Source organism: Dipteris shenzhenensis, chromosome 4, assembly GCF_047967505.1.
Source record: "Dipteris shenzhenensis isolate YYH24624 ecotype China chromosome 4, Dip_SZ_1.0, whole genome shotgun sequence".
Taxonomy (NCBI): domain Eukaryota; kingdom Viridiplantae; phylum Streptophyta; class Polypodiopsida; order Gleicheniales; family Dipteridaceae; genus Dipteris; species Dipteris shenzhenensis.
In genome coordinates this window covers 52,401,643-52,473,731 of record NC_141599.1, presented here as the reverse complement: position 1 = coordinate 52,473,731, position 72,089 = coordinate 52,401,643, and the positions used below count along the sequence as shown (strand labels likewise).

At 43.3% G+C, this 72,089-nt stretch overlaps 1 protein-coding gene across 1 annotated transcript; it reads left to right on the top strand.

The window, feature by feature from the left end:
- Positions 1-16,964: 16,964 nt before the first annotated feature.
- Positions 16,965-61,696, top strand: LOC147903021 (polyadenylate-binding protein-interacting protein 12-like). The gene is made up of 10 exons (XM_087374116.1): positions 16,965-17,540; positions 17,699-17,806; positions 17,917-17,961; positions 18,041-18,113; positions 18,283-18,395; positions 18,497-18,556; positions 18,640-18,687; positions 18,775-18,843; positions 60,221-60,282; positions 60,989-61,696. The coding sequence occupies exons 1-10, from the start codon at positions 17,049-17,051 to the stop codon at positions 61,044-61,046; spliced, it is 1,128 nt and encodes a 375-aa protein (XP_087230242.1). The 5' UTR covers positions 16,965-17,048; the 3' UTR covers positions 61,047-61,696.
- The last annotated feature ends 10,393 nt before the right edge of the window (positions 61,697-72,089 follow it).

Genomic DNA, 72,089 nt, shown 5'->3' with positions numbered 1-72,089 from the left:
CTCTCTTACCCCTCCATTTTTCTTCTTCTTCTTCTTCTTCTTCTTCTTCTTCTTCTTCTCTCTCTCTCTCTCTCTCTCTCTCTCTCTCTCTCTCTCTCTCTCTCTCTCACACACACACACAGACACACGCACGCACGCATAAAAATGGTAGCACACATTTCTAGGGATTTAATATGGCAAAAGATCTCAATTTTGAGTTGATTTATGATGTTTTTAGTGAATATCAATATTGTTATGATGTTTTTAGTGAACATCAATATTGTTTGATACTTTTCTTCTTCTTCCCTCTTTTGGTTGGATGAGACTCCCTTGTCTTTGTTGCTCTTCCCCCACAATATTTCACCCCTTTTCTTCCTCCTCTTGGCTACCATTTCTTTCCTTCCCAACCAATCACTCTCCCTTCTATGGTTATATCTCTCTCTTCCATTGTGTTATAGTCTCCCTTCCATGGTTGTACAGTCTCTTCCAATCCTATCACCTCCATGGCTGTAAAACCATGAACGTGGCAAAACATTATGGTGATGATTTGAGTTTGTGACTTGCCTAGAGATCTATGGGACTAAAATTTTCAATAATGGTTATGGACATAGAGGTTGTACAACCATGAATGTGGCAAATCATTATGGTGATGCTTTGGAGTTTGTGACTTGCCTAGAGACCTATGATTTAAAGGGACTAAATTTTTCAACAATGATCACGGATATAGAGAATCTATGCTATGCTTTAAACTACCAAAAGGTGAACACCTAGCTATATCTATCTCTCCAATTCTTTGAAACACCATACAATGATCAAGGTGCCCTTCTCTCATGTCAATAAAACTGATAAAGTAGCCAATGCATGTGTTAAAATCATGGACTTTGAGCTCCACATGAGGACTCTCGCACAAAGGAGGCTATGTAATGATTGGACAAGGAAGTTGTGAATTAAAAGCTAAAAATTTTGAGGACGCATAACTTGATCTAGGAAGCTCCATTTGCTAAACTTTCTAAAGCAAAACAAAGAGCAAGACATGTTGTAATGGATGAGATTGTGGGAAGATAAGTAAAAATCACAAAATACCCATATGCAGTTCTTAGGGTGAATGAAAGATATACATGAGCATTTGAGGTTACATCCATTCAATTCCTTTTAGGGATATATGCACACAATATGTGATTTAGATATTTCAAGAGTGCATAGCGTCAAGTCTCATGGTGAAGCTTTCCATGCACTAGCATTAGAAAAAGAAAATTGTATCCCTTTTATCAAAACCTCATGGCTGCACTATAGTTCTACTGAATTTGTATCAGGCATCTTTTTTGTGGTCATGTCAGAGTGATTGGATGCCATCTTAGGTGCTTTTACTTTCCTCTTTTCAATCATTTGAAGTTTACTAAAATCACAATGTTTCTTGTTGTTTCTTCATGCGATGTGGCTTGTCTTAATAGTGAAATTTGAGGAGAGGGATGGAATGGTGAGTAAGGGATGAAACGGTTGGGTGAGAAGTTTGGAGATGCTACTAAAGATTGTATGGGAAGAGTGTGCATAGTGGATGAGTGATGGTGTTGCTATTGCTTCGTCGTGGTGTCAAACAATTATTATATTAATTTACTAAAACTATATATTTTTTTGGTTCATGTGGAATTTATGGTATTCTGAAGATGTAAATGCTTTTGTAATTTGGGTTAGCAAGATACAAGACTCTATGGAAGTTGCCTCACTAAATTTTCAACAAACCTTCAAAAAAAAACTTAGAAACAATGGCTAAGCTAAGACTCATATCTTCTATTGTCTCCACTTTGGCCATGTTAGTCTCCATGGAAGCCAATATATGCAATCATCATGAACTTATTCAATCAGCATTTTCCTTTTGCCCTGTGCTAAATTTAATTTAAACAAAACATGTGGCTATAAGTTAAATACAAATTGCTATTTACAAAATGCAATGTACATCTAATTCTATAATATACTAACACCTTATCTATTTCTAATATTTAAAGTCAAGGATACTTTCTTTTGAATTGAAATCTTTCTAAAATGTATTTAAATTTTTTTGCAGCTCCATTGAATTTGTGACTTATGAGTCATTCATTGGACTTTGATCCATGATTGCATAGATAAAGTAGGTAATTCTACTTTAGCATTTAAAGTGCTTCACAAGAATGAAAATATCAACTACTAAAAAGAGAGAAGTTGCTCCTCATATAAAAGACAATTGCAATCGAGTTTTCCCTCATGGTAATTCATCAATAAATTTCTAAAAGAATGGAACATGATATTCTCTTAATACATCTTGAAAACGCAATATTGTGTGTTTTATGGTAACAAATAATCTAACACTGGTTCTTTCACGAAGTTAAGATCAACAATATCATTACTAGAGTCAAATATCCCACCATGACCTAAATCCAAAGTGCTATGTGCCAATTGCAAAGTGTTATTTGCCAAATTTCAAATTGATATGTGCTATATGCAAATCGCTATATGCTAAATGCAAATTCATATGAACCCAAGCAAGGGCATGTTCCTTGGTCTTATAATTTTTGTAGAGGAAGTGTGCCAACTCTCCCCACACACAAATGTGTGGTTATGTGCTAAATGCAAAGTACTATGTGGCATATGCAAAATACTATGTGCCAAATTCAAATTTCTATGTGCTTAATTCAAATTTCTTTGTATTAAATGCAAATTGAGATGAACCCAAGGAAGGGCACATTCCTTGGTCTTATAACTTTTGGAGAGGAAGCATGCCAACTTCTCCCCCTATACAAATATGTGTTTATATGCTCATTGCCAAGTACTATGTGTGGAATGCAAAGTGCCACATGCCAAATTGCCATGTACTAAATTCAAATTCTTTTGAGATGAATGCAAATAAAAATGTACCCAAGGAAGGGATGTTCCTTGGTCTTATAACCTTTGGAGAGGAAGCTTGCCAAATCTCCCCCTACAAAAATGTGTGATTATGTGCCAAATACAAAGTATACATGTGAAATGCAAAGTGCCGCATGCGGAATGCAAAGTACTATCAACTAAATTAGAATTTTTATGTGCTAAATTCAGTTATCTAAAAACAAAACATGTGGTAGTATGCTAAATGAAAATTGCCATTTACAAAATGCACATTGCCATCTAATCATATAATACAATAATAGCTTATCTCTTACCAATATTTAAATATTACTTTCTTCAAGTTACGCTCTTTGTAAAATGCATGCACTGCTATCGATCGATGAGCAAGCCATCAAAATCATATCAAACTAGATCAATGCATACATTCTCTATATGAATGATTTGGACAGTTGGCAATGCAAAAGAAGCTTCTCTATATGATAAAAAGAAAACAAATCCATACATGTAGACCATCATGCAATCTATTTCACATAAATGCAAAGTGCTATGTGTAGAATGCAAAATGCTTTCTAATTAACCAACACAATATTTTAATATTTTATTTCAAGCTCGATTTATTTCTATTAAAACATAAATAGAACAATTGTATAAATCTTATAATTGAAGAACACAATGCTATCTTCTTTCTCGATACACTTGCCTACTTGAGTCTAGTTTATCATTTAAGAGATGCTAGTAGAAGTCATTTTCTCGTTATCATGGTGGTAGCAAGGCCATTATAGACCAGTCCTCAGGCTTAGCCTTCAGGTTTCTATCGAGAATTAAGGAAAGGTGGTGTGTTTTTGTGGAATGCCAAGAGGGCTACTGTCTATATGACTAGTAGATGTAATGGGTGCATAGGGTTACCATAGAGAAAGAGGGTGTGAGAAGAGTCATGGTGGGGGAGAGCAAGGTACTATGGTCTTGATTACATAGGATAGAAATTAATCCTCCTAGATGACCTTACATTGTATTTATTACATGGGACAAAATACATATGATATATAATCTTTCCTTTCATCCCTCCTCTTCCCCTTTCACATTGCCATGCCATGGCCTCTATATCCTTTTTGTGAATCCAAGAAAATGATATGGAAATTGATCTCCATAGAAAATTTCATGCTTTTTGCTACAACATGTTTATAGGAGGAAACCTATCTACTGCCTCGTGCACCTTGCATTTTATCATCTTTGCACTCATTGTCTCTCCTTCATTCTCTTAAGTTAGGATAATGTACCTAGATCTATTGCTGATTCTACCCATATTATTGTCTTTCAAAGGGACTTATCCATGTTTACATGAACACTAGAGAGGGGATTGTGTAGGTAGCTACAAGTCTCCCATGCTCCCAACTTGCCTTATAGCATGGTGAATGAGATTCTCTATTTTACGTCTTTCTATGGATGGATTTCTTCCAATGTTCTTCCTTTCATGGTGGGAAATTTGATCTCTAGACCATCTCTCTTCCAAACGAAGGCATTCTTGGAGTGACATGAAAGAAAATGATATGTTCAGACAAACTTACACAAAAAGCATGCTTTGTTGTAGCTTGGGTGTCTCCATTAATTATTGCTTAGGTATCATTACATTGATTCTTGTAAAGGTGCATTAATGAATTCTTAGGCATCATTACGTTGACTGTTGTAAAGATGCATTGCATCAATTTCTTGACTATGTTAATTTCATTATCATCTTAATACAATTTAGACTCTCTTGATTAATAAAAAATAGTATCATTTATGGGAGAAATAGTAAGGAGGAAGCCCTTCGTTGTAAGATGTTGTAGCAAACAAGCTTCATATAGCATTCCATGTCCCACGTATAGATTGATATGGTATGAATTATAAAGATGCTTAACTCATTCCTTATTGATTTGTGTTGGCATCTTGAGTTTTAACTTCTTGTATGGTGATGAATTTAGAAAGGGAACTCATAGAAATATGTTGCAAAGCCTCAATTGCATCCTCTTATGCATGATGATGCTAGGAGCCTATGGTGTTAAATATTAAGATAAATAGTTGTGCTATGTTGCCATTGTTGATATTTAGCTTCTGTTGTGGAGACAACTTGAAAAAGTGAATTTGTGAAAATTAAGAAAATGCAACTAGAGTTCCATTGCAAGATTTAGTGCATGATAATACACCTTCATGAGTGTTCTCATTCCTATGGAGACTATGTGTATCACACCTTAATGTATAGCTTAGGCGTAACCAATCGCCCATCAAATAGCTAAAAAACTTTGCAAAGCTGGCATGAACTAAAGAATGATGGTGGTGTTTTTGTAAACATGAACAAAGTTCCAAAAGGCTTCACCCAGCTTTGTTAATATTTGATACACCTCTCTCAATTTTAAAGATGTTGAGCTACCATGAGTCCATATTTCAAGTATAAGTTTTTGCACGAGCTCATGTTTCAAAAATCTCAAGGTTGTAGATCCTTGGGTACAAAGTTGGCTTGTGAAGTTTTTACAGCTTTGCAAATTTTCATCATAAGCTTGGTGCTATAAGACAAATCTTTTACATTAATGATGCCTAATGTATCATCAAGATTCCCACCTGACATGGTTGTATTTGGCAATTTTGTTTTGAATATTGTAAAGAAATAGTTATTTATAGCCTTCAATAGAAGTTTCCTTTTGGGCTTGTCTAATTTGAGAATTTCTTACTCAAAGGTTAAGAAGGTTTTTATGTTGGCATTTATTATAATAGTTAAGATGTACTTACTTCTTTGAATAATGATGCCAATTCATTGAGATGTGATATTGCTACTTATGGTCCAAAATAAACCCCTTTTTAACCTGAAATGCCTTTATTTGGCTATAGCCAAAAATACAAATTTACATGATTTTTAGGAAACATTCCCTTAGATATACACTTGAAAATGATACAAGATTGTGAAAATAAGAATCGAGATTGATGGCTTGGTATTCCTAAGCATTCGTCAACCTCATAAGTGAATGTAGAGGATCATAAAGGGATATCCAAACTATGAGCCTTCAATATGTTCATACATTGGATTCACCAAATGACTAGGTGTTATAAATGGTGGTAGAGTGCATGAAGGGAAAAGCTAGCTATGAACTAATATATAAAAGATGTAGTGTCATGTATTTTCTAGCATAATAACAAAAATCTAAAATAGGTTTTATAGCATAGGATGGAAGCTACATGGAAATTTGACAAATGAGATAATCACTCACTTAAGCATAAGGGTGTCCTAATCAAAGCTTTGACACCACCAAATGGACATTAACTACTTATGACCCATTTAGCCATCAAATTTGAAAGGAACAAAATAGAAGCAGTGATGGCATCTCCGTTGCATTGATCTCATGCCCTATTGCACATTATCTCCATATTGGATGTGTTTATGCATATGTAATGAAATAGCATTCCATAATTGAGTGGACATGTAAATATTGTGAACCCTGCAAAGGCAAGTACACATCATGAAAAGCAGTGAAATAGGGGATGACACCTCTACTATTTCTTGTCTATAAGCATTCCCATAAAGCAAAGCCTTCATGAAAAACTATTATTAAAAATTTTATTTAGTAAGAATTATGAATTCAATGGATTTTGCTAATAAAGTGTCTTCAAGGTCGAAGGGAGAGTTAAATTCTTTAAATGAGATGAACAGAGGATCTGCACAAGGGAAGAGTATTCAAGGTATTTCTTTGGAATGTTAAATTTATGGTGTCCAAATTTGTCATGTTGCATCTTAAAGATTATGTTCACACTTCTTGCATTCTCCAAATGGAAGTGGCTAGATACGGCTTTAAATAAAAAACAAATAGGAAATATTGCATATTTTTGTGTCTTTTTTTATATTTTGCTTGGTTAGGTTGTCAAAAAATATGAAGAGAATTGCAGAGACAATAAAAGGGGGAGTTCTTAGGTCCATCATAGTTGAAGGCCAATAAACCATGTGCTTCCACTAATCATAACCTTACCCTTACCAAAGCAAAAGGAGATCCTAGGTTCAATGTAGCATGAGTAAAACACTTGACTCACTCCTTACTATCTTTCTAAAGTAGGAGGATTTGCTTGATTCATAATGGGAAGTATCAAGTATTGTGCATAAAAGATGCAATATCAAAACATGTCTCTCATAGAAAGTAGCATTTTTAGGACTACGATATCACTTTTGCAACATAGAACATTCCCCTGTATGTAACATTGATAACCATATATCCTCCTCAACTTGCACCTCAAAAGACACCTTGCATGTTATGTAGTACCACATCAGCTAGTTTGGAGTGGTTATTCATGTCTATTATACTTTCAAAAGAATAGGTAATGAAGGTTCTAGTAAACTGGCAATCACACATTAATAAAAAGAGTAGCTAGCACTACTTCTATGACTAATCTAAGTTCTTCGCATCCTCGCTTCCTTCTTCCTCATCTTCTTCCTCCTGATCAGCCCTAGGGCCCTGTAAATGAGGGACAACATGTATCAATGTATGAAAAATCAAATCTTTATTTACAATATTGATATTATTTAATTACTTTTAAATACCTAGGGGGGCGCTCCAGTAGCCCGGATATATTGCTCCTCAGTAATCAACCCGTCATCATAGAAGTACCTCCATGTATCTCCTCTGTGGTGGTGGCAGTGGTAGGCTGTCTCGATAGGAGTAGGGTACCTACCCACGATATCAAGCTGCAAGATGGCACAATTTGCGAAGGGGTTAGTACAAAGAAACAACCTCCTAATAGACCACATAAACACAATATAATTTGAGATCAATACTTACAAATTGGGCCTCCTATGATTTAGCACCCCTTGCTCCAAAATGTACGTTTCCATATTGCTCCATTTGGATCCTTCGTGCCTTCACGTGTTGCAGACTGGGGTCCGCATTCACTGCCTTAGTATGAGACTTGTACCATATGTTAATTTGGATGATTTGGAGTGAGACTCATACTATATGGTGCCACAACTCAATGGTTTGACCATGGAACCTAAATCATGTTCATGGGGTTGTTATGGACAAAATAGATGGATGAGGATACATAAGAATATGCATAAAAATTTCACTTTCATCATGGCTTGGTTGCTTACAAGGTCAATTGAACATTACAACGTCTAACCTTGCAATTATCAAATGAGAAGAGGTTTGTATTGTTTACTAAGTATGATGTCATGGGTGCACCTATTAAGATATGTGACGGACTAAATTCTAAGGGTAGTGCATACATTTTCATTTGAAGGATGCTTAGAGCTTCTCATCATTGTGTAAATGCTAGCAAGGTCATTGTAGTGAAGTCACAAAGATTAGCCTTCAAGTCATTTTTAGGGTGTGAATATATGTGTAATTCTCATGGAGTGCTAGGAGGGTGCCTCTTCGTGACTGTGAAAACATTATAGGTGTGTGAGTGTGAAGTATAGCAAGAAGGAGTGGGAAGAGGCATGGAGTGGAAACGTGCTAATGGAATCAAGGTAAGACGTTTAATTTTCATGAAGTGCCAGAAGGGTGCCTTTTTCGTGATTGTGCAGTATGGGTGTGCCAATGTGAAGTATAGAAAGAAGGAATGGAAAAAAGAATGTAGAGTGTAGTTTTCATGAAGTGCCAAGAGGGTGCCTTTTTAGTGATCGTGCAGTATGGGTGAGGGAATGTGAAGTATAAAATGAAGGAATGGAGAGGAATAATGAGAGGGAAAGCAAGGCATTATGGACTTTGCTAGATATGATAGGATAGCTGGTTTTCCTCATATAACCTTTTCATCATATTATCATGTGAGACCTGTGCAACACACCTCAAATGCTTACCTTGGCTCTATTAGATATCAATGCTCCACTCTCGTGTAACTACGCGGGAACCAGCTAACTCTACTTGTAAGCCCCCCATATGAGGAGAAGGCATTTGAGTAGCTCGGTTATCCGGTAGGTCCTCGTTTGGACACAAATGGGGGTTATGTGTGGCCTAATGGCTGGACATCTTCAAATAGATTTGGCACAATGCCAACTAGGCTACATGCAAGTGCGGGAAGGCATCCCATGACTGACCACACTGAGGGTAGACGGAGCATTTTCTGGGGTAGCCCACTCTCGGGTTGCGGGGCTCGTTTGGAGCCCCAGATGATCCCAGATGGCTTTGGGCCGAACGGAAAGCGTAGGTGAGTTGCTCTATTCTGCGCCACGGTTCTAACATGTGGTCGGTGGCCTATTTCGGGACCGACCTCTAATCGACCGTTTTGGGCCGATTGGGTCGACGGTCTCCCAATTGGGTCTAACCGGCTACGACTGGTGGCTATATAAGAGCAAGCTCGTGAAGCCCATCATCATCACTGGCTACAGCAACCCTGATTCCTTAGCATCCAGCCTCCGTCCTCTACTGTTTCCAGCACCCCATCGAAGCTTCTCACACAGGAGCGCACGGCTGGGAGGCAGCGCCATCTATTGTATCAATTTTACAGTAATCAAATTTTTGATTCTCCATATTATCTGCTTTTCTCTCTTGCATACAAGATCCTGTTATCTGTTGAGCACAGACATTGTATTGTTTTCTTACATGGTATCAGAGCTTGGGCTCTAGCAAGAAGATTTGGTAGTGTGTTTATGTTTGCGAGCAGGTTGTGAGAGATGGCCCAGCCCGCAAGACAGCGAATCCCACCATTCGGTGAAAGCGGAAAGTTGGACGGCACTAACTATCCACTCTGGAAGTTTAAGATGAAGACCATCCTAAGCGCATACGAGCTTTGGGATACTATTATTAGGGTGGACGTGAAGCCGGTTGTGAGACCGGATCCAGCCAATGCAGGACATTAGATAGTACCAACTGCGGATCAGATTCTCATGTGGACAAGAAGAAATGCAGACGCACTATGTTCTATTATCTGTAGTGTAAGTGATTCTGTCATGGAGTTAATTCAACATGTCACCACAACGGAGGAGGCATGGACGGTCTTGAAAAATCAATACGAGACCACGAATCAGACATGGATTCAGAATCTGGAGACTCAACTCGTGAACGAGAAACTATCTGAGTCTGAAACGGAAGAGAAGTTCATCACCAGGGTGAAAAATCTGCGCGATCAGATGACTGCGATTGGCATCACCATCACCAGCGAGAATCTAGCACGAAGGTGCATACGGATTCTCCCACCAAAGTACGACGGTCTTGTTATGGCACTAAATACGCAGAACAGAAATCCACCCCTCAACTTTGAGGATTTCAGTGTGATGCTTTTGGAGGAGGAGATGTGTCAAAAGACGAGGACTGGAGAAGCGGCTTTCTCGACTGGATCAAAGAAAGGTAAGGGTAAGGACTCTGGTAACCCATCTTCTTCTTATGATAAAAAGAGAAAGAAGAAGATCAAGTGCTTCTATTGCAACAAGGCAGGGCACAAGCAGAATGAGTGCCGAAAGAAAATTGCAGATGAGAAGAACGGAGTAAAGAAAGAGTCCAGCAACAGCGCACAGGCAGTACCAATAGAGCTGTTCATAGCAATTGAGGAGATTTGCATGGAGGCAGTTCATGTACCTGCGGATGAACCTTGGATTATTGACAGTGGTGCATCACGCCACATGACCAGTCGGAAGGATTGGTATACCTCTCTACATCCGGTAGGAAATGACATCCTAGTAGCAGTCGGCAATGATGCAAAATGTTCAGCAAAAGGAAAAGGTACAATTGCTCTCAAGTCAGATGGAGTTGTAAAACAGTTGTCTGATGTTCTTTATGTGCCAGATATCAAGAGGAACTTGTTGTTTGTTTCTGCGATCACGGATCGAGACCTCAAAGTTCACTTCGATAAGAATGGTGCACAAATTTTGGATCTTCAAGGGAAGGTCATTGGTAAAGGTACACGGTGCAACAACATCTATGAACTCTCAGCTTTCAGTGCTCAAGCCGATGTGAGCAACACTAAGCTGTGGCATGAGAGGTTTGGTCATCCAAACCTTAGTTCTTTAAAGGAGATGCATAAAAGTGGAATGATTGCAGACCTACCAGAAATTACAGATCTGCTCGATGTACGTGAAGCTTGCATGATGGGCAAGCAGCATTGGCAGCCCTTTTCTAAAGAGGCCAGCAGGGCAAAGGCTCCTTTAGAGCTCGTTCACGCGGACCTCTGCGGAAAGATGGAGACGGAAGCTTTGGGTGGTTCCTACTACTTCATGACACTGATCGACGACTACAGTAGAAGGATATGGATATACTTCCTGAAGACTAAAGATGAGGCTTTTAGTAAGTTCAAAGAATGGCATGTAATGGTCGAGAAAGAAATGGGGAGGAAGGTGAAGAAGTTGAGATTAGATAGAGGTGGTGAGTTCACATCAAGTGAATTCGAAAGTTACTGCAAAAGTCACGGGATCAAGAGGGAGAAACCCCCGCCACATACATCACAGCAAAATGGAGTAGCAGAGCGCACGATGCGCGTCATCTGCGAAATGGGCAGGAGTATGATGAAAGGGAAAGATTTGCCAAAGACTTTCTGGGCTGAAGCATGTAACACGGCAGTTTACATTCTGAATCGTAGCTACACGAAGGCTATGAACAAGATGACTCCACTGCAGGCCTTTTCTGGTAAGAAACCTTCAGCTGCACATTTTAGAGCTGTTCGTAGCAATTGAGGAGATTTGCACGGAGGCAGTTCATGTACCTGTGAATGAACCTTGGATTATTGACAATGGTGCATCACGCCACATGACCAGTCGGAAGGATTGGTATACCTCTCTACATCCGGTAGGGAATGGTGAGTTCACATCAAGTGAATTCGAAAGTTACTGCAAAAGTCCTAGGATCAAGAGGCAGAAACCCCCGCCACATACATCATAGAAAAATGGAGTAGCAGAGCGCAAGATGCGCATCATTTGCGAAATGGGTAGCAGTATGATGAAAGGAAAAGATTTGCCAAAGACTTTCTGGGCTGAAGCATGTAACACGGCAGTTTACATTCTAAATCATAGCTACACGAAGGCTGTGAACAGGATGACTTCACTGTAGGCCTTTTTTGGTAAGAAACCTTCAGCTGCACATTTCAGAGTTTTTGGATGTGACTGTTTTGTGCATGTCCCCGATGCTAATAGGACCAAATGGGAACCGAAGAGCCGGAAGTGTATTTTCTTGGGCTACAATGAAGAGGCGAAGGGTTACCATCTCTATAATCATGTTACCAAGAAGGTAATAGTAAGTCGCGATGTGGTCTTCTCAGAACAGCCGCATCAATTGGAGGAGGATGCTTCCTTCCCAGACAACCAGGACCAAGATATCCATCCAATACAACCACCAACATCAGACCGAACTCCCCCAATGGTGCTTGGGAGGATTCAAGATAAAGAAGAGGAAGAAAAGCCTGCAGAACCACAACGGCAATGGCCATTCCCAAAGTGGGTAAAGCAGCTTTTGGATGGCAGAGAACCTCCAGCCATTGAGGAGGAACCATCCGAACACTGCCGGTCCAAGAGATTAGAGGAGCAAAGAAGGGCGCAGGAACACTTGGTCAACTACGCTTTGATTACAGAGGTGATCCGTGCTGAAGAACCCAAGTGTCTTAAAGAGGCACAGGGTGATGATAGGTGGATGGAGGCTATGCAGTCAGAGTATGGCTCCATAATGAAGAACAACACTTGGGACCTTGTGGATCGACCACCAAAACGCAAGGTAATTGGCACTAAGTGGGTGTACAAGACCAAGTACAAGTCCGACGGCAAGGTGGATAAGTACAAGGCTCGGCTCTTGGCAAAAGGATTCCACAGGTACATGGTTATGATTATCAGGATACTTTTGCTCCCACAGCTCATCAACTAACCACAATTCGTAGTGTTTTGGCTTTAGCAGCACAAGAAAGTTGGCCGGTGTTTCAGATGGATGTAAAATCCGCCTTTCTGAATGGAGATCTCAAGGAGGAGGTATATGTGGAACAACCACCAGGTTTTGTGATCCCCAGTTTAGAAGGTAAAGTATGTAAACTGAAGAAGGCACTTTACGGGCTGAAACAGGCCCCACGAGCGTGGTACCAACGGACTGATGCCTACTTTCTGCAAAACGGGTTCAAGAGGAGCCCATGTGATGCAAATTTGTATATCTACAGAGAAGGAGGCAGGTGTATGATCGTGGTCCTTTATGTGGACAACCTTGTCATAATAGGGAACCATGAAGAAAAGATCTCACAGACAAAGCAGTTGCTAGGAAGAGAGTTTGAAATGATAGACCTCGGACTGATGCATTTCTATTTGGGGATTGAAGTTTGGCAAGAGCCAAAACAGATCTTCATATCACAGCTAAAGTATGCTGGAGAGATACTGAAGGCATTTGGCATGGCTGAGTGCAAGACAGTTGGCACCCCTATGGAGGTTGACATGAAGCTCTCAAATGAGGATTCATCACTACTGGTGGACGAAGCGAAGTACAGAAGGCTTGTGGGCAGTTTGATTTACTTGTGCAACATGCAGCCGGACATCAGCTTTGCGACTAATGTACTAAGCAGATTTTCCAATAAGCCCCGAGAGAACCATTGGAGGGCAGGGACGCGGGTGCTGAAATACATCAAAGGCACACTTGATTATGGCATCACCTATACCAAGGGCAACATCTTGACTGGATTTTGTGACTCGGATTGGGCAGGAGACGTGGACAGCAGGAGATCAGTGACAGGTTACTATTTCTCACTTGGATCTGGAGCTGTGTCATGGATAAGCAAGAAGCAACCTACAGTTGCTCTTTCTTCTACCAAGGCTGAGTACGAATCAGCATGTTTTGCCTCTTGTGAGGCAGTGTGGTTGAGGAGGATTTTAGGGGACATGGGTGCAGTGCAGAACAAGCCTACGCAGTTATCATGTGACAATCAAAGTTGCATGGCAATTGCAAAGAACCATGTGTTCCATGCTCGCACAAAACACATTGAGATTCAATATCACTTTGTACGCGAGCTCATCATGGATGGAGAGGTCAACTTGGTGTACTGTCTAACTACAAAGAATGCTGCGGACATGTTCACGAAGGCTCTTGGAAGAGACTTGCTGGAGAGGCATCTTCATCGACTTGGCATTGGGCCGAAAAAGTAACTTCACTTGCGGGTGGACATTAAGGGGGGTGTTAGATATCAATGCTCCACTCTCATGTAACTACACGGAAACCATCTAACTCTACTTATAAGCCCCCCATATGAGGAGAAGGCATTTGAGTAGCTCGGTTATCCGATAGGTCCTGGTTTGGACACCAGATGGGGGCCATGTGTGGCCTGATGGCTGGATGGCTTCAGATAGAGTTGGCACACTGCCAACTAGGCTACATGCAAGTGCGGGAAGGCATCCCATGACTGATCGCACTGAGCGTAGATGGAGCATTTCCCGGGGCAGCCCACTCTCAGGTTGCGGGGCCCGTTTGGAGCCCCAGATGATCCCGAATGGCTCTGGGCCGAACGAAAACTGTAGGTGAGTTGCTCTATTCTATGCCACGGTTCTAACGTGTGGTTGGTGGCCTATTTCGGGACCAACCTCCAGTCGGCCGTTTTGGGCCGACTGGGTCCGCCGGTCTCCCAATTGGGTCTAACTGACTACGACTGGTGGCTATATAAGAGCAAGCTCGTGAAGCCCATCATCATCATTGGCTACAGCAACCCGGATTCCTTAGCATCCAGCCTCCGTCCTCTACTGTTTCCAGCACGCCATCGAAGCTTCTCACACATGAGTGCATGGTTGGGAGGCAGCGCCATCTATTGTATCAGTTTTACAGTAATCAAATTTTTGATTCTCCATACAATCTGCTTTTCTCTCTTGCATACGAGATCCTGTTATCTGTTGAGCACAGACGTTGTATTATTTTCTTACAGCCTCCAATAGCCCCCTCTTCTTCAATTTGAAACCCTTCTTCTTTGCATCTAGCCCCATCGCAAGGTGTACATGAACATGATGATAACTTGCCATCCTCTTCATTTGTGTGCTTCCTTGAGCAATTTGGCCCTTTAAGTAACTTGCTTCTTTTTTTCTTGAGGAATGTTTTGCCTCTTATTATCATCAAGATGCATGCTATTAAATGCAATTGATGTTGCTAGTAATAATTTTAGAGATATTGCTGCAAAATACCGGCACGATGTATCCAACATAGCCTTCTCATGTGCTAGCATTGAAATTTGTATTATATCCATCCTTCTCAAAACTCTTTATAGAGATTCATCTTTCCCATTTAATTCATCGTTCCATACCTTATATACATTTATTAGTATCCATATCAACATATCATCAACATTAATTATTTAGGTAGGGTAGTAGGATGTATAGAGAGGTTGCAAGTTACTTTGAAGGTAGAAGAGTATGCTTTTATTCATTTGGATGGTGTTTAAGTGATTCTCGTCCTCTTATTTCCAAAGCAATACTTTAAGCTTCTCATGCCATAAACCATGTCAGGAAATATTCTTATATTGTGCTTTAAAAAAATCAAGGCTTGAATGAATCTCTCATATCAACTTCTTATGCTAGTACCAATTTAGAGCAACATCCTTATGTTGTCTTAAGAAACCTCAAGTCTCTCATAGCAAAAAACATTTCTATGAAAACAATATTGCTTTTGCTATAGAAGTAATGCCTTCCCCTTGGTCATCACATTAAACAGATATTGTCCTTAAGTCACCTTGTGTGCTACCTGATTGATCAATGGGTGATAATTTGCTTAGGTGTCAGGCAAAGGCATCCCAACACTAGTGTAGGCTAAATGCCAACTACATGACATAAACACATGTGGCTTCGTGTTTGGAAAATTTGTTCACCATAACAACTATATGATGCCACTACTTAGTTCTTTGATTATGCGATTGGAAGGATCTCCATTCTGCAAAAAGTTTGTGTGAAACCCCATAATCATCCCAGAAGGGTCATCAATGCTCACACAGCCTAGATTTCAAGTTTCCAAACTGACATGTGTCTTTTCACATTCAAGAGACACTAATGGGTGGAAGTTCACTTCTTACAATCATGTGGTTGCTAGCAATATCCAACATCATTGTACCCAAGTCACAAAGGCTAGACTTCAAGTTTAAAACAATGTTATTAAAATCAAGGTGTGCTTGGAAAGGCACCTTTTTTGTGATAGGTAGACATTATGGGGGTGAGAGTTTGAAGTATGGAAACAGTATGTGGCAGAATACACCCTCTTAGCTTGCCTCGAATTCCCTCCTCTTTTCTAGTTGTACTGCTTGTCTCCTATCCCTTATGCCAATCTCAAGGAATGATGTGGACTCTAGAGGGGGTAGTGCACAAGATTGCCTGTTCCTTGCTAGAACACGTTTATTGGTGGATAGAGTGTGTTCCTTACTATAGCATGCTCTATGTTGACTAGCCTCCCTTGAATTCCCTTTCAAAGGGACCCCTACACAAAGTGAGGCGAATGTCTCGTGTCTGTTTGTGGATGACTTCCCTACATTGTATTTTCTGGAGGGTTCTTTGTCATGGGATGACGAGGCCGTTGCTAAAAAGGGGAGGAAACGATATGTCCAAGCAATGGTGGCTTGGGTATTATCAATGAGTATATCTTGACATTAGCAGCTCGAGGACAAATTCTTGGCACTAGCATCTCGAGGTGGCTCTTGGGGATGTGGAACAATAGTACTCAGGGTGAACGGAATGGGCCACCATGGGGAAGGTGGTTTAGGTTTAAGGGTAAAGTGCTAGCAGAACTTGTTTCCACCAAACTTGATAAAGAAAACTTGTCACTTTTATAGTCAAAATATGTAAATTGTTGGTATTGTAGACCAAACTGCCTAATTTTCTGTCCTTAAAATAAAGTCTAGGCAAAATTTGAACGGGAGTTATAGCCAATGTAAAATATAATGGAGCATTTTTTCCCCCCAAGCACACACACACGACTATCTACAAGGGGCACAATCGCTCGTGATGTATGTTGCCAGGGGTGTGAGAGGGAATCGAATGCGAGCAGCCAAGTGAGGTGGGCAACGGGCGCAACCGCGGGAGCTAGAGAATTGTGTGGGGGAAGCAAGCAAGCAAGTTGGGGGGATGGAAGGGAGGGGGGGCACGAACGTGTGGAAGGTAGAAAGGAGCAGCTTTTTGCATTTTCACACGTGTGGGCAGAACGAAAAGGACTCCCTCTTTTGCTCTTCGTCGCCGTCGTCGTCGTCTTCTTCTTCTTCTTCGTTTGAGTCCCCTGTTTCTTCCTGCATTTGTATGCATTTTGGACCTTCCTTACGCCATAGCCAGCCTTCCTTCCTATCCCTCCATGGCCATCCTCGACACCTCTATCTCCCCTGGCTTCAACCGTACCTTCCCTCTCCTCGATCCAGATCCCCAGCTCCCCCTCCATCACGATCACCACCCATTTCAGCAGCCCCAGCATCACCTTCATCACTTCCATCCTCCTCAGCATCGTCAAGAGAAAGAGGATTCCCATGTTCCAGAGCGGGAGCCAGAGCTCGGGCATGAACAGCAGCAGCCGCATCAGGATCAACAGAAACAGCAGCAGCTGCTGCCTCAACAGTTCGCTTCTCCCCCGCCGGCCCTCGATCTCTCCAACGGAATTCCCTCCTCCGAGAACGGGAGCTCCACAACCAACTCCTCTGATGGGCCAGATAGCTTCCACCGGGATACCATGCGCGAATTGGAGGATCTTTTCTCCAAACTCAACCCGCTCGCTAAGGAGTTTGTCCCCCCTTCTCGTACCGATGGTGGGTCCATGCCTGAAACGAATGGTTCCAAAGGAAACAATCGACGGGTAAGCCAGCTTGTTACTGCCGATCGCGCACAATGGTATCGGACATTAGTGGGCGCAATTGCAAGCTTTGCTATTGCTGATGCTGCTTCTTTTGTCAGAGGAAAGGCTATCGTTGTGATTGCCCTTGCTAATATCTTCTTGTTTTTACGATTTATAAGAAAAATGGCAGTAATTCCAACAAGCGGCGCATTAACAGCAGGTTATTGAGAGCACAACGGGATGATAGTATACGTAGAACGGTATACGTCTCTGATATTGATCAACAGGTGAGCAAAGCTTTCTTATCAGTGTTAATAGCCTCAAATGTCAAAGGATCCACATGCATTCCTACCGTTCTTTGTGCTGATGCTTTGTACAATTTGATGCGAATGTGTAGGTCACGGAAGAGCAACTCGCAGCTCTCTTCCTCACCTGTGGGCAGGTATTTTGCTCTGGATTTATCGTGGAATCGTTAGAGGGGCCTTGCGATCAATCAAACTCAAACATTTCTACTGTTGTAGGTTGTAGATTGCCGCGTGTGTGGAGACCCAAATTCGGTTCTTCGGTTTGCATTTGTTGAGTTCACAGACGAAGGTACAATAAAGACCTTAGGGCAGGATGGTAGGAAATCCTCGGTTATTCACTTTAATAACCTTCTCTTTTAAAAGGTTTAAACGTATTTGTCTATAAAACATCTTCTTAAGAAGGTGCAGTCATTTTACAGTGAAGCCTTGCAAGACTAACATAATGATAATATTTTCAGAGGGGGCACGGGCAGCACTGAGCCTTGCGGGGACTATGCTAGGTTACTATCCTGTCAGGGTCTTGCCCTCAAAAACAGCAATTATCCCAGTGAACCCAACGTTTTTACCGCGGGTACACAATTCTAGTTGACAACTGCTCAAGCCTTACGTTTGATCTTCTCCATTGCTTTCTGAGACTGGTCATGAGAACGTTAGCATCTCTTGTATTGGCAGTCTGAAGATGAGCGTGAAATGTGCGCCCGGACAATTTACTGTACAAATATCGACAAGAAGGTGAAGGTGTAGCTTTTCCAGGAATGGAACACATTTTTCTGGCTTAAAAAATGTCTCACTCCAGAGAATACTTATTGCTGCAGGTGTCCCAGGCAGATGTGAAGCTTTTCTTTGAATCCTTATGTGGCGAGGTATGCTTTCTTTTGAAGAATGTTAACGAAGCTTTGGAGGTGGTTTTCAACGCCTGCATTTAGTGATGCATCTAATGTTGAATTTAGGTTGCGCGTTTGAGATTGCTGGGAGACTATCGTCATTCAACACGCATTGCTTTTGTTGAGTTTATCATGGTAAGATTTTTTTGGACATCTCCCTGAATTTCTTTTGACATAAAACTTGAGAACTTTTGTCTACAAGCTTGTAAAAGGTAAAAGTCTGATGATATCGATTTTTTTTTTTGCCTTGCCGTGCTGGTGAAGTTTGTCTTGTTTAATAAAGTGCCTTTTTGATAGGATGTATGGAGATGAGAAAGCGTGTTATGTGGAACATGAGGCTGTGTTTAGTCTGATGATATCGATTTTTTTTTTTGCCTTGCCGTGCTGGTGAAGTTTGTCTTGTGTAATAAAGTGCCTTTTTGATAGGATGTATGGAGATGAGAAAGCGTGTTATGTGGAACATGAGGCTGTGTTTAGTTGAAGTGGATCATTGAGGAAGCTAATTTGCCCATGGTATATGGAGTGTTGGTATAACTTAGTGTACAATTCATTGGGAGGCAGTGTGGGTGACCCACATATCACCATGGTGATAACGACTAGTTGGTTACCCAGGTTACAAAGCAATCCTACTTAAATCGGAAAATTGAAACGAAACATGATCATGCTTGCCCATAATGTTGCAGTAGCGTTCTTTGATAAGCAACTGTATTAGTTCACACTACTCCCCTCTACTTTTGGCAAAGGCCCTTGTCAGTCCACCCATTATTCTGTTGCATTACAGAGAGATTTGCAGTGTAAGATGTCAGTAGTGTTGGGTCGAACACGTTTATCTATATTGTAAGGCTGTCCACCAGGGCTTGTAGTATAGAAGCTTCTGGTCATTCCTACTTGGAAAGCTTATTGTCTTTTGTTTTCCTTTAGGTTTGGCATATGGAACACTTTCCTTTGTCCCTAAAGGCCTTTTCCTGGACCAAAAACATTTAAGCTTTGTGTCAAAATTGTTATTATATTGGCCAATCCCAAAGGGGTTATGTGCACCTGTGTTAATGATGATGATGACTTATGCCATATGGTCTTAAGAGCATGCTGATTCTATGTGAATTAAAACATGTTGCTTTGTGCATCAGAATGTGGATCTATTAAAAGAAGTGGGTAGCTACACTATAGCTAGGGGTAGTAGCCTATGAGCCGGAGGGTTGAGAGGAACCCTATTGAAGAGAAGGCATGCAAATGCTATAAATGGATGAGTTTGGGAATGTTCCTGGATTCATCTAGGTATATGCTTCTGCCGTATTAGCGGACATGCAAATTTCACCTTGTGAAGTTTTCGGCCAAGTTGCGGCCTACTGGTATTGCGATAATTCTTTCTATCTTAAATGGTGCGTTGCCTTATCAGCTAGATTTAGATTTAGATGCTCATTTGAGAGAGACTAAAATGAAATCGTTTAGACTTCACAAGCAGTTGTAGCTTGAATGAAGAGATTTGGACTACTTTTTGATTAGCCTTCTCCTTTAGTGCTAGCCTTCGTCATGGCTGAGTTTGCCCTTCACCTCCGGTGTGCCGACAGAAACTCAGTACGAAGACTTTGTATAAATGGATGCTCAAGTATGTGTGGGTGTGTGGATTTGTATGTGTGAGAGCATACTTTTATACTATAGTCCACACCCACTGTTGGGTGCTAATGACATCAGTGGGAATGTCATAGTAGCTAGTCCCTGCTATGCGTGATGGAGTTTACGGTTTTCAATCTTATGAGTGACTATCGTGGGATTGAAACTGCACTATGTTGTGTTTTTAGAGGATGAGTTTGGGAATGTTAGTGGATTCATCTAGGTATATGCAAATGCTATAAATGGAGCCACTGTGACCAAAGGGATCAAGGTGTGGCTGTCTAAAGAGCTTAAAGGCGACGCTAATGAATGAAAGACATGCCCAAGGATTCAAGGTGATACCTCCAAAGAGCTCATAACAAACCCTAATGAAAAAAGGCATGCAAGTGCGTGAAAAGGGCCTATTGAATCAAATGGAGCTACGAGGAGCCAAGCTAGAAAGGAACTATTCTTACCTTTCCATCACCAAGGATTGTTCAAGTGTAGTTTGAATGGCATATGACTGATGTTTGAAGTGCATAGTTCAAAATTTTTTGCAAGTACAACTAAAAAAAAATTGCCCAAATGGCCAAAGGAATTGAACATGTATACTTTAAATGCTATACAGACATCGAGTTTGAGTTGAGGTTCCATGCGGTCTCTTGCCTTATATATGGGCTGAATGGTACTGGCCTAAAAATTGTATTGAGTACAGCCTCCCTCGTCGTGCATAGTAAATATGAATCTGTCAATCCTACAAGGGGCTTCCGTTTTGGCTATGCTTTTTGCCGAGAGAGGCATGTGGAAGCATTTTATTTTTCCTATCCGGGCATGAGCCTGAGTTCACTAGGATCTAGAGGAGTCTCTGAGTCTCCTTTAGATAGCTTTGCCATGACCGCTCTTGGGAGAGACTGGTCACGAGATGGGCTTTATGTCAGTGATTGGGCTTTGCACAAAGGGGAGTCCATCGGGATCTTGGCAGGCATGAAGACATCCAATCACTCCCCCATTGTCTAACATTTGGAGTTGTGGGCCAAGGGCTTCCTTAGATAGAGGTGAGTGTCTTGGATGCCCTCGAACAAGAGGAGGAGGTACAACACACTAGAGCACAGATTTGGCCAATAGTGAGACTAAGAGGATGCTTGCCTAGAGGATGGTTGGGCCCTTGGGATAACAGAGGCCATTCGAAGTACCGATGAGCCAAACTCATTGCAACTTAGCCAACTTTTGGTTTTAAAACCATCCCTGCCCAAAAAATAAAATTGTCCTCAAAATTGCAAGTTTGCTCGAAATTTTTAAACCTGTCATCGCCCTCGCCCTAATGTAACCTGACATGTCTAGCCTGGATCGAATGGGAAAAATGAATGCTTAGATGTCTTGTCCATAGACAATACTCATTAGACAAGTAGAATAGGAACACATGGTCCAACAACAAGACATTCTCTTTCTGCCATGTGTAGCGAAGAGGGTAATCAGAGTTGTACATCTTCTGATGATCACTAACTTAATGGCATCCAAGGTATATGGGCTCAACCATGGTGTCTGTGTGGGGGTGCTTCTACTTCAAATGCATGCTTCATGGGCTGTTGCGGATTTCAGTCTGGATCAAAAGAATAATTGAGCAACCCAACTAGCCGACAACCAACAGCATATACCAATCACGGTTTGTTTAAACATGCTCCTTCTTGCTCAAGGTAAACTATTATTGAGTAGGCCTTCTTCCCTGAAGGTAATCTAGGAACTTGCAATATGCTGCACCTAGTTTTGTAACACAATTCTACATATCTATGCTTCCTGCACCAAAATACCATGCAAGCACCACACCAGCCACAATTCCCAAGTTGATCGTCATTGTAACATCTTGGAAAGCCCGATAACAACACCATTGGATTCCACTCATCTTGCGGTTGAAAACAAGCCAGGTACCTCTTGGAGGCACCCACAATGTTCATGCGTAAGTCTGTAATGCAACCTTAATTACCCCTATACTTCTCTGACCTTGATCTTGGAAGTCCATCCAGAGACACTTCCTTCACACAAGTGGTGTCAGCCTTCTTCTCAGCACAACGGTCTAAGTAACCAATGCTGTCCCCCACCTTCACAGAGGTTTCCAGTACCTCTGGCTCACCTGATCATCTCTCAATGTGAGACATCAAGACAATTTTAGCCAGATCTGCATACGTGAACTTGTGGCAACACTCGGAGTTGTCACCAAGAGAAGCTCAATGTTCGGGATGGTTGCAGTCGAAGCATTTCTTCTTCTTGCCTCCACCTCTAGAAGAGTCTTTGTCGTCATCAGATTTGTCGTCTTTCTTTTTGTTGGACCTTTGCCAGGCTTGCCTTTTCTCGAGTCCTTACCCTTGCCTTACACATCTTTGCTCGACCCTCCTCTTGTACCAATATAGCCCTCAGCTTTTCAAAAGTGAGCGGCTTTGACATTAACGGAGTTGTAATGCTGATTACGAAGGTTCTGAAGCTCTTCAGCAGCATATGTTGGGCCTTTGCCAGGCTTGCCTTTTCTTGAGTCCTTACCCTTGCCTTACACATCTTTGCTCGACCCTCCTCTTGTACCAATATAGCCCTCAGCTTTTCAAAAGTGAGCGGCTTTGACATTTACGGAGTTGTAATGCTGATTACAAAGGTTCTGAAGCTCTTCAGCAGCATATTTAAAATGATCATAGGCAACTGAACCAGGCTCACCTTATGACCAATTTCCAGCTGTTCCCTCACCACCATTGTCGTCATGCATGGCATCTCCCTCCTCCATCCTCATGGTGAACAATTGATCTAGAGGTTGAGTATCCTCAGAGTATCATTTGAGTCTTACATTTCCTTCAAGAAATCTCATGCTTTCTTTTAAGTGTCTGTCAACTTAGTTTGCGGAACCACTGCGTCTCCTGTCATTTTGATGAATTCATTGACAGTGTCTCTGCATGTTTTCTCTCCAGCTTTCCCACTTCGTGTGGATCTATGTTGTCACGATCTGTGACGTATTCCTTTCTAGACTTATGGATGGTTTGATGAATGGACACTTGTGGAAGGGTATGCCCTTTCGACGGGACACTTGCCCTTTCGACGGGACACTTCCTATAAGGCATAACCCTTCACAAGAGACATTCTAATGAAGAGACATTTCTATTGTAATGTACCCTCTCATCAAGGGTCACACCCTTCACAAGGGGTACACACCTCTTCATGTACATACCCTTTGGAGTACACACCTTTTCATGTGTGACTCTTCACTCTCTATATAAGAGAGGCCCAATTGTATGGATGACACAGTACATCCACCCTACAGACATTCAAGCAATACAATTATTCCTTGTTCTTTGCTATCTCAGTCTCCTTTCTGTCCCTTAGCACATCTCTAAATATAATAAATCTGGGATTTCTTTAAAGATATACTTTAAAGAGTGATGGTTTGTTTTGACCACAGAGTTGGCTCCCATGAGATAATGTTTCCAAGAGCGATAAGCATGTACAACGGCAAGAAACTCCTTATCATAAACCGGATATCGGGTTTGGATATCAGAATGTTTATGGCTGTCAAAAGCAATAACTTTGCCTTCTTGCATCAAGACTGCTCGTGTAGCGATGTCGGAAGCGTCGGTCATGACCTCAAATGGAAGGTTTGGGTCAGAAATAGCCATAATTGGTGTGGTAGTGAGTGCTTGCTTGAGTTGTTAACAACTATACTTTGTTTCGGGAAGCCACTAAAAAACTGCTGTGCTTTTCAATAATTCGGACATAGGAGCTGCGATTTCGGAAAACTGATAGACCTTTGTATGGTAGAAGTTTGCCAATCCGAGAAAAGAGCGGACATCATGAACATTCTTAGGAGCAGGCCAGTTTCGGATTACCTCGACCTTCTTGGGTTCCACAGAGATGCCTTAACATGTCCCAAATATTCAAGTTGGGTCTTGAAGAACTCACTCTTCTCAATGTTGATGTAGAGAGAATTTGTGCGGAGAACTTCAAAAACTTGGTGAAGATGTTGTTTGTGCTCATGTAAGGATCTGCTGAAAACGAGGATGTCATCGAGGTAAACGATGACGAACTTATCGAGGAAAGGCCTGAAGATGTTGTTCATTAATGTCATGAATGTGGCCGGGGCATTGTTTAACCCAAAAGGCATGACCAAACATTCATAGTGTCCATACTTTGTTCGAAAAGCTGTCTTGTACTCATCGCCTTCTCGTATGCGAATTCGATGATAACCTGAACGAAGATCAATCTTCGAGAATTGTGTTGCGTGTAGAAGTTGATCGAAGAGGTCATCGATGCGAGGCAATGGATACTTGTTTTTGATAGTGAGCTTGTTGAGGGCTCGGTAGTCGATGCAGATGCTCTCAGCAAGTTACCTCTAGCATCAGCCATGGTAATCTCTACATTATCTGTGGATGTTCCGAATTCATTTAAAGGAAAGTATTTCAATGATAAAGACTTCGGCACAGCAGTACATGTTATTTTAAAAAATCAACCTTCGACTTCCGAACAAAAGATTCTCATCCTATTCTTATACGGACGACCTTCTGTACTATCAAGATCGCGTCTGTGTACCACATGACAAGGATGTTCGACGTCTTTTGTTAAAAGAGCATCATGTAGTTCCTTATGCTGCCCATCCAGGCATCAATAAGACTTATCGGTTACTCAGTGCAACATACTACTGGCCTCAGATGAAAAGCGACGTCATCAAAATGGTTACATCATGCTTATCTTGTCAACAAATGAAAGCAAGCCGGCGACTTCCAACAGGACTTCTTCAGCCTCTTCCAGTTCCAACTGAAAGGTGGGAAAGTATTTCCATGGATTTCATTACAACACCACCACGATCCTCCAGAGGTAACACTCAGATTATGGTAATGGTTGATCGATTGTCCAAAATGGCACACTTTGTTGCTTGCAAAAGCAGTGCACAGGCTCCGGACATAGCCAAACTTTTCATACAACACATCTTCCGACACCATGGATTGCCCAAGAATATCATATCCGACAGAGATCCTAAGTTTACCAGTCACTTTTGGATTTCCCTGTTCGAATCTTTGGGTACAACTCTACTGTTCAGTTCAGCCTACCACCGAGAATCAGATGGCCAGACTGAAAGAGTCAACCAAGTTTTAGAAGAAATGCTTCGACATTATGTTCAGTCACGCCTAGCAGCTTGGGAAGAGTATCTACCACTCCTTGAGTTTGCTTATAATAACTCTTTCCATAGTGCCAACAGCATGACTCCATTCCAAGCAGCTTATGGACACACTCCGATTGTACCAACGAATTTTGTACTTCAACATCTAGTGGCCCTAGCTGATCAATTGGTTCAAGAAATGCAAGACATTCTCCTACAAGTCAGGGATCATATGCGAAAAGCGCAAGAGCGGTATCAACGGTCTGCCAACAAACATAGACGTCACCTGGAATTTAACACTGGTGACATGATGCTATTATTTGTAGCCCCACATCGCTATAAGACGGTTAAGTCTGTGTTTCCTAAGTTGCGACCACGATACTATGGACCTTTCCGGATTGTCAAGAAAAATTCACCTTTAAGTTACAAATTGGAATTACCACCATCATGGGGTAAATTCCATCCAACATTTCATATTTCTTGGCTAAAGACGTACATTCCAGGCGATGAAGCAGTTCCTCCTGCAGGTGATTATGTCCCAGAAATTGAAGATGATTATGTTCTCCTTATTCCTGAGCGTATTCTGGACCATCGACAGCGAGAGACTCGACATCGACTTATCACGGAATTCCTTGTTCTTTGGCGAGATCTGGATGACTCCGACGCTACTTGGCAGTCTGATGAAGACTTACAGCAGTACCCTGACATTTTACAGCAGTATTTTCAGAATTTACAGTGACTTTTTCTACATCAGTTCATTATCTCCACCAGGGTCTTCTTTTGAGTGGGAGGGGATGTCACGATCTGTGACGTATTCCTTTCTAGACTTATGGATGGTTTGATGAATGGACACTTGTGGAAGGGTATGCCCTTTCGACGGGACACTTGCCCTTTCGACGGGACACTTCCTATAAGGCATAACCCTTCACAAGAGACATTCTAATGAAGAGACATTTCTATTGTAATGTACCCTCTCATCAAGGGTCACACCCTTCACAAGGGGTACACACCTCTTCATGCACATACCCTTTGGAGTACACACCTTTTCATGTGTGACTCTTCACTCTCTATATAAGAGAGGCCCAATTGTATGGATGACACAGTACATCCACCCTACAGACATTCAAGCAATACAATTATTCCTTGTTCTCTGCTATCTCAGTCTCCTTTCTGTTCCTTAGCACATCTCTAAATATAATAAATCTAGGATTTCTTACATATGTATTGTTATCTTTCCTGTCGCATCCACTGTGTCCAAATGTTTCAGACCCCCTCCTGTCATCGCCTCCCATGTGAGTCCGCATCTTCACCTTCCAGATATGTAATTATCCCTGTCTAGTTTGCTTGCCTTCTGCAAGTTTGGTATTGGTACATGTGAAGCCATTGGACTGAAGATCCTGGCACAGATCTAACAACACAGATGTAACTGATGCAAACAGTTGCAGTCCCTTACTTGACCAAGGCAACTATCTAGCACCCTGTGTGCTGCCTAGATGTGGACTGCTAGCACTCCTATAGGCTCCCTTCTACCTCTGATCTTTTGTCAGCCTGTGTTAAGGAGCTTCAATGGGTTGGAAAGATCCTGGTCCAACACCTTTTCTTTGCCACTCTTCTCCCTGCTGAAGATCTGCTGCTGCAGAGAGTGTTCTCCTGCTGCATCCCTGGCCTCCCTGCTTCTGTTGATGCAGCCCACCTGAGGCACAATGGATGTTCATGACTGGCTCCTTGCTCCTCTGGTTGTAGCCCAAACTTGAAGCACAGGAAGATCTCTGAACCCCCAACAATGGTGCCCTTTTATGGGGCTAGAAGCATGTAGATCTAGCCGACCCAAACTAGGATTTCTACAGACTTGGCCAACCCAGTCTGTAACTGCTGACCCCGTTGCACAGTCAACCAGTATTGTAGTACTGCTGACCTGTACTTCTGTACCCGACTGGTTCCAGATGTGTGCCAAGTGGACAGCAATGTGGCAGGCACCTACTAGCCTGCCTTAGCTGTACTGCCAACCCACGCATCTGCTTCTTTATTTGCGGCTCTGCTGTCTATTCAAGGCCCCAACCAAAGCCTCTTCTGGCCCCTTCACCTGGGCCTCATTCCAGCCTTCTTCTAACATTTGTAGGCTTCCTTTTCATTTCAGTGAAGAGAGGCAATGAACAAGCACCACTGTGTCAAAAGGTCCAACGAGCAAAGCTTTGAGCAAAGATGCTCATTAAGATGAGAATGCAGCTGGATATTAGGACATCTTAACCCACACAAAGGAACACACAAGCTAAGTGCAAATTGATGTGTGAGCATCAACATAAGAAGAGAATAAGCCCATATAGCATTGGTATTTGAGAGAGAGTTTTCCTTGGTGTTAAGAAGGATGAGCAACCTAAGGATTGCAAGGCAATGAAAGATAGGAAAATGGGAGTGTTACGAAAATTAAAATTAAACATGATCACAAATTCATGATTTACCAAAACCATAGAAATCAAGAACAAGAAAACAAGTGGGGTAGAGAAGAGAAAGAGAGAGCGACACTGCATGGGATCCAATCTGCCCCTCCTAGATGGTGGCTCTTGCTTCCCATCTAGAGTATTTATAATTGTAATTTCAAAAAGCAAAGAGCCAATAATAGTACACCCAAAAGCATCCCCTGTCCACAATTAGAGGGATTGCTCAACATAGCTCCACGAGCTCAAAATATCACAAGGCTTAATATGCCCTCATCCATAATTAATAAAATAAATTAGCCCACGGCTTAATATTCATGTCTTTACAATATGGTCCATGGCCTTTGGCAACCATTCAATACTTCGATCAATCCAAATCACCTTCACCGTCTCCGTTTCTCGTTATCCAACTCATCATCTGTACTTAAGCTGCCAATTGTGTTTGTTGTTACATCAATTGATGAATCATTATATCAACTAATCCCAACACAATTGTACGCTTGATATACAGACATCAAATACACACCTTGTAACCAATTGCAATGACACAAGTAATACTAGCGACATTAGTATCAATATGGAATCACCCACAATACTAACCATCTAGCTTGGCAAAACAAAGGTAGTTAGGTGTTCCTAACTAAACCCCACAAAGCATCCACTAGGACCCCGTGGCGTTCGGTGCGCTCCTAAGGAATACTTTGCCATAGTTACACTTGACTAAAATAAAATAATTTTCATAGCAAGAAATATCAAAACTTCAATTTTGTAACATCTCTCTTGCTTGGAATCCCTCTAATTGTGGACAAGGGATGCTTTTGGATGTACTATTATTGGCTCTTTGCTATTTGGAATTACAATTATAAATATAAATACTCTAGAAGGGAAGCAAGAGACACCATCTAGGGGGGGTAGATTGGACCTCATGCAGTGTCGCTCTCTCTTTCTCTTCTCTATCCCACTTGTTTCCTTGTTCCGGGTTTCTATGGGTTTGGTAAATCCTAAATTTGTGATCATGTTTAATTTTAATTTTTGTAACAGTGGTATCAGAGTCCGGCTACACTCTAGCTTGACTGTGAGAGACAAGCAACATGATTTTGTCCCAATCGTTCTCAAAATGTACTTTCTGATCGTTTCGACTACTTGATCGCTAGGTTTTGAGCTCGTGTGCAAAAGTTATTAAAGATTCTTCAAACATCAAGGCTACGATTACAATTGACGAAAACGGCCCACATTGGCTTGTTTAAAGCCAGTTCTTTTGATTGGTTGGATCACTGTATTTTGACTTGAGGTAATAAATGTATGGTTATTTCTTTTCACTGCCTACTGTCAACGAATTGGTAGAAGCAGTCTTTGGATAGGAAGATGAATAGCCACGACTAGAGATGACTTAATCTTAGGACATGAGGATAGAAAAGATTCATATTCTTATAGAATCAATGATATCGACTAGAGATGACGTAATCTTAGGGCATGCGGACAGAAAAGGTTCATATTCTTATAGAACCATTAATATTTGAAGTAATAGTAGCATCATGCGATTTCAAGAATGGAAGTCGTATGAAAATCGCAATAGGGACGTTGATGTCCTAAGCGAAAGACCATGGCTATTTAATTTGGAAGAAAGAAATAGGACTGAATCAAGAATCGAGAGTTGCAGATGAAACAAGAATAAATAGATGCACTATGCATGTTATTGCTTCGACAATAATCGGCAATTTCTCTTGTTAGCTTAGTAGACACAATCAAGCATACAAGCGTTGTGACGAGATGACCAACGCATGTGGAGATACATCTTTTATCCTTCTTCTTTCTTTTTACTTAATTGCTTTTCTTAAGTTGCATATGATGAGGTCACTATGAAAGAGAGCCTCTGTGAGGAATCTCTTCTGAACCACAAAGTTATTAGACCGATGATTGAACAAGAAGCAAAAGAAAGTTGATTGGGGATCAACCAAGCAAGCAAAGATTTGGAAGGACAAAGGAGATATGTATCTATTCCTATGTATTTCCTAGCAGCTGAAGAAAATACATATTGGATCATTACTAGCTGCCAAGTTAAATAAAAAACTTTGATGTGTGATTAAACAATGATGTACATATACCCTTATGCTGATCACAAAATAGTTTGTCACTTATTGCTACTTGCATCATACGGACAAAGAATTATTCTTTGCATTGTTATTATTTCTCAATATCATATTGGTATGGGACGGTACAGATATTGAGGAATATGACAAATATAATGCTTGGACCTGTACTAAATTAACATAAGCAATGGATGGATGCGGTGTAGTAGTTTTAAGATCTCATCAAGAAATTTTTTGATGATACTTGATGAATATCCAAGAGAGTACTCTTCACATCTCTACTCGTTGACTAGGAAAGTCAAATATACAACTGATGTTAGTTTTTGCTCAACATAGCTCCACGAGCTCAAAATATCACAAGGCTTAATATGCCCTCATTCACAATTAATAAAATAAAATAAGCCCACAACTTAATATTCATTTCTTTACAATATGGCCCATGGCCTTTGGCAACCATTCGATACTTCAATCGATCTAAATCACCTTCACCATCTCCGTTCCTCGTTATCCAACTCATCATCTGTACTCAAGCCGCCAATTGTGTTAGTTGGTACAATCAATTGATGAATCATCTTACCAACTAATCCCAACACAATTGCACGCTTGATATACAGACATCAAAATACACACCCTGCGACCAATTGCAATAACACCATTAGTATTAATATGGAATCACTCACATACTAACCATCTAGCGTGGTAAAACACATGTAGTTAAGCGTCTCCAACTAAACCCTTCAAAACATCCACTAGGACTCTTGCCGTGTCCGGTGCCATAGTCACACTTGACTAAAATAAAATAATTTCCATAGCAAGAAATATCAAAAATTCAATTCTGTAATAGGGAGGGCTGCCGGCAAGCCCTTGGTCGGAGCTGATGAGGAGGACTGGTCTGTCATTGCTGTCACTGCGGGAACCTCAAGATAATAGCTCATTGCTTGTGGAGTTGCCTAGAGGCTCAGAGGATTCGGAAGTGCTCCTTTGGGATAGTAGCCAAGGTGCGACGTACCAGACAGAGGGATGACTTGCTTTCTACATTGAGATGGTCTCATCTAGCCTACAAGATAGATGGTTTGAGTGTCACTCGCTTGGAGATCTTTCTACATTGAGATGGTCTCTCCAGCCTACAGGATAGATTGTGTGAGTGTCACTTGCTTGGAGATTTGGGACATGGTTCCTTTCTTTCGCTAGAGATGTGAGTTCCCTCTCTCTCTCTCTCACACACACACACACACACACACACCCACACACACTTTTTTTTTGGGGGGGGGGGGGGAAATCTCTCTCTCTCTCTCTCTCTCTCTCTCTCACACACACACACACAGAGTTGAAGAATAGGAGGGAATGAATCACTCAAACCTCCACCCAAGATCTCTCCAACTCTTCCACACACTCAACTCAGATAGATGATCACAAATGTAATAAACACTCACTCATAGATAACTTAAACGGAGAGAGAGAAAGAGTATATTCATCCACCGGAAGGTGGGCAGAAATTGGCTCCAAGGGAGCAATACAAAACTCAGCGAAGTGCTGGAGAACACTGATGGAACTCTCTCTCACAAACTGAACCAGCTCTGAGTGCACAGCACAGCCTTGGAAGGAGGCTTTCAGTCTTGCTCTGGATGCTGGAATGACTGAAGGAGTGGGCCTTTTATAGGCACTGCCCAGGCCCTTTGGGTTGACCGACCAGCAGGGTCGGTACCCTGTCTGGTGGCCGATCAGATGGCCGTGGAAATCCGACCAGGGTTGGCCCTGGTCGGTGGCCCTGGTTGGGCCGACTTGGCCTGCCACAGGCCCCTATTTAAGGGTGCCCTGTGCAGCCAGTCTATGCAGCTGCAGGCACCTCCAAGTGAGGCCCAAGGCCCCCTGTTTCCCTGCTGTTGCAGGCAGCAACCAGCCCGTGTGCTGGTTGCCTATGATGCCAGCCTGAGTCTCTCTCTTTCCCAGCCCTCCTACCTCTCACTGCCCCTTGTGCCCTCAAATCGGGGGCTCATAGGTGGGCACAGTGAGTTTCTAACACCCCCCCTCAATGTCACAACTGTGGGCCAATCCCCATGTGCTTGATGAGGTGCTCCATCTGTTCTCGAGGGAGTGCCTTCGTGAAGAGGTCGGACAAGTTGTCGGCGGTCGGGCAGTAGATAAGCTCGATCACGTCGTCGATGATGAGCTCTCGAACAAAGTGGTAATGAACTTCGATGTGCTTGGTCCGGCATGGTACACTGGATTCTTGGCAATGGCTATGCAACTCTAATTGTCGCACATCAGCACTGTTGCGTCCTCCTGACACACGTCCATGTCCTCCAGAATCCACCTCAACCATAGTGTCTCACAAACTGCTGTACATGCGGCTCTGTACTTTGCCTCTGTAGATGAAAGGGCCACTGTGGGTTGCTTCTTACTCAGCCAAGAGATGGCACCAGATGCAAGTAAGAAACAATACCGTGTTGTCGATCTTCTGGTGTCAGCATCACCCGCCCAATCATTGTCACAGAACCCGCCTAGTTCGATGCCTTTGGTGTAGGTGATCCCATAGGTGCAAGTACCTTTTAGATACCTCAGCATCCGTAAACCTGCATCCCAATGACTCTTCGTGGGAGAAGCAGAGAACTGGTATAATAGCCCAACTGCATAACAAATATTAGGTCGAGTATTGGTAAGGTAAAGCAAACTTCCTACCAATCATCGGTACAAGGGAGTATTGACCGGCTGAGATGTGTCGTGAACACTTAGCTTGAGCCTGACCTCCATGGGAGTTACTGCTGTCTTGCAATCCTCCATCTGAAATCTCTTCAGAAGTTCTCTGCAATATTTCTCCTATGAAATGAAGATCCTGTCTTTGGCCTGCTTTACTTCAATCCCAAGGAAGTAATGTAATAACCCAAGGTCAGTCATCTTAAACTCAGACATGAGTAGCTCCTTGACCTGTGAAATCTTCTTGACATGATCACCTGTCAAGAATAGATCATCAACATAGAGGATGAGTACCAGTCGCAATCCCTTCTCAATGAACAAGTAAAGGTTTGCCTCAGAAGGACTCCGACTTAGCCCTATCTTCTGAAAGAATACATGAATCCTTTGGTACCAAGCCCTGGGGGCCTGTTTCAGCTCGTATAACGCCTTCTTCAACCTGCAGACCTTTAATGGGGACCCTGGATCTTGAAAGCCTGGTGGTTGCTCCACGTATACCTCCTCCTCCAGGGTTCCATTAAGGAATGTAGACTTCACATCCATTTGAAAAATAGGCCACTGGAATTGGGCAGCAAGGGCAATCACTGTCCGGATAGTAACCATGCGGGCTGTGGGAGCAAAAGTTTCATCAAAATCCATGTCTTCAGTTTGAGCAAAACCTTTGATCACTAACCTTGCTTTATACTTATCCAAGCTGCCGTCTGATTTGTATTTAAGTTTGTATACCCACTTAGTGCCGATGACTTTCCGTCGCGGGGGCCTGGCCACTAAGTCCCAGGTATTGTTCTTTAGGATAGCATCCATCTCTGCCTGCATGGCAGCTTGCCATTCTGGATGGTCCTTCACCTCCTCGAAGGTCCTTGGCTCGTCAAGCTGAGCCACCAATGCAAAATGCACGGATGGGGTCTTTTGAAGACGTTGGGACCGACGCAATCCAGAATTGCTACTCTCAGGTAATTCGGTGACCCGAGACTCTTCCAATGTTCGTAGGTACCATTGGGGCAACCTTTTCTGCTTCTTTGTGGGAGGAGGAACTGGAACTTCTTCTGGAACATCCTGCTCTTCCTGAGTATCTTATGGAACATCAGCCTCTAATTTTGCCACCTCTTGGATGGTCAACTTGGGGCGGGGTGGGTTCGGGGGTTGAACAATCTCCTCTTCCTCAATTTGAGGCTCCTCGTGGGGTTCAGGTTCCTTTTCCTCGAAGACAACATCATGACTGATAAGGATTTGCTTCTTTACTGGGTCGAAGAGTCGATAGGCCTTGGATTCTTCGCTATACCCAACAAAGATACATTTTTTGCTCCGGGAATCGAGCTTGGTCCTGTCTTCCTTGTGCACATGCACCCATGCGTTAGAACCAAAAATGCGAAGATGAGTGATAGAGGGCTTCTTACCATTGATTGCCTTCGTCTTGGTCCTGTTGAGAATGTGTACGGCTGTATTGATAGCTTCACTCCAATAGGCTTTAGAAAGGTTCCTCCCTCGGAGCATAGCAAGCCCTGTCTCTGTGGTGGTTCTATGCTTCCTCTCAGCTACCCCGTTTTGCTGAGAAGTATGTGCTGTGGTGAGTTGTCGCTTGATCCCATGCTTGCAACAAAATGTGTTGAACTCATTTGAGGTGAATTCTTCCCCCTTGTCTGTGCAGAATGTCTTGACATCCTCCCCTGTCTCCTTTTCAACTCTGGCCTTCCAGTCCTTGAACTTCTCGAAAGCCTGAGACTTTTTAGCCAAACAATATACCTAGGTCATTCCATTGAAATCATCCACAAAGAGAAGTGAGTACCTGGATCCTACCCACGATGCTGTAGACATTGGGCCACAAATGTCGGCGTGAACCAACTCAAGTGGTTTGCTGGCCCGAAACGAGGCCTCTTGTGGGAACTTATCCCTGTGATGTTTGCCTTCTAGACAAGCTCTACAGACATCATCCTTGCCTGTAATTGGTGGAAGTCCATCCACCATCTTCGACTTTGACATTTCAGCCAAGATTCCATAGCTGACATGACCGAAGCACTCATGCCAAAGTTTGGACTTTCCGTTGTCTTCATGAATTAACATTGAACTGAGACGGTACAGTCCGTTCTCTTCAACTCCTTGAGCCACCATTTGTCCATTTGCTTTGGATGTCACGGTGACCTTGCCATCTTGAAAGAGAACTGCCATGTTGTTTTTGTCCATCTGATTTATAGACATTAAATTCTTGCAAAGGTTGGGTACATAAAGTACTCCAGAGATATCCTTCTCCTCACCCGCGGTTGTAATGAAAGGAATGCTACCGATGCCCTTCACAGGACACGTCCGGCTATCCCCGACAGAAACTTTGGAATCCGGGTGTGTACTTTCCATGGTTTTGAACCAAGTCCTCCTGTTGGACATGTGCTTGGAAGCACCGCTGTCAACATACCAACCCTCTTTACCTTCACTGACTGCATATGCTGAACAATGTTCACTGATTAAAAACAACTGTCCAGTTGTCACATTGGCAGAATCATTCTTAGGTTCTTCTTTGTTCCTGGCTTCTCTCTTCCGCTTCTGATCCGCCTTCTTCTTTCGGCATTCTTTGGCGGAGTGGCCAAGCTTTTCACAGTAATAGCACTTTATTTTCTTCTTGCGGTCAGCATCCTCTAACTTCTTGGACTCCTTTGGCTTGCCTTTTCCAGGCTTGTCTTTGGCCACTGATGCCTTCTCGTCGATTTGCGTAAAGAGTTTCTCTCGAGCCTCCTCTTGAAGCAGGAGTGGGCCAAGCTCTTCAAAGGTGATTGGCTTAGTCCGTTGACCCGCAGTGACCGTAGTCACAAAACTTTTGAAACTCCGTGGCAACTTGTGGAGTGTGAGCAACGCCAATTGACTCGAGTCCACCTTTTGACCAACCGTTGCGAGCTGGTCCCGCACGACTTTCACCTTTGTCAGATGATCATGCACACTATCACCCTCATTCATATCAAGATTATAAAGCTGATGCCGAAGAGTAATGATATGAGCGGTATTATCAGTTTCATACAGCTCCTTCAGTATGGCCCACGCCTCTGAAGACGTCTTTGCCAACTGGATATGAGGAATCACAGCATCTGCGGTCATGCCAATAAGCATTGCTAAGGCTTGAGCATCCCTCTCCTCCCATGCATTGAGTTCATCCGCATTTGCTTCAACTAAAACTTCATCTCTTTTGTCCACAATGTCCTCCGGCTTCTCCTCGGTCCCAGTCACTATCTTCCACAGCTTCCGTGCCAACAGATGGCTCCGGATCTTGACTTTCCAGATTGGATAGTTCGTCCCATCGAGCTTTCCAGCTTCACCAAAACTGGGAATAAATGAAGAAGGAAGATGACTGGAGAAGGAGGAAGGACGAGCAATGGGTGTAGAGGCTTCTGAATGCTGATCCATCTCGGTGAATAGCAACCTGAACAGAAATTGAAGCAAAAAGATGTATTGACCTCCCGTGCTAGCCTGATCTGAAAACAGAATCGCCTTTTTGCCAAGGGACTCCTTCCTTCAAAGAGTGCTTTGATGAAGAAAAGTTGAGAGCCTATGGCTCTGATACCATGTTGAAGAATAGGAGGGAATGAATCACTCAAACCTCCACCCAAGATCTCTTCAACTCTTCCACACACTCAACTCAGATAGATGATCACAAATGCAATAAACACTCACTCAGAGATAACTTAAACGGAGAGAGAGAAAGAGTATATTCATCCACCGGAAGGTGGGCAGAAACTGGCTCCAAGGGAGCAATACAAAACTCAGCGAAGTGCTGGAGAAAACTGATGGAACTCTCTCTCACAAACTGAACCAGCTCTGAGTGCACAGCACAGCCTTGGAAGGAGGCTTTCAGTCTTGCACTGGATGCTGGAATGACTGAAGGAGTGGGCCTTTTATAGGCACTGCCCAGGCACTTTGGGTTGACCGACCAGCAGGGTCGGTACCCTGTCTGGTGGCCGATCAGATGGCCCTGGAAATCCGACCAGGGTTGGCCCTGGTCGGTGGCCCTGGTTGGGCCGACTTGGCCTGCCACAGGCCCCTATTTAAGGGTGCCCTGTGCAGCCAGTCTATGCAGCTGCAGGCACCTCCAAGTGAGGCCCAAGGCCCCCTGTTTCCCTGCTGTTGCAGGCAGCAACCAGCCCGTGTGCTGGTTGCCTATGATGCCAGCCTGAGTCTCTCTCTTTCCCGGCCCTCCTACCTCTCACTGCCCCTTGTCCCCTCAAATCGGGGGCTCACAGGTGGGCATAGTGAGATTCTAATACACACACACACTGCATCACAGCTGGGAATATTGTTAGAAATCACATAACAGAGGGTACCCGCAGCAGAAGATTGATAGAATAGCCGAGGATTTTGACTACGGAATCCAAAACTTCTTTACTTTGTGTACTCAATATACATGTGCAAGAATAAACAATGCTCCAACAGAGATATAGAACCAACAAATGTATTTCCGTCCGAAAGGACAAAATACAAAAGAAGTCCAGAGTCCAAATGTGGTCCTCTGTCCTTACCAAAAGTGTTGTCCTACTACCTCCGTGGCACATCTATATCCCTAAGCCTGCGTTTTCCTTGTCGAGATTTTGTAGACTTTAGTCACCGTGCCTTGATCCCTGCACCTTGCTGCCTTGAATGTCAGCCTAGGTGTGCAGCCCCTTCTTTCAGCTCCTCTTGCTCCTCCTGGATATAGGCCCAAGACCTGCTGCTGTGCTGCTCCAGTCTGCTCCACTACTGTTGGTCTAGTGGATATGGTATGCCCCCTTGAGGGGCTCCAGCCCCTGGTCGGGGCCCATATCTGCCCCAAAACCAGCGCAATATGGCCTGCACCAGATGCAATCCGCCTCTGTTCTGGCTATTCCCAGGCCTTGGAATCTCTGTACGGCCTCTGTAGGCAGCCCGTACAGCACGTGCCTGCCCCGCCCTCTGTCTGGACTCCTTTCAGCCCCAGATCTCTGGTCTCTTACCTGCTGCAGACAGTTGCATATGACCTACAACTACCTCGCCTCTGATCCGTACTGTTCTAGCCCTCCAGGGAGCATCCAACCTGCCAGGTATGTTATGAGGGGTGCTGCCCACATGGCAGCCTATGTGCTGCCCATGTGGCAGCACAGCATGGGGGGGGTGAGTGTGTTGGGGGGGATGGTTAACACATGGGCAGCATGTTGGCTGCCATGTGGGTAGCAAAGTCAAAGGGAAAAACCAATAAGAGAGGCCTCATATGGGGGATTACAGATGGGGAGGTGACTTTTCCAACAAATATCTGGGTTGTGCGCTGCAATTTTAGTGTTGGGGGCAGCAGATTCGGCCTGCAGCCACCCTCGTCAACATGTGGCGCAATATCATCCACACCTGCAGGCCACTTGGGAGCAAGGCATGGAGGGATCTAGGAAGACTTCCGGAAGGCGAGAGCATTTCTGCAAGGCATGGCTTGCAGGCATTTCTTACACTCTTGTGGATCGAGGAATCTGCTGATTCCATAGCCACCCACCCTGATTGGTGGCACCAGTTTCCGGAACCCCTTGGCAGCAAGCTGGGGCCTTGACAAGCAAGTGCATAGCAGCCAGCTGCCCCCTTCTGATTCATCAAGCATTGTTTTCTCAAGTTTTCTAAATAAAAGGCTCTTTTCTTTGGGGGGGAAAAAGGACCTGGCACTTGCACACGGTGGACAAAGCATCCTGTTTGCTTACACAGTTATTTTCTTTGGGGGAAAAAAGGGACCTGGCGCTTGCACAGGGCGGACCAAGCATCCTGTTCGCTTACAATGTCAGAATCTTCAAGGAACTAAGCTCTTCCCCTCAAAAGAGAAATGCCAAAGTGCCTTGAAATTGGACTTGGGGACCAAATCCCTCCAAGAATCCCAAATGCAAATAGCGAGGCTGCAGGCTGCAGCACGAACTGGTACCAGGATTGTCCTTGTCCCCAGCCTCTGTGTGCTCACCAAAGACCATGGGGCTGGTGCAATAAATCAGTCCTTGGTGATAAGTTTGCAGTTGCCAAAGTATATTGTGTTACGCTCTAGCCGAGGTAGCATGACCTCGGAAGAATCAGTCGACATTTCCCTTAAAGGATCTATATTTGTAATTATTGGTTTGCGCTTCATGTAAATGATCGGGAGGGAATTAATGTCAAGGTCCTAGGTGAGGGTTGATAGCACCAGACTAGGTGGATCTAAGGCTAAGGGCCTAATGCAAGGAATGTGCTCAGGGGCAAAGAATTTTAAAGCATCCCAAGAGAGGGGTGAAATGTTGCATTAGGAAGGCTCTATGATGATGACATGTGTCCATCTAGGGAGATGGGGCTTGTTGAAGCTAGAGAGAGAAGAGAATGAGCTCTCACGTAAGTTTTTGTGATTCGAATTCTCTGCCAGCTCTTGTTCTTCAGCAAGGTTGGCTGGGTGGAACAAAGTGGTGCTTCTCCCGTGATTTGCAGTAGGAAATAGAAGTAGGGTTTTACATTTGGTATCAGAGCTCAAGGCAAGAATTAGAGAGACGATCTGGGTGACGGAAGACCAGAGTTTCAAGAAAAGGCGTGGAGTTGTGAAGTTGAAAGACGAACGGTCGTCGAAGGACCAGAGCTAGGTGTGACGACTTTGTTATGCGTGACACCCAATGGACGATGTGGCTGTTCGATGGTCATCTCGCATTGCCTCAAGGAGATTGCGGGGTGTTAGGCGAAGGCTTTGGAGCACAGGTGATCTGAAGTGGTCAAGTACTAGGAGCGTGGAGCGATTCAGCTACTTGTGACCTCCACGTGACGGACAGACGGGATCGACGCTGACCTGCGACGGGTGACGACGAATTTGGAGGGGCGCTGCCCGTGATGACGAACAGCGTGATGGCTCATGTTCATCTTCGAGGAGACTTGTGGATGGGCGACCCGTAGCCAGAGAACGTAGGCGCAGGATATATGACGGAATGAAGGTTTGGTACGGGAGGCCTTCAATAAGATTCGTTGATGGCGTGACGCATGGTGGAGCGCTATTCGACGAGCAGTTGGCCACGTATTGAGGACTTGGACAGCGAGGGCGAAGCTGAGCGCATTTCCCTAGATCGTGCACACAGTGGGATTGTGTAGACAGTGCGGGAGACGGTTGGTTGGATTTGCATGGATCCAAGAAGGCTATGACGAAATCGTTGATGACCAGGGAGCTCTCTTTGACCTCCATCAATTCTGTGTTTTTTTTTTTCTTGATTTAGTCGGTTGATGCTCCGCTTTCATAAACAGGATCTCGTAAGTGATTAGTCCGCATGAAGCTTTGATGCTGTAGCAGGGACAGATTATGCCTATGTGCTTCAGTCATAGTTAGTTTGCAGGAGCTTCCCTAGGATAGGGAAAAGCGCTATTTGAGATATATGCCTGTATCAAATGCTTAATTAGTGTGAATCTGGGATTGCAGGAATTCCCTAGTATAGGGAATTGTGTCAGAGTGTCAGTACACTGAATTGCGTCAGTTTGTAAGTACAGTTTTCTAGCGGTGTTTTAAAAAAAAAAAAACAAAGCAAAATAAAACACCCATTGAACTGAATGGAAGCAGAAGAAGGGGCTTCCAGGAGGGACCCTGGTGAGTCAGGAGTCCGGTCGACCCAGCAGGTGTCGTGCCCAGTAGCTCATACCTTATCTGGCAGGATTGCATTGCTTGAGGATGCCTTGTAACTATTATTAGCGCAACAGTTACAGGCCAATGCGGGGCAGTCTGAACTTAGGAGAGCGATACACAGTATGTCTGCCAGACCTTCTCGAGAGGAGAAGGGAAAGGCTCCAATGGAACCGGAGTCTAGTGTCCATACGGTCGAGCCTAGGAAGGCTAAAGTACCAAATATTGTCAATTACAGGCCAGAAAAGTATTCTGGTCGGATGAACGACCGTAGTCCGATGTCATTGAGGCCTGGTTACACAAATGGGACGAGGTGTTCGCCATTTGTGAAATCAGAAATGACATCAAGAAGATCCGTGAGGCCACCCACATGTTTAGTGAGGCAGCGGATCAGTGGTGGATTAAGCAACAAAAAGATGGTGTAGCATCCACTACCTAGGAGGGGTTTAAAAGAGAATTCAGGAAACACTTCTTACCTCCTGATGAAGCATCCCTAGCTTGGGATCAATATAGGAACCTTCGTCAGAGAAATTTATCGGTGGCAGAATACACTGATAAGTTTCGAGAGAGCGTAATAAAGGTTGATGAACCCCTGCCTCAATCAATCCAAGTGAAGGATTTCATATTTGGATTGAATGATCGAATAAAAATGGAAGTTCGGGCTAAGTACGCGAACACGTTAGATGATGCAATAGCCATAGCCCTGAACTATGAAGATGCCAAGGGCAGCAGGCCAAGTGGGTTTGCACAGGTCGGAACCCAGTATGGGTATCCGAAGAAATCTGGATTTAAGAAGAAATGGATTAGTAGAGGGAGTGGTTCTCAGCCGAGTGGTCAAGCCAAGCAGGCGAAACCAACTGAAACTCCTAAATCAAGTACCACCATTGGAGTGAAAAGGAAAGTAACCCCAATGGCAGCACGGGCTTGGTCTAAGTCTCCCTTAAACCCAGAACAAAGGGAAAAAGCGAGGAGAGAAGGCTTATGTTTTGGTTTCCTTCAGCCTCATCAGTGGAAGGATTGTCCACGTAACAAAGATCGTCGGATGGCTGAGATGGCGATCTCAGAATGCGACATGGAGATGGAGGGAAGTCCCAGAGCGGAAGAGATGCATATTCAGCTAGCGGGATCTTCTCAGAGATTAGTACCTTGTTTGTTATGTGTGTCTGTTGCTAAGCTAGTAACGAGTGCACCTGATAACATCCTATCTAAGCCTGCAACAACGGGGTATACAGCCTTTAATGATACGGAGTTAATTAAAATGAAAGGGCAAGTGGCCAATCATGATGTCATTGTGTTGTTTGACTCGGCATCAACTCACAATGTGATTAACTCCAAGCTCGTGAAGAGGCTGAAATTAAAGACAAGTCCATCTGACTATGCGTATACAGTCAGGATGGCAGATGGAAGTTCAACCGAAGTATGGGACCAAAGGGTTACCCAGTTGGAGCTTCGTATTCAGGACTATTCTGAGAAGCTTGATTTTGAAATGACCAAGCTTGCTCATGGGGATATAGCCCTAGGTATGACGTGGCATTCTAGGAAGAATCCAGCCATTGATTGAAAAAAGCACGTATATCAATTCAAGATGAATGATGTGCTTTATGTCTTGCGAGGTGAGAAAGATATACCTCAGGGACCGTTGGTTTCCGTGATGGAAATCCGAAAAGCTCAAGAAGAGTTTTTATTCCTTTGTATAGCATCGGTAGAGCCGGTTGATGATTCTTCGGCTAGCACTGATGTTACACAAAGTGGTGAGATGGCCAAGCTGGCTAATCTTATAACAGAGGAGTTCTCTGAATATTTTAGGGATGAACTACCTTATGGGTTACCTCCAGAGCGGAATATTCAGCATAAGATTGAGCTGATCCCGGGGGCAGAACCTGTAAATAGACCTCCCTATAGAATGAGTTTTACTGAAGAGACGGAGGTGTGTAGACAATTGGAAGAATACCTCAAGTTGGGGCAGATTCAACCAAGTTTCTCACCTTTTGCTTCGCCAGTGATATTAAAGAAGAAAAAGGATGATACGTTTCGCCTCTGTATAGATTAAAGAGCATTGAATAATATCACTGTTAAGCACAGGTATCCGATGGCTCGGATTGATGATTTGCTAGATGCATTACATGGAGCTGTGATTTTCAGCAAGATAGATCTTAAATGTGGCTACCATCAGATCCGGATTAGAGCCGAGGATGTGCATAAAACCGCTTTCAGAAGCAGGTTTGGTCATTATGAGTTTTTGGTAATGTCCTTTGGACTTACCAATGCTCCAGCGACATTCGTCATGCTTATGAACGATTTACTACGTCCGTATATCGGAAAGTTTGTAGTACATTTTATTGACGATATTCTAGTATTCAGTAAAAGTATTACTGAGCATCGTGAACACTTGAGAATAGTGTTCAGTACTTTGAGGAAAGCCAGTCTTTATATAAATAAAAAGAAAACTATACTGTGTATGGTTAGGCTTGAATATTTAGGATTCATAATTACTCCACAGGGGGTGGAAATGGATCCGAAGAAAGTAACTGCGATACTGACTTGGCCAATCCCTCAGAGTCTGACCGCATTGCGATCATTCTTGGGATTTGTCTAATTTTATAGAAGGCATATCAAGGGATATTCCGAAATAGTATCGCCATTGACTGATCTGACCTCAGATAAAGTACCTTTTATATGGGGACAGAATCAACAAGAAAGTTTAACACCATAAAACAAGCTATGGTCTCAGGACCGGTGTTAAAAGTAGTTGATCCCCAGAAACCGTTGTTCCTGGAAACCGATGCAAGTGGCATGGCGGTAGGAGTAGTCCTCCTTCAAGAGGGAAGGCCAGTAGCCTTTGAAAGCAAGAAGATTTGTCCCTCTCAAAGGAATTGGCCAACTCATGAATTGGAGTTGTATGCTGTTATCCATGCTCTGAAAACATGGAGGCATTATTTGTATGGTTCAGAGTTTTATGTGGATGTGGATCATGATACTCTGAAACATTTTTGTAAACAGCCTGACTTGAGGGTGTTGGGGTAAAGGCACATAGCCAACCATTCATTAAAGATAGGACACCTATGACTGTCTTAAGACGGTCATAGGGTAAACCTAATCCTAATAAAAACAAATGAGTTTGTGGTGTGGCTTATCACTTCACACCCGCACACATTGGAGTCTTCTCACTCTCACACTCTCTCCCTTTTGCTCTTCTCCCCCCTTCAATCACTTTTAACTGGTATCAGAGCCAGCGCCTCGACCTCTATATAGCCATCGCCGTACGGACGTACGACGTCCGTACAGCTGGTGTACGGACGGACTTCGTACGGATCTGTTCAGGGCGCAAGCGCGGGCATCGTGCGTGGGCGCGTGGGCACAAGAGCGGCGCGGGCGCGGGCTGTGGCATGGGCACGGGAGCAGCTCGGTCGCGGGCACGGGCTGCGGCGCGGGTCGCGGGCCGTACAGCAGCTGCTGACAGCAGCAGGGCGTCGCCGCATCAAGTCAGCAGCTTCTCCACTTGGTTCAGGTGTCAAATCAAGGGGCTTTTGCCCAGACTTTGTTTGATAGCACTTGGGTTACCGACAGAGATCTTCAGATGCATTTTCTCCCCTTGGTATAAGGGTGATTGCTTGGGATTTATCCCATTTTCTGTTGCAGGTTTTGTGACAGACTGAAGTGTAATTTTTTTTTTTGGGTGTTTGCCAAGTGGTTTATGCAATTTAACTCAGTGCAATACCTCATCTGAGGTGGGAGAAGTGATCAGTACAGTCAGTACAGCAGTGTTTGTGCTTTGTCAGATGATTATGCATTGTTAAGCACTTGTTGAGCAGCTGCAGCAGTCTGAAATTACTGTTTTTTATGCCTCTTTGAGCACGGTACAGTGTGTCAGAAGGTACAGTATTTGCAGGGTCATTTACTGTTTTGCTGCAGATTTTCCCGACAGTAAAAAACAGCACCATTGAGAGTGCTTCTGGTTCTTGAATAGAGCAAGTTTTTTTTTGAGAAATCAGAATTTTTATTCAGTCCTTTTTTACTTCCAGGGAGTCAGGTACTTTCCTTATCTGATATGGCATCAGGGGGAAGTGATTCTTCAATTCTGAACATAAAGAAACTGGAAGGAGCACACAACTATGCATTATGGGCAGAACAGTGCTTGAATGTACTTCTGTTAAAGAAGATTGCTAAGCCCATAAGGGTGAAGGGTGTCAAGCCATCTGACATGGCAGTTGATGACTGGGAAGAGCTTGATTTGTCTGCAAGGGCAGCTATCATGCTCACTATTTCAGACACTCTTGTGTTCAATGTTCAGGCTGAAAAGACCTCTTATGGTCTATGGCAAAGACTAGAAGAATTGTATGCCCAAAAGAGCTCAGCCAGTAAGGTTTATTGGTTGAAGAAGCTGGTTGATCTTTGCATGAAGGAAGGTACAGCTATGACCTCACACTTGAGTGAGTTCAATGCCATCTTTACACAGCTGATTGCACAGGGGTTGAATCTTGATGAGGAGTTCAAGGCTACTTTCTTGTTGTGTACCCTCCCTGAGAGTTGGGACACTTTCAAGACCACCATGTCTAATTCAAATGTCACTCTTATATATGCTGATGTAGAGAGCTCTCTTCTTATGGAGGAGATGAGCAGGAAGAATAATGCGGGCAGCAAGTCTTCAAATGCTTTGCAGGTACAGGATAGAGGCAGGACTCAGCAGAAGGGGAGATCTGCTAGTAAGTCCAAATCCCGAAGTCAGTCCTGTGGTAAAAAGGAAATTGAATGCTTTTATTGTGGCAAGAAGGGACATGTGAAGTCTAAGTGCTTCAAGTTCATACGGGATCAGAAAGCCAAGAAGGTTGAAACAAAGGATGCAGGAAATGCAAGCAAAGGCAAAGGCAAGGCCAAGGCAGATGACTTGGATGCAGTGAATGTTGCAGCAGAGGACAGTGACAGTGACATACATGATGTTTTATGCTCTTCTGCTGTAATAGCACATGCCTTGGTTATTGATGGCCACGACATGCACACCTGGCTCTTGGATTCAGGTGCCTCTTTTCATGTTACTCCTCATAGGGAGTGGTTTACTTCCTACACAGGTACTCATGGAGTTGTTCATCTTGGGAACAACTATGCATGTCAGATTGCAGGGATTGGCAGTATACAGATAGTATTTCCTGATGGACGCATATTCATGCTTGATGGTGTCCGCCATGTGCCGCAAATCAAGAAAAATCTGATTAGCACTGGCTTATTGGATGACAATGGTTACCACACCACATTTGGGGATTCCAAATGGGTGATTACTGATGGCCAGACTGTAGTGGCTGAGGGTTTTAAGAGTGATACCTTGTACCCTCTTTATGTTTCCAGTGTGGGTAATCATGTTGTTGCCATAACCGAGCTGCCAAAGGTTTCATTGTGGCATAGCCGGTTGGGACACATGTCTGTTAAAGGAATGCAAGAACTATCACGTTTGGGTTATCTGCCGCCTCTTTCTTTTTCAGATTTGCCTACTTGTGATCATTGCATATTTGGCAAGCATTCTGTGACTCCTCATAAGAGGAGAACTCCCCAGCATAGAGCACCACTTGATCTAGTGCACACTGATTTGTGTGAGATGCCACAGTTATCACTAGGGGGTGCAAAATATTTTATTACTTTCATTGATGATGCCACACGCAAAGTGTGGGTCTATTTCTTGAAGCATAAGGGCGATGCCTTAGATGCTTTCAAGAAGTTTGTCGCTCAGGTTGAGAATCGAACAGGTCGTAGGCTGAAATGCCTCAGATCCGATAATGGGGGTGAGTATGTGTCACATGCTTTTGTGCAGTTTTGCCAAGCTAAGGGCATCAAACAGGAACTCACAGCCCCTCATAATGCATCTCAAAATGGTGCAAGTGAGCGGATGAATCGAACTATTCAGGAAAAGGTTCGATGTATGTTGTCTTATGCTGCATTACCCCATGGCTTTTGGGCAGAAGCCGTGCAAACAGCAGTTCACATTATTAATAGGTCGCCAAACAAGGCTTTGGAGTTGAAAGTGCCAGAGGAGGTGTGGTCTGGCAAGCCACCTTCATATAAGCACTTACGTGTATTTGGCTGCGAGTGCTTTGCTCATGTACGCAAAGAACTACGCACCAAACTGGATCCAAAGTCTATCAGATGCATCTTTATGGGTTATGGTGACGAAGGTGAAATGAGGTACAGATTATGGGATCCCGTTAAACGGAAGATTATACGCAGCAATGATGTCATCTTTAAAGAGGATAGTGTACACAAGGAACCGTGCAACCTGTGGAATACAGGAGGGTTATTTATGATGATGTTGGACAGCAAAGAATGCCCATTTATATGCAGTAGCAGCAGCCTGCTGCAGATCACCCTGTTCAAGAGGGTATACAGGCTGAAAATCAGCCAGATAATTTTGCCAATGATGCACCACTAGATATGCCAGCAGATGGGGCTGTAGAACAGCCAGATATAGTGGTACAGCCACCTGTCATGCATGAAGAGCAGGCTGGACAGCAGCCTAATCCGGAACATTTTGTTAGGAGGAGCACCCGTGCACAACGGCCTCCTGCCAGGTTTGTTCCAGGAGCCAATAATGTGGCTGATTTTATCATGCTGACAGATTGTGGTGAGCCTTCCAGCTTCAAGGAAGCTATGGGAAGAACAGAGAAAAAGAAGTGGGCGAAAGCCATGCAGTCAGAAATGGACTCCCTACTTCAGAATGATACATGGGACTTGGTACAGCTACCTGCAGGCAGAAAGGTTTTGCCATGCAAGTGGGTTTACAAAGTCAAAGTGGATTCAAATGCTTTACCAAGGTATAAGGCCAGATTGGTTGCCAAGGGATTTAAGCAGGAGAAGGGCATTGACTTTGATGAGATCTTTTCCCCTGTAGTCAAGATGACTACTTTGAGAGGAGTGTTAGCTCTTGTTGCTCAGGATGACATGGATTTATGTCAGATGGATGTGAAGACAGCTTTTCTTCACGGAGATCTCCATGATGAGATCTATATGAGTCAGCCAGAGGGATATGCTGTTAAAGGGAAAGAACAGCTTGTGTGTAAGCTCAAGAGGAGCTTGTATGGACTCAAGCAGGCGCCAAGAGAATGGTACAAGAAGTTTGATGCCTTCATGCAGTCCCAAGGGTATCATAGGTGTGAGACCGATCATTGCTTGTACACCAAACGGGCAAAGGATGGCAGTTTGATGCTACTCATTCTATATGTGGATGACATGCTTATTGCCAGTAAATCTCAGCATGAGATTAATGCTTTGAAGAAACAACTGCATAAGTCTTTTGACATGAAAGACTTGGGTGATGCAAATCATATTCTTGGCATGCGGATTACTCGTGACAGGTCCAAGGGACTTTTGTTTCTGTCACAAAAGGAGTACATTGACAAAGTACTGCAGAGGTTTAAAATGGAGGGGGGGAAGTCTATTAGTACCCCGTTGCCTCCACATTTAAAACTCAGCAGTAAGGACAGCCCCAGATCAGATGATGATAAGGCTGAAATGGCCAAGGTTCCGTATGCATCTGCAGTTGGTTCTTTGATGTATGCCATGGTTGCCACTCGTCCGGATATTGCTTTTGCGGTGGGAGTCATTAGCAGGTATATGGCAAATCCAGGCAAGCGGCACTGGGAAGCAGTGAAAGGTGTCTTGAGGTATCTCAAGGGTACCAAAGACGCATATGCTATGGTAGGCAGGATGCATTGGTGCATGGTTTTACAGATTCAGACTATGCAGGGAATGCAGATAACCGGAAGTCTACTACCGGTTATATTTTCACATTTGCAGGAGGTGCTATATCATGGGTGTCTCGGTTGCAGAAATGCGTTGCACTGTCAACCACTGAAGCTGAATATGTTGCAGCCACTGAGGCCTGCAAGGAAGCAATATGGCTTACTCGGCTGGTGGGAGATTTGGGCATTACAGGAGATATGCCAGTGTTGCATTGTGATAGTCAGAGTGCTATCATGTTGGCAAAAAATCCGGTCTTTCATCAGAAGACCAAGCACATAGAAGTGAAATATCATTTCATCAGGGAGGTATTGGAAGACAAGCGACTTGAGCTTGTGAAAGTGCATACTGATGATAATCCTGCAGATTTGCTCACTAAGAGCTTGCCTACAGAGCGGTTTGCACATTGCCGCCACATCATGGGATTAGGATGAGACCATTCTTATTTTATGGTCTTGTATACAGTAACTGTATATTGCTGTAATTTTTTATTCTTTTCTCCCCTTTAGGCACATTGGCCTTTAGGTGGGAGGTTGTTGGGGTAAAGGCACATAGCCAACCATTCATTAAAGATAGGACACCTATGACTGTCTTAAGACAGTCATAGGGTAAACCTAATCCTAATAAAAACAAATGAGTTTGTGGTGTGGCTTATCACTTCACACCCGCACACATTGGAGTCTTCTCACTCTCACACTCTCTCCCTTTTGCTCTTCTCCCCCCTTCAGTCACTTTTAGAGGGGCCGCCAAGCTAGGTGGACAGAGCTCATGCAGGAGTTTAATTTAATGATTCGGTACCGAAGAGGAAAAGACAATAAGGTTGCTGATGCGTTGTCTTGCATTATGCACAACTTAAGTTTCACGGTATTAGAGAGTGCTCTAATGATCGAGATTAGAGAAACTCAAAAGGTGGACGAGTTTGTCCAGAGCTTATGGCCTAAGGCTCATGTGTTAAAACCCGGGGAAAATGAAAAGGATGACCTGGCATCCAGAAAAGGCCAAACATATGCAAGATATACCATAAGGGATGGTATGCCATAAAGAAATGGCAAGGTTGTAGTACCTAGTCAGAATAATCTCAAGCAGAGAGTCATTCGACAGTGCCATGATAGCCCGTGTGCGGGACATCCAGGGGTTGAGAAGACATATGGTCTCGTGAAGCGAGATTTCTTTTGGCAAAAAATGAGAAAGCATATTCATGAATATGTGACACGGTGTTTCTCGTGTCAGGTAAGTAAGGCCGAGCGGGTGAAGCCACCCGGACTTTTACAACGCTTGGAAATACCACTAAGTAAGTGGGAGAGCATTTCCATGGACTTTATTGTAGGGCTATCTACAACACAAGGAGGGTATGATGCTATCCTTGTGGTGGTTGATCGTCTAACCAAGATGGCTCACTTCATTCCGACTAGAGAGTCTGTTAGTGCCCCGCAAGTGGTGGATTTGTTTATTAGACATATATTTCCTCTGCATGGATTGCCTAGATTCACAGTGTCAGATAGAGATGTCAGATTTACCGGTCATTTTTGGACAGTGGTATTTGAGACGCTAAGGATTGAGTTGGAAATGAGTAGTGGGGATCATCCTGAGACGGATGGTCAGACGGAGAGAGTCAACCAGACTTTAGAGGATATGCTGAGGGCATATGTGTCATTGAGGCGACATACATAGGACAAGTGGTTGCCATTGTTGGAGTTTGCCTACAATGATAGAAAACATTCCTCTACCGGGATCAGTTCGTTTGAGCTGAACTATGGTTATAGACTAGCAAATCCAACTATAGTTGGAGTACCTCAGAAAGTGCCTAGTGCCGCGAACTTTGTGGTTCAGATGCGGGAAGTGCTAGCACTTGCGAGAGCTAATATCCGCCAGGCTATGGATAGAGCCAAGGTGTATGCGGATGAAAACCGGTCTATAAGAGTATTTAAGGAAGGAGAAAAGGTTTTTCTCAGAGTTCTTTCGCACTTGAAGTCGTTGACTTCAAGAGAGTGTGCTAAGTTATCACCTCGATACTGTGGGCCGTGGTTAATTCTAAGGAGAATAGGCAAGGTAGCCTATAAACTGGAATTGCCACAGGGGTGTAAGGTGCACCCGGTTTTTCATGTTTCGCTCTTAAATAAATTTTTACATACAGGTGACTCACTAATCGAAGGTGTGGTTTTGTTTCAAGAGATAGAGGATAATGCAAGGCGCAAACCAACAAGAATCTTGGACCGAGGAACAATGCAAATATGAAATCGGAAGATACCCATGGTGTTGGTTGCATGGCATGGTCAGCCTCTATCCGAAGCTACCTGGGAATCCATATACCAGTTGCGGAGAGTGTTCCCAGATTTTATCATCGAGGACGCTGATGTCTGAAGAGGGAAGGAATGTTACGCTCTAGCCGAGGTAGCATGACCTCGGAAGAATCAATCGACATTTCCCTTAAAGGATCTATATTTGTAATTATTTGTTTGCGCTTCATGTAAATGATCAGGAGTGAATTAATGTCAAGGTCCTAGGTGAGGGTTGATAGCACCAGACTAGGTGGATCTAAGGCTAAGGGCCTAATGCAAGGAATGTGCCTAGGGGCAAAGAATTTTAAAGCATCCCAAGAGAGGGGTGAAATGTTGCATTAGGAAGGCTCTATGATGATGACATGTGGCATCTAGATCCATCTAGGGAGATGGGGCTTGTTGAAGCTAGAGAGAGAAGAGAATGAGCTCTCACGTAAGTTTTTCTGATTCGAATTCTCTGTCAGCTCTTGTTCTTCAGCAAGGTTGGCTGGGTGGAACAAAGTGGTGCTTCTCCCGTGATTTGCAGTAGGAAATAGAAGTAGGGTTTTACATATTGCCAGCCTTCCTTGCACACACTCATAGTATACTATGCATCATTATGTGGAATAGGGACACATCGACACCTGCAAACCACAGTGAACCAAATAAGGAATGTGCTGGAAATGAAATCTGGGGTCCCTTTTACAGAGCAGAACTAGACTGTTCAGCACGCCCATCTGCACCAACTGCTTAAAGGCCGTAGATTATTATGAGATGTGGTGTTGGAAATGAAGGAAAGAATCTCTCTAACCTCACAACCTATGCGGAATAGGAACAGCTCCGTCTCACACTCAATGATGCAGACCACAATTGAATACCTCACTCAAAAGATAGAGCATAAACAGCATACACAAGTGTGTGGGCACAACACAGCTCAAGGTGAGCACAAAAGGACCAGCAAAGGCTGGACTGCCAAAATTGCAAACTCTCTAAGCCTTCTCTTGCTCCATGCTGCCTGTGTTTGGATTTTGTGGCTGATGGAGAAATAAGACAGGGAAGGGGGCCTTTCATAGGGGGTTGTAAAAGCAAATTTTCATTTTCAGAAGAATTAAATAAATACCGAAAGGGGTGCCAAAGCATTTGGGGTCAATCTGCATCTCTTGCATTTGTTTTCTGAGCAGGGCCACTCCAGCCTCCCTTTGTGTTTTCAAAGTTGTTTCTTGTGTTTTCAAAGTTGTTTCTAAGTGATGTTTAACTAATGGAAGTGGTTGGAAATTATGTAAATAGTGTGGGTGCTTAGATACTTACAATTTACTGCTCTTTAGTTTACTGAAGGCCAATTTGAGAGTTGATGCTGAAGAGTCAAGATCCGGATGTATTATGTCTCATACAGATCCTTCAGAATGGCCCACACCTCTTTTGATGTGTCGGTCATTTGGATATGAGGAAATATTGAGTCCATTGTAGTCCCTATGATATTGGCCAGGGCATGGGCATCTCTATCCTCCCACGCTTCGAGTTCATCTCCGTCTACTGGTACGAGTATGCTCCCCTTGTTCAACATATCCTCCGGCTCCAACTCACCTGACTGAACTTGAGTTGCCCTCCTTCTCAGAAGAGCACAATCCTCCAGTCGTGGAAGTCGATTCCCAAGAGCCTCGAATCAGGGTCATCCTTCAGTAAGGACTTTGCCTTTAAGTTCCCACACTTGTGAGCGTCCTACTCCGACACCATGTTAGAAATCGACCAATAGAGGGTATGCACAGTAGAAGGCTGATAGAATAGCTCGGGAGCTCACACAGTTTGTGTGTGTGGGTGGAATCACAAACTTCTTTACTTAATGTGCTTCACATAGGTGTTGTGCCGACTAGCAAATAGACAATTATCCAAGCTAGGTATAGAATCCACCAAAAGAATATATTTCTGTCCAAAGCTATGGGCACAATACAATAGATAGATCCAGAGTCCTACTAGGATGTGGTCGTCTGATCTTGCCAAAGTTTCTTCTACTATTTGCCAGATCTCTGAGCCCGCGTGCTCCACCTCGAGCTTATGTAGACTCTCCTTCCAGATTTCATCACCTTACTGCCTTGGTAGACAGCCTAGGGTTCAGCCCTAAGTGAACTCACTCTGCAACACCTCCTTTGCCTCTTGGATGGAGGCCCAAGGATGAGGCTACTGCTGCTCCTTCTGCTCCCTTGCTTGATGACTTGTTGGATGTGTAATTGAGGCCCGAAGGCCTCCTTTTATAGGGGCAATCTTGTCCTAAAACCGGCCAACTCCTTGCCCTTGCTGGTTGACTCAGCCTGCCTCCCAACTGACTCCACCCATAAATGGGGATGTGGGCACACTTTTTAGGCTGTGTGCTGGCCAACCAGCCAGCCCAGTCCTATAAGGGCAAGGCCATGTTAGGAGCAATGCGATAACGGAGCAACGATGCAAGAATCGGAATACGTAAAATACACAATACAGAAGCGCACAGAATGGAAGAGACAAAGAGGCACCGATATGTGAGGAGATGGTGAGTGAGAGAGAGCAAGAGAGAGTGAGAGCTGGAAGCTTGGAAGCTGAAAGCTTAGTTGCAATAGAAGAGTGTGAGAGTGCAACACAATGAGAGAAGGACAAGGTTTTGTCCTAGTGACAAAACCTTAGTAGTCACTAACGATAGTTAGTGAACTAACTGCGGTTAGGGGGAAAAACCTCTTAAAGAGGGAAAAGTGCCCCTAACTAGCTTATTATATTACATTGGTCACTGCTGAATTATATCTATAATTCTAACACCCCCTTGCAGTGCCAATGTCATGTACAAGGCTGATCAATCACCAAACGGATGTAAGTTCAGGGCACTGTGAAATGCCTCAAACTTTTCACGTGGTAGTGCTTTGGTGAAAATATCTGCAACATTGTCATGTGTGGACGCAAAGATCATATTGATCTCTCCTACATGCAACTTCTCTCTGACGTAGTGATAGTGAACCTCAATGTGCTTCGTGCGAGCATGAAACACTGGATTCTTTGCCACTGCAATGGCACTTTGACTATCAGTGAGAATTGGAGAAGGCCCCTCCAAATACAGATGAAGATCAGCAAATAGACGTAGCAGCCAGACACATTCAACTGTTGCTGTGAAAGCTGCCCTGTACTCAGCTTCACATGATGAGGTAGCCACTGTAGATTGTTTCTTGCTCAGCCAGGAAATGCAAGATTTACCCAAAAAGAAACAATTGCCACTAGTGGACTGCCTAGTGTCATAATCACCAGCCCAATCTGAATCACTGTAGGCATGCATCTGCAAGTCACCCCCCCTGGGAAATAGTAAGCCAAAAGACTTTGTGCCCTGCAAATAACGGAAGATGCGTTTAAGTGCCTGCCAATGCATAGTTTTTGGGCTGTGCATGTACCTGCTCACCTGAGATACTGCAAACTGAATATCAGGTCTATTGTTGCAGAGATATATGAGGCATCCAACAGCCTGACTATAAAGTGTGGCATCAACTGATTCTCCTGCATCATGCATTGTGAGTTTCAGCCCTGGCTCCATGGGAGTGGCTATGGGCTTACACTCATGCATGTTAAATCTGTCCAAGAGTTTCTGAACATACTTGGACTTAGACATAACAGTGCCACGTCTCTCATGAGAGAACTGGATCCCCAAATAAAAGTGAAGCAGCCCCAAATCTGACATGTCAAAGTTGGTCTGCAAATCAGCTTTGAAATCTGCAATTTTTTCTTCATTGGACCCTGTGAGCAGTAAGTCATTGACATAAAGAAGGATGACCAAAATTTCCCCCCCATCCATCTTGATGTAGAGGGTGCTCTCAGTAGGACTATTGTGCAGCCCCTTGCTGGTAAAAAAGGCATGGATCTTGGCATACCATGCACGAGGGGCCTGTTTCAGCCCATATAAAGCTTTGTTGAGCCTGCATACTTGAAGTGCATTTGCTGTAATTTCAAAGCCCGGAGGTTGTTTGACATACACCTCTTCCAGCAAGTCCCCATTTAAGAAGGCTGTTTTTATGTCCAACTGATGAACATTCCACTCAAAATGTGCAACCATTGCAATAACTGATCGGATGGTGGTCATCCGGGATGTAGGAGCGAATGTCTCCTCATAATCTATGCCCTTTTTCTGAGCATAGCCTTTAGCAACTAGCCTTGCCTTATATCTGTCAATGGAGCCATCTGGCTTCCGTTTGACCTTGAAAACCCATCGTGTGCCAATGGCATGTTTACCCTGTGGCAAGTCCACAACATCCCAAGTCTGTTTTTTTGCAATGGACTGCAACTCATCGTGCATGGCATTCATCCAATGCACATTATCCTTTGTCTCTTCGAATGTGGCAGGCTTCTCCTCATCAAGGATAGTACCTGCATATGCTGATTCCACTGAATTAGCACCTTCCATGTGCCTTGCTGCATTGCGAGTCCTGCCAGATAACGGAGCATCAATTTTACTCTCCCCGAGAGTCTGTAACAGCCAGTTTGGGACTGTTTTTGCTGCATGTATGTTTGCAATTTCTTGCTGCACCACCTGTTCCACTGCCTGTGGAGGGGGCAAGACATCCTGTGGCGGAACTGAAGCATCTGGAGGTTGCTGTAAATTTTGATTTGCATCAGAAAAATCAGCAGGGGAACCCAAGGCAATGGGTAGCAACCCCTCAAAGACATCCTCTGAAGACGAAGGCATTTGAAATTCAGCCTGAGTGTGAGCTGAATTTTCAGAAAATATCACATCTCTACTTACTACGATCTTGCGTGTAGCAAGATTGTAGAGACGGTACCCCTTGCTTTCTGCACTGTATCCAACAAATATGCATTTGATGGCTTTATCTGACAACTTGTGCCTAAATTCAACTGGCACATATGCATAAGCAAGGCATCCAAAGACTCGGAAGTGATCCACTGAAGGCTTCCTGTCATTCCAGACCTCATAAGGAGTTTTTGTTTTTAAAGCCTTAGTGGGAGCCCGATTCAAAATGTAATTGGCACACATCAAACCCTCTAGCCAGAATTTATGAGGCATGTGTTTGCTTTTCAGCATACATCTGTCCATCTCCATGAGGGTTCTATTTTTCCTCTCAGCTTTGCCATTTTGCTGAGGGGTCAGCTTGACTGTGAGCTGATGCACAATACCCTTGCCTTTGAGAAAAGCATCAAAAAACTCTCCAAAATCTGCCAAAAGTGCTTCAAACACTCCAAGAAAGGCAGTATGAACTGAATACTCCAAAAAATGCTCTCCCAACACAAAAGCCCCAATTTGTGGCTTGAAATTGCAACCAGAAAGGGGCAAAATTACTAAAAGCCCCAAATCTGCAATTTCTGAACAAAAGCCCCAAATTTCAGACTAGATCTGCAGAGCTGTCTGCAAAAGCTCCAAATTTTAGACAAAATCTGCAATTTTTGCTCCAGATGTAGCTCCGAAACTACACAATGATTGCAATGTCTGCAACATACAAAATGCCTCAAATGTACTCCCAAAAAAATTGAGCCAAACTATGGTTTTCTGCAAGATGTGCCTGCCAAAGAACACCTGCAGATGAAGGAAACCCCGTGCAGATCTGCAGATACAGATCTGCAAGTACAGATTGTACGGATGAACAAGTTGTTGCCACACGTGTGGTACTGAAGATCTGCACGTAGAACTACGGAAGGTACGGTTGGTACGGTAAGTACGAAAGCAACGATTGCAGGTATGGCTGGTACGGTAAGTACGGAAGCAGCGAATGCACGTATGGTATGGTACTTACGATCTGGTACGGCAAGTACGGAAGCAACGGTGCAGGTACGGTCAACTATGACGAGCTGTACGGCAAAACTGTACGGGGGCTGTACGGCTAACCGTACAGTTTGGCGATGATGTACGGTGAGCAGGTCTGCAAGGCGTTGTACGGACGACGATGGAGTACGACAGTGCTGTACGGTGGGCTGATTTGTACGGCGGGATTTCGTACGGACTGTACGGACGAGATGATGCAGGCTGTAGCTGGAGCTGGACGGGGAGATTGGAGCTGGAGGCAAAGAGTAGGAGCTGAAGGGAGTAGGGAGCACGGAGCTCTTGAACCCGCTCTGATACCAAATGTGAGGAGAGGTGAGAGAGAGCAAGAGAGAGTGAGAGCTGGAAGCTTGGAAGCTGAAAGCTTAGTTGCAATAGAAGAGTGTGAGAGTGCAACACAATAAGGTTTTGTCCTAGTGACAGAACCTTAGTAGTCACTAACCATAGTTAGTGAACTAACTGCGGTTAGGGGGAAAAACCTCTTAAAGAGGGAAAAGTGCCCCTAACTAGCTTATTATATTACATTGGTCACTGCTGAATTATATCTATAATTCTAACACGATATACGTGGTTCACCCAATGTGGGCTATGTGCCCGGAGAAACAGCCAGTCTTGTGTCTTTCTTATCCAGCAAGAGAGAAGATATAAGAGACAAGCAGTATATCAACTGCTTTCCTACTATGTGAGCCACACACTTATCTTACAATTTTGACCACACAACTCATAAGCAACTCATGCACCATTCTTCATGTATTTTTGGCTTCGGGGGCGTTGCCCCTGAACCCTTGCCAAGCCCCCCCCCCCCCCCCCCCCCCCCCTTGGAACCCCCTGGCGACATCCTAGGGGCATTGCCCCCTCCCTACCCCCCCTTCATGGAATGGGTATGTATAAGCACGCTTGGGTCCAAAGCACGGCCAAAAATCAATCTCTGAAAAAATATCAGGCTCCACATACAATAGGCCATGCCCATTTGCAGCCCACTTGCTACTCCTTTTGGCCACTTGGATGCCCTGCATACCTGCCCTCTTGCCAGGCCTATTGCATGCCTTGGATCTGCCCACAAACCTGTCTAGAGGCAGGCGCCTTTCTTGCTGCAGCACCCCACTACGTGGCAGCCCTGTATCTCCTGCGCAATCAGGTACTCTCCCCATGTGGACAGCCTTTGGATCTCCTTTTGCCAGATCTGCCCTAGGTCTCCCCCTCCCCCATGCTCTCCTTATTTGGGGGCTTACAGATGGCGAGGTGACTTGTCCAACACCCCATGAGCAACCTATAAATAGGGCTTCCAGGGGTTGCCTTTGTTGTTGCTGCTGCGCCCTTTCCAGCCCACTTTGGAGCCCCTTCTGTGCAGCCATATGCTTCTTGATGCAGCCCATAATCCCTCCCCCTCATAGGCAAGTGCCTCCCATGTCCTCGTATGGGGCTCAACAGGTGGGGGACATTGACTCCCAACCCCTCCTCTCAATGACGCCAATGTGCGCTGATCCCCATGTATCAAATGAGGTGTTCCATCTGCTCCCATGGGGGAGCCTTTGTGAATACATTGGAAAGATTGTCGGTGGTTGGATAGTACATCATCTCCATGATGTCGTCGATGATAAGCTTGCTACGAATTGGTAATGGACTTCAATGTGCTTCCTCCGTTGCATGAAAAAATGGATTCTTCGCGATGGCTATACAACTCTGGTTGTCACATATGACCACCATTGCCTCCTCCTGAGTTCGTCCGTATCCTCAAGTATCCACCTGAGCCACCTCGTCTCACATGCTGTAGTGCAAGCAGCTTGGTACTCCGCCTCTGTAGAAGAAAGGGCAATTGAGGGTTGTTTCTTGCTCAGCATCCAACAGCTCTGAAGAGTCATGAATGCTCAACTTTGCCCGGCCTCCATCGGTGTCACAGTCTCCTTGTTGTTGGTCCTTTCTCATGTTGTCACAGTGGTGATGAAACCCTCGAAGTTGCGAGGTCGCATACCAAGTGTTAGCAGTGCCAAGTAATTGGAATCCACCTTCTGACCAACTGATGCTAGTTTTGATCTCTTACCACTTTGACTTCCGTCAAAGTGGCCATGTACCGACTCTCCCTCGTCCATGCTCATATTGAATAGCTGGTGCTGTAGAGTCAATATACGAGAAGTATTGTTAGTCTTGTATGAGTCCTTCATAGTGGCCCATGCCTCCAGTGACGTATTTGCCATTTGGATATGAGGAATCACAGAGTCTGCTGTTGTCCCTATGATTACAGCCACGGCTTGGGCATCTCTATCCTCCCATGCTTCGATTTCATTTGCGTCTACCTGCTCAAGGATCCTACCCTTGTTGTCTAACACATCCTCCGGCTTTGCCTCCATTCCTGTTGTCAGCTTCCACAATTTCTGTAACCGACCTTTGTCCGACAAAGGGCAGTATAATTGACACTATTATCTCACAAATCTGAAATACAGCCAACTTGAACCATTGCCATTGCCCACAAACAAAACTTAGAGCATATAACTTCACAGCATAGCATTACTGAACCATTTAAGACAAGGGAGGCTAGAATGCCCCTACTCAAAAACATGAAAAGCTACACGTGTTGGTCCCAACACTTGGCGCCCCTTGCGGTATTTATTTAATTACTGGTTAGCTCAAATACAAGGGACTCCCTTCAAGAGCTCACCCGCAGGTGCAACCGAGTACAATGCCAACCCGTGGCTGTGCCAGTGATCAACTCCAAGTGCTATGCTCTTGTTTCCCTTTAATAGACATGCATAACAGAAGTAGAACAACCTGACAGCATGCCAAGCAATGCATCCATATCCAACCCACTACTGAGCCCAAGGCTTGCCAATACACCCCCAGGAAGAGAGTATCACAACCAGTGCCCTGATCCTCTCCCGGGCCAGTGGCAGGGCTTCCAACCTTGCAAAATATCAGTAAGAATGACAGTATCATAGAGCAGAAAGAGAGAGAACAATCCAGCCAACAGAAAGAGCGTGTTTCAGCCCGGAACAGCCTCAGAAGTTGGTTGAATAGACAATAGACTCTGGTAGGAGGGAGCTGCCTATGACTGACTTCCAGCACCAAAAAAGATCAAGAAAGAGAGGGTTCAGCAAGCTGAAACAGATCCGCCATGATTGTGTCCACCAGAATGGAGATTCCAGCCCACCAGCACCTCAATTCTCAGTGTGCCTTGCACCAGACATGAGCTAGAAGTGAGGCGTCCAAGAATATGGCCTCAGATGCAAGAAAGGAAGCTTTTGTCGTGAAGAAAGTCGAGAAAACCTCCGGAAATGGCCAAGAATGGAGGTGTCCAGGTCCAGGAAACATGCCAGCAGCAGGGAGCACCAAGGGGAGGAGAACTGTCGCGAAGAAAAGTCCAAAATCCACTTCAGCCAGCAAGAGAGAAGCTGCAAAAATCCACCATCTTCAGAATGAGGGACTTTTGGTAGGGGTGAAGACCAAAACAGCATGGAAAGGAAAGGAAGGGCTCCAGAGGTGACACCCAGGTGCCACAAGGCAAGCAGAGAGGCCACACTAGCTCCACACACAGACACATGGCAAAATGAGGCGTGGGAATTTAATGCCCCTAGGGGGGTCAGTTGGCAAACCATGACCCTAATGCTTGGGAACCAATGACCCTAGTTTGTAGGATCTCTAGGGGGTCAATTTTTAAAGGATGACCCCGCTGAACCAAACCAATAACCTTAGAAATCTAGGAGTTGCACTTATTGCACATGAAATCATAGGTACCTTTTGGGCTTTAACTAAGGCCCCTAGCCTGGCACCCTAGGCTAAATTCAACTGTCAGTTAGTTTGGACACTTCACCATCACCACCACGTCCCCGTGACAACTTCTGAGCCACAAGATGACTCTGGATCTTTACCTTCCAGATGGGATAATTGGTCCTTGAGCTTCCTAGTATAAGGCGAACATGACTGGAGGAGGAAGTATGAAGAGCAGTGGCTGAAGAGGTTTATGACTTTTACATGTCTGCTGCTATTTTCACACAGCACAGAATCTCCGAATAAAGCGTGCGGCAGATAGAATAGAACTCTGCAAATCTGAATCCATTACGTGTATGGTATGTAAATGTAGTAATGGCAGGCTAGGGTTTTCTTGTTTTAGATGTCATGCGATTGATTTTATGTTAGTGATTGACCAATAGAACAAATCGAATATTGCACGTAAGGCATGCCATGCAATGTGGATTTTTAAAATGCATTTGAGACTGATTAGCATTTCCCTCCCCCCTCCCCCTTTTTCTGGCAGGCGGAAAGTGCTATGGCAGCACTGAACTGCAGTGGTGCTGTATTAGGGTCTCTTCCAATCAGGTACAAATGTCTGCGACTGATAACCTTGTATTGCACACACTGCATCTAGGAAGTTGTCAAGTGCTTCTAAAATATCAGTCAGTTTTTCTTTGTGTGATGTGTACTCAGGTTATTTCCTAAAATGATCCCTTTTGCAAGACAAGGGTTTTTGTGCTGTTGTGTGCTTGTTTCATGTGTTTTTTTTGCTTGAACTAGAGCCACAAGACGAGAGCTAGTAGTGGCCAGAATTCTGAACCTTTGCAAATCTATTTTCAATCTCATTGGGTGGTTTTGCTGTGAGATCTCCTGTGAAATAGTCATCTTTCAAATATGCAGCTGCCTTGTGTGGAGGTGGCATGCTATAGGGAAGTGAGACCACTCTTAAATGTATTTATCAGATGATGCATCATTTTCTGTAGCCTAACACTCCTTAAAACTTTAATATTGCTTCAAGGGGTGCTACTGTAGTATTAGAGCAAGTTGAGTGCTTCTTTAAGCTTTATTTGTCACATCTGTTTTAAAAGAAAACGAAAGAGAGATCATGTTTGTCATCATGTTACAAGGTTTCTTTTTCCACCAATTTTTAGAAAGAGAAATCCTGAAAAAGGAGATGATTATCAGCTTTGGATCGAAGCTCAATGTTTTCATTAAGCAAAGCTAGGCAGATTTTTTTGTTTTCCTGACAGGTACTTACACTGACAATTGAGTTTGTTTGTTTTTCCTGCAGAGTCAGCCCTTCAAAAACTCCAGTGAGACCTTGCTCTTTACGGTCGTCTTTGATCTAGTATCGGTTTAAAATTGAGAGGGGAGTGTTTTGACATTTTTTAGCTTGTCACAAGGGAGAATTGGAAGTGATTGTTGGTCTGTCAATCCTTCTAGCTAGCTTTCCAGCTTCTTTCTGATATCATACAAGGCGGACTAGGTGTACTTTTAGTTGTCGTGAGATCAGACAGGTATGACTGCAAGTGCCTAAATGACAGGGATTGAGCAGGATTGCCATCATTTCTTTCTTTTGTTCACTCCCCTGACTGCTTGAAAAGATAGGGCCTCATCTTATTCATTTACTACCAGAGCTCTAATAACTTGCCATGTTCTCGTCCTGATTGGGAGTATCAACTATTTCAAAACAAGGAATGCTCTACATTCCTTAAAATAGTTGCTATTTAAAAGGATGTCGGCACCTTTGGGTCTATTTCCCAGAAGGATAGCGCTTGAAGTGCGAGGTTTTGTGCTTTCTTAGCTTCAGAAAGGGCTCTGGTTAGTGACCGGTCATAAAGATGGATCTTTATCCATGTTGCCAAAGGGCACGGATTCTTATTTATACGTTTGATGTCATTTATGACTGGATTTCTCATGAATTGTGTCTAATGTGAATATAGTCTCTTGAGATGGTTCATGATATGTATTGTGACATTTCTCTTTATTGTGAGTGATCACATGCCTACGGTGGCTTTGGGCTTATGCCTATGATGTTGAAAAAAGACAATTGAGGGATGTGTGTGTGTGTGTGTCCGTTTGATATTATAGGGGGTTTGAGGGTTCAAGATTGAGTTCTCTGGTATTTTTAAACCTCCAGTAAGCAAGCACACTGATTCTATGTGATGGCAACATTGTGATAAAGTTGGTTTGCTTGATTGTTAAATTACGACCAATTTATGACTTCATCTGTATCCAGGTCTCTCTAAAAGCTTGGATTTCCATTTAAAGATATGAAAGCGTAGAGGGATGTGCTAAGAATTACATGGATTTGGATCAGAGGACGCAGATTGCGACTCTTAACAATGGTTGATTCTGGTTTTGAAATGGGCGTTGAGAAATTCTAACCTTACTTCTAATTCAGAATGAAGTGGAAAGGTAAATCTTGAAATTTCAGTAGGAATTTAAAGATTGCCGTGGTAAGTTATGAAGGAACTTGGTACTCAACAGCATGCTCCAAGGGACTCCCAATGTCAAAGATTTTGGGAAAGACACCAGTACCTGTTGGGGAATTGAGAGAGAAACTAGATGCATGTCATGCAGATGTAGCTTGCGAGGGAACGGTGTGGTTAACAACATAAGAAGCCTAATGCCCAGTTATGATGATTTAAAGCAGGCAACAAGCCATGACGTCCCTCTCTCTAAGTGAATACCTATGCCAATGTACCTTTGAATTATTGAAAGACAAAGAGATTGCTCAATTCAGACAAATCAATGGCCTAGCAAGAAAAGAAAGGGGACCTTGAAGGCAATGTTGGCAGAACATGGAGTCTTCACGGCCTTTATGGATGTAGCAATCAAGAAATTGGAAACTTTGACTCGCTAGCTTGAGCTTTGTCCAACCTCTGTTGTGCATCTCGATTAGGGGTTTTCTTAGCATTTCTACCCATTGGTGGATTATGGCATTTGAGGCTTTTGGCTATAATCCCCTCTAATGTAGGCTAGGACTCCATGGAAGTATATATTATCTAGAGTAGATTTTACATTTATTTACAAAAGTTTTGTTTCCCATAGTTCCTTCGAGATTAGTATGCCAAATTCTCCTTGAGGAGATATTCATGCTTGGGAAAGAGAGAACGTTAGGGTACCAAGAATGAGATAGGAAATGGAGTGCAAGACAAACATAGGAGAGTTCAAATAAGCTAATGCAAAGAAAGCATATGTAAAAGCAACAAAATGTTTTTAAAATACAAGTGCGGTTTGAGAGAATCGAGCTATGACAAGCATGTTTTTCCAATCACAAGGCAAAATGATGCATCACAAATCTCCAATAAAGTAAGGGCAAAGGGATGTTGTCTCATCGAAGGTGCAATCAATCTTGCCTTAGAACTCCAATGCTCTCTTACATTTTGTGGGTTTGTAAGCCTTAAAACCTCTCTTTATAATGGAAGAGTGTAGGTTGTTGAGGGTTCACAGGGATGCCTATGGTAATTTTAAGTTCTTTGTTAACTTTTTTTTATAGAGAAGATGGTTCTATTTGTAGTCTCTCTTTTGAATAGACTCATCCATAACAATGTCCTTTGTGACTTATCTAGGTATGTCTTCATGAGGAACATTGGTCTTTGTTAACACTGCCCTCCATGCAGCGCTCTAGTTACATTTTCTTTAAAAAGTATCCCACACAACCTTTTGCCACATGGATTTTTTCTATTTTTGCTCTCTCTCTCTCTCTCACACACACACACACACACTCTCTCTCTCTCTCTCTCTCTCTCTCTCTCTCTCTTCTATGCCTCCTTCCCTCTCGTATTGAAGGTAGTGTTGACGAGTACTTGTACTCGCTTGTTTAGTTAGATGCAACATTGTTCTATTTTGTATCTTGACTTTATGGGATAAGATCTCTTTTAAAGTAGAGCTAATTTTATGTTTGAAAGTTTTGAAAAGGTTTAAGCTTGAGCATGTTTTGAATAATAATGCACAATGAGGGCTACCTATTCTCCACAACTTGAGTTACATGGTACCATATTTTAGCCTTTGAAATACGTGATGAGGACATACTAAAAATTATGGCTTGGAAAGAGGATGCAAACTAAACACTATTTAAGCAATACAACCTAGTAGCGAGTTGCATCATACGTCAAATGCTAAAAATTATGGCTTGGAAAGAGGATGCCAACTAAACACTATTTAAGCAATACAACCTAGAAGTGAGTTGCATCATACGTTTTTGGGAAGCAATTCTTGTGTCTTTTTGCTTCTCATTATAACTACTTTAGGTTTGTGTGAACTTTTGCTCTTTGCTCACTAAACTCCATGCTACCATCTACATCATTCTTCGAGCCACCTCAATTGCTCTATTGTTGTCTCGTTTAACATCACTACTCTCAATGCTCTCCTCGTATCTTTGTCTGCTCGTTAGTCTCTAACCTCACTCTCAGTCTGGAAATGTCATTTTTGACCTATTGTTGTGCCTTAGCAGCTAGGCTATATGTCGTCTGCAAACCAAGCTATTTACACACCACAAAATGGTCCCCAAGTATAGCCCAATGTGTGGGCACCCAAAAGAGTCCTAGGCAGTCTGGAATGGGTGCACCCCATAACACACTAGCTACCCATTGCGGGTCTTATAGAATTGAGTGCCTACCTATAAGCGCCCTCTTTACACATCGCCCAATAGCTGCCCAAAAGAGTCCTAGGCAGTCTGGAATGGGTGCACCCCATAACACACTAGCTACCCATCGCGGGTCTTATAGAATTGAGTGCCTACCTATAAGCACCCTCTTTACACACCACCCAATAGCTGCCCAACGATGGCTTTGTAATTACAAGAGATTTACGAGACCCTGAAGACACAGGTAAATTTGGAGGGTGCCTATCATAGGTCTGGAATTGGAGTCCATCGTAGGGCTTGGAGAGGGTAGGATATGGAGTCCACGTGGGATTGAAAGCTTTGGTCATGGGCGATGTGTGTGTAACAAGAGATTTACAAGACCCTGAAAGCACATGCTTTGTAATTACAAGAGATTTACGAGACCCTGAAAATACAGGTGATTGGAAATTTGGAGGGTGCCTATCATAGGATTGGAATTGGAGTCCATCATAGGGCTTGGAGAGGGTAGGATATGGAGTCCATGTGGGATTGGAAGCTTTGGCCATGGGTGATGTGTGTGTAACAAGATGCTCGTTTGTTCTTGAAAAAGTCATCTCCTATTGGTTCAAAGAACCACCAAACAATGGGTGCCTCTTAGCGTGTAAATAGCCAAGCTCCATTCCCACACCCTTTGTGATCTTGCAGCTCCTAAAATTCGCACCCCGTAGCACCACGTAAGCACACACTCCAACTTGCCATCATTGCGGTTCTTATTTAGCCTCACAATCTGCAAACCGTCGTCGACTGTGCACATGTAATTGCCACGACACATTAACCACACAGGGACATGTGGCATTCCTACCCCGTCAGCACTACCATGTCACACTACCATGTCAATTGCTGCCATCTCAACACTATGCAATATTCGCACTCTACCACCTTATCTACCTACCATGTCAGCAATGCCATGTCAACTACCACATCATCAATTGCCATGTCAATACCACATCATCATTTTCCACATCATTTATTGCATCATCACTACCTTATCATCGACCATTGGCATACTAGCAAGTCACATAGTGCCACCTCAACGCATTGTGCTACGCATGCACTCTCTTTTCAAAACATGTGCGCGCACATTGTGCCACATAGCAGTTCTCTAGACAAAGTTTAGCAATTCTTTTTGTGTGAAAAAAAGTTTAGCAATTTCAAATGGCCAAAGTTGTGATCCTCACAATATTTAGAGAAGCTATAAAGAGCAAAAATGAGTACGTAAAAGGAACAAAGAAAAGAAATATTTTACTGCATTTTTTCATTTTGTCATGTAGCCATTTAGTAGAATAGCACATCTTTAAAGAACATCAAACTCCACAAGGCCAATTAAGCACTTGCTTGAACAACCTGATTAGTTCTTAATGGAGTCGATCCACTCAGATCTATCATCAATAGTCACATCTGATTCCATATCAATACCTTTGTAGTGGTAGTGATAGAGGTTTTGACTCACTTGGCAGTTTGATCCTTGATTTCAAGACAATTGCACTCATTTGCGCTCATGTGCCACCCTTGTAAAGTCAATAGTTAACTATTTTGGCATTGATTATTGCACTTGCTTACATAAGCCTTGTAAAATCCTTTAGGCTATCTTCGGCACATTGTTTGTTACGGAAATTATATTTTCTGATATATCTTGCTTTGGATATTATTATTTTAGTCAAGTGTGACTATGGCAAAGTACTCCATAAGAGTGCACCGGACGTGGTAGGGGTCCTAGTGGATACTTTGTGTGGTTAGTTGGGGACGCCTGACTAGCTTGTGTTTTGCCATGCTAGATGGTTGGTATTGTGGGTGATTCCATGTTAATACTGATGTCGCTAGTGTTATTGGTGTTGTGCTTGATTATTGTGCTTTGAGTGCGGTTATGTTGGGATCGGTTGATTCGGTGATTCGTTCGATCGATTGTTAATAACTAATGTAATTGGCGGCTTGAGTACAGGTGATGGAACTCATAGCGAGGATTGGAGTTAGTGCGAGGCTACCGATCGAGGTGTCGCACAGCACATTATAAATGGCCTATGGGCCAATTTTGTATTTGATTTATTATTGCAAGTTTGAGCAGTATATTTTGTGGAGGACATATTTGGGCCCTAAGATGGCTATGTAAAGCAAATCCCTCATTTTTGGATGAGAGGGATAATTTTAGCTCCTTGGTGCTTTTATGAAATATCATAAATGCTCTAGATGAGGAAGCGTGAGCCACTCATCTAAGGGGGGAGATTGTACCCATTTGCTGTCGCTTTCGTGGTGTGATTGTGTTCTTCTTCTCCAACTGATTGAGTGGTGAATTTGTGTGAAAAGAATTACCTTTTGGTTTTAGTGGTATCAGAGCTTTGGTCACGCTTTTGTGGAGGAAAGAAAAAAAAATTTGTGTGATAGGAGCTGCTCAGATGTCTACCTTGGGGGGGAAGGAGAGTGGTCGAATCAGATGAGTCTTGAAGGAGCTTGCCTCAAAGTTTGCGACATTAAGGCTGAGTTTAATACTCAAAAAGGACACTTTGGAAAGAGAAGCCTTGTTGAGGAATACTTGAAGCTGCACCTCTGATTGTGCATCTCGTTTCATGCACTAGTTTGCATCGATGCCCGAGCCAACTCTGTTCTCTCGGTTCAGCTAATGCCTGTCAGCTCCTCTGCGGCTCTGCCTCACAAGTCGCTCCTGCAAACAGTCGATTTTTGCCTTGCCTTGGCTTCACGAATAACGAAGGCCTTTAATATTTAGTTTGCGCAATGCATAGCACCTCGATTTCTGCAGTGAAGATCAGCAGCCGCTTCTAAACTCGAGAGTTTCTTTGTCTTCAATGTGCCGCGTGCCCATCTTTGTAGGGTCCAGACGCCCATCATAAGCATGCATTAAGCTGCTTTGGCAGTCGAGCTTTCCGCTAAGCTTAGAGCATTGAAGTGCATTGTGCAGCCAGCCATTGCGCACTGCCTTTGCAGATCAACAATCCCACCGGCAACCGCCTTTGGAAAACTTTGGGAGTTGGGAGTTTTTTTTTTTTTGGTCAGTGTGCCCATTGCGGAATAACCAAGAGCTTCTCGTTTTTTTTTTCTCTGTCGTTCTACGCACACAATTAACTTCTGCTCACCTACAGTCTCCTAACCAACGTGCCCTTTTTGTACTCCGAATTCCAAAGCAATAGGAGCTTCAGGCCCTCGGGCCTCTCTAGACACAAACTGCGATAGACTTTGCGCCACTGCCCTTGGGGAGACAACCTTTGTATAGCCGCTGGCCCACATCATTATTTCTCTTCCTACTTTTGCATCATAGTGCTGAGCCACTCCACCGACCAGTGAGGGCGTATAAAAGAGAAAGAAGAAGAGGAAAATCAGCAAGCTACAGGGCTCCTATAGGCGATCAGAGCTCGACAAGGCGAAGACCATTGCCAAATCTGAGAAGCTCGAATCAAGAAGGTGATTGGAACCACGAATCACCGAGCAATTAATTGGAGATCGATCGAGCACATAAACGACTACGAGCGACATCATCAGTCACATATCTCCCACTTCCACCATCCGTTGTCTTACCATACACTCGAAACACACTTTTCCATCCGTTTAAATCTCATACACTTAGTATCCTTATCTTTCTTCGCTCCGCTTTATTTGTACTTATCGCAATATCATGGCACATCAGCCACAACCACCCATGCTCCAAGAGCAGTTAGATGCACTTCAGGCACAGTTGGCCGATGAGCGTGAGCATAGGGAGAGATTGGAAAAGAAAATCAATGGTAAGAAAAGAAAGAGACATTCATCCAACGATGAGTCATCTGACGATGATACTATTATCAGGACAGTCAAAGCCACACTGAGAGCACAAAATTCGAGGAAGAAGAGTAAGATAAGTAGAAAAGCTTTCTCATTTCAAAATTTTGATGGAAAGAAAGAAGCACGCACTGTCTTGTCTTGGATCAGTCAACTAGATGATTATTTTTTGAGGGAGAAATTCTCTAAAAAAGATAAGATTAAATGTGCTGCAAATCATTTAGTAGAGAGTGCTGCACTTTGGTGGAACATCACTAAGCACAGTAAAAGGCAACCAAAATCTTGGCAATCTTTTCAAAAGCTCATTAAGAGAGATTTCCTTCCCTCACATTTCAAAGCAAAAGCTAGACAACAATGGGATACTTTCAGGCAGTTCGATAAGAAAACGATCTCCACATATACTGATAGATTTTGGCAAATGTTGATCCAATTACAATCCTTGGAGAAAGTTAATGAGCGAGATGAACGCAGAAAGTATGTGGCAGGTCTAAAGTCTAAGTTGAGAGCTGAGATTAACATGTTTCATCCTCACTCACTGAGCTCAGCAATTTCTCTTGCAATGAATTGTGAAAGGAAGAATGGGATCCCAAAAGAAGGGAAAGATTCTGAACGGCATGTACCCTTCCATAAGAAAAAGAGATATGATAAAAAGCCCTTCTTTAAATCTAAAAATGGTTTTGTTCCACAGAAGACAGATTCTTCTTCGAAGCCGAACGGTGGGACTTTTCCAAAGAAAGAAATAAGGTGTTTCAAATGCAACAAGCTGGGACACATAGCCACTTAGTGTCCTGAAAGAAAGAAGACCCCGACGGCGAAAGTGCACATGATTGACGACGAAGCAACCAAGCAAGAGGGAGGTAAGTATAATTGTCATGCTCTTCTAAAGATGAAAGGTTTCATTAATGGCAAAGAGGTTGTTATTCTGCATGATGATGGTAGTACACATGATTACATTTCGGAAAGAACCTTAGCAAAGCTAAACCTAGAGTCTTTCCCATCTAACTATAAGGTCAAAGCTGCTTTTATCAAAACAAAGTACAATTGTACTAGAGAAGTCAAGAATCTTAAAATCTCAATCAAACCTAACAAGGATACACGAGACTTTCTAGTGGCACCCCTATAGGGAGTGGACATCATCTTAGGAATGCCATGGAGGCATCAATACAATCCTAAGATAGACTACGATTTACATCAGATGTGGATTGAGGACAGACAAGAAATATGTCTAAAAAGCTCAATGAAACCTGAGATCAATCCTTTACTCAACCACACACAAGCCAAAAGAGCAATTAGAAAACATGAGAAGACATATCTGATTTTGGTGAATACGGTTACAGCTACTCAGCCAAACACTAAGCCTACACACCAAAAATTTCTTTCTCAATTTTTTGATTGTTTCTTAGAGGATTTACCGCTTGGACTACCATGTTCTCGACCTGAGGATCATAGGATAGAAATCCTACCGGGCAATACTCCACCTTGCAAAGCTCCATATAGGGTCAATCAGCTAGAACAAAAAGAAATACAAAAGCAAGTGGAGGAATTGATAGAGAGAGGATTGATAAGACCCAGCAGTTCTCCTTATGGAGCACCTGTCTTAGTAGTCAAAAAGAAAAATGGAACCTGCCGAATGTGCGTAGACTATCGTGCACTAAACAAATTCACAGTGAAGAACAAATATCCAATCCCTAGGATTGATGATCTTTTGGACAAATTGAAAGGGGCCAAGGTTTTCAGTAAAATAGATCTCAAATCCGGCTATCATCAAGTTCGTATGGTAGAAGAGCATATATACAAGACTGCTTTTAGAACTCAAACGGGACATTATGAGTTCCTAGTTATGCCTTTTGGGCTAACTAATGCTCCAGCTACTTTTAGTAGAATAATGAACCAAATCTTTCTTAAACACCAAGATTGTGTGGTAGTATTTTTCGATGATATTCTGGTGTTTAGCAAAGATGTTGAGGAGCATAAGGAACATCTGAAGCTAGTCTTTTCGCTCTTGAAAGAAAATCAATTGTACATAGATAGAGTATTTGGGTCACATTGTATCCGTCGATGGGATTCGAGTAGATCCAAAGAAGATTGAGTGCATAGTCACATGGCCTAAACCCCAAGATATACATGAATTAAGATCATTCTTGGGATTGTGTAGCTTTTACAGAAAGTTTGTCAAGAATTTTGCATACATTGCACATCCATTGACAAACCTTCTTAGAAAAGCTAAGCATTTCTTATGGACTGAGCGTTAAGATAAATCTTTTACAGCTTTGAAAGAAGCTCTCACACAAGCTCATGTGTTGCAATTACCCGATTTCTCTAGACCATTCTTTGTAGTCGTAATTGATGCTAGTGGATATGGAATCGGAGCCGTACTTATGCAAGATGGACATCCAATAGCATATGAGAGCCGAAAATTAAAACCAGCAGAATGCAATTATAGTACATATGATAAAGAATTAACCGCTGTTGTGCACGCTTTACGAATGTGGAAACTTTATTTGATGGGAGCTGAGTTTCTTATCAAAACCAATCAGCAAAGTATCAAGCATTTGTTAACTCAACCACTAATATCTGATAGGCACATCAAGTGGGCATCATTTATATAGAGTTTTCAGCCCATGATTCAGTATCAACCTGGAAAGGAAAATGTAGTTGCTGATGCTCTTAGTAGAAAACCAAGTATTAATCACATCACTGCTGTAGAGATCCAGCCTTTTGAAGGTATGAAGAATTCTTATCAAGGGGATCTAGACTTTTTTGATATATGGAACAAATTAGAGAATAACAATTGGAATCCTATGTTGGACTATTCATGCAATGATGGATACCTCTTTTATCAAAAGAAATTATGCATCACTCGACCCTTTAGACAAATTGTAATGGAGGAAATGCACCAACCACCATATATGGGATATAGGGGAGTGACTGCCACTTTACAAGTGATAGCAAGGGGATTCGAATTCTGCAGTAATTTCTGGACTGCATAATTTCATAATCTAGGCACTAAGTTAGACTTCTCATCAGCTTTTCATCCATAATCAAATGGACAAACTGAGGTTACAAACAGTACTATTCTGGATATGATAAAAGCTTATGCGGGAAGTCAACCAAAGACTTGGGACAAATACATTCATCTCTTATAGTTTGCTTATAATAATACTCCTCATTCTGCAACTGGAAGAGCACCCTTTGAGATTATCTATGGGAAGGTTTTACCTATTCCTATCACACGATTGACCCATAGAGTGGAAGCAACAGATGCATTTACCCATGACTATCAAAATATTCTCAAAGAGGTTCGTGAAGCCATTGCAATCGCTCAAGAGAAGTACACAAAACAAGCTAATAAGAAATAGAAAAACATGCTTTTTAAAGAAGGCGATTATGTACTTCTTCGAATTGAGAAAAGAAGATTGAAGAGTGTTGAGAAATGGCCAGTAATCAAGATGTCACCATGTTTTTATGGACCATTCAAGGTGATTCAGAAAATCAATGATCTAGCTTATAGGCTTGAATTACCTGATAATTGGAAAATACATAATGCTTTCGATATCAGCCTCTTAAAGCCCTTCAAAGGACCTTTACCTATTCATCCTATCTATGAAGAGGTTGTATTGATTGTTGATGAAGAAGAAATTCTAGACCCGAATGCATTGTTGATCATCAATAGACCTCGACCCAAAAAGGAAATGTCTATACTAAATACTTGCTCAAATTTAAGAATCATCTGAGAGACGATGCTCAGTGGATGCCTGAGCGGTTCTTTCGAACTTTTCCACACCTCATTAGTTCCTATAATCAAACACGCAACTGAGGTCAGTTGCAATCCAAGCAAGAGGGATGTTACGGAAATTATATTTTCTGATATATCTTGCTTTGGATATTATTATTTTAGTCAAGTGTGACTATGGCAAAGTACTCCATAAGAGCGCACCGGACGCGGCAGGGGTCCTAGTGGATACTTTGTGTGATTAGTTGGGGATGCCTGACTAGC

Bases quoted from the DNA above. Each gene is read 5' to 3' on its own strand.
- LOC147903021 (XM_087374116.1), top strand. From the start codon at position 17,049: ATGGCCATCCTCGACACCTCTATCTCCCCTGGCTTCAACCGTACCTTC. The intron at 18,114-18,282 runs GTACAATAAAGA...TAATATTTTCAG, and splicing joins TGTTGAGTTCACAGACGAAG to AGGGGGCACGGGCAGCACTG. The intron at 18,557-18,639 runs GTGAAGGTGTAG...TTATTGCTGCAG, and splicing joins GTACAAATATCGACAAGAAG to GTGTCCCAGGCAGATGTGAA.